General features: G+C 38.2%; 1 protein-coding gene across 2 annotated transcripts; it reads right to left on the bottom strand.

Annotated features, from left to right (window-relative positions):
- Positions 1 to 13572: 13572 nt before the first annotated feature.
- Positions 13573 to 48318, bottom strand: LOC114287454 (uncharacterized). Of its 2 annotated transcripts, XM_082874146.1 has the most exons (15): positions 48025 to 48318; positions 43042 to 43163; positions 42659 to 42718; positions 41196 to 41315; positions 40774 to 40893; positions 37182 to 37323; positions 31244 to 31414; positions 30753 to 30908; positions 29320 to 29426; positions 28621 to 28711; positions 28203 to 28344; positions 27320 to 27476; positions 25515 to 25631; positions 14152 to 14278; positions 13573 to 14048 (listed from the first exon to the last, which is right to left on the bottom strand). In XM_082874146.1, exons 1-15 carry the CDS (start codon positions 48058 to 48060, stop codon positions 13752 to 13754), a joined length of 1965 nt encoding a protein of 654 aa, XP_082730272.1. In that variant the 5' UTR covers positions 48061 to 48318; the 3' UTR covers positions 13573 to 13751. The 2 variants fall into 2 exon arrangements, with proteins under 2 accessions (XP_082730272.1, XP_082730273.1); XM_082874147.1 differs by lacking the exon at positions 30753 to 30908 and having other exon boundaries at positions 48025 to 48242.
- Between the last annotated feature and the right edge of the window lie 23771 nt (positions 48319 to 72089).

The following is a 72089-nucleotide window of genomic DNA, read 5'->3' as shown; positions in this document are numbered from 1 at the left end:
GATGGACCTCTAAACCGGATGTTGTTTGGGAGGAGATAGGGGATGGACTCCACTGATACAGCTCATATGCTTGTCAGATAATGTGTTGATACAGCTCATATGCTTATCTTTGGAAGTGTTGATATAGCTAATATGCATATCTGTTGAAATGTGGATACAGCTTGTATGCTTATCTGTTGAGATGTTGATACAACTAGTATGTTTATCTATTGTAAAAATGGGAAATGTTTAATATGAGTCACTGTCTCATATAAGTGGTTGGCCAGGTTCTGAGCCGTTGATGTAAATTGTGAAATTGATAAGAAATGGAAATTGAAATGAAATATGAACATAGTGGTCATGAAATGGAAATGGGTTATGAATTGGTTTATGGAAATTGAACATTTATCAATTGCTAATGTCTTAGTCATTGCTCATACTGTGTTTAGCATATCTCTACTGGGCGTTGGCTTACCCTTTATGGGACATTATTTTCAAGTACAGGTAGTAAGCCACCTTCAAGGACATAGCTTGGACGATGATGAGAGTTGAAGACTCTCTTTTTTGTTGTTTATTTTGTTTGTATTACATGTAAATTCAAGCCTAGGGCTTAATATATATTGAGTTAGCACTCTTCTTTTTGTAACCAAGTGTTAACTTGGAAAGCTGTAAGCCCGTAGAACATTTGCTTTTGTTGTTAACATGTAATACAGTTGTAAGAATTACTCTGATGAATAGAAATGGAAGGTTTCTTTTATATCAATGCATGTCTAAAGTGATGGATTTTATGTATTTTTTTTTTAGGGTGTTACAATATTAAGTTAGATTGCCATAAAATATATATATATATATATATATATTGACAAGTTATATTATATTCAAAATTTGTAAAAGTTTAAACTGTCAAACCGATTTGTATCCATCCGCCACTTCACCAATTCGTTCAATCCGCATTCGCCAATCTGGCGGACGGCTGCAGATTGATTTTTTCCAATCTGCTAATCCGACGAACGGATGGCTGATTGGAGGTTCTCGGCCTCAATCGAACTGCAAGCACCCCCAATTCTTCTTCCCGATTTTCTAATTTACGTGTCTTCTTGGGCATGTGTCGTTTGAGTAACGTACGTAACGCTCCAAATTTTGTAGCCCAAATGATAATACAACAATCATGGCTCATTCAAGGAAAATCGAATATAAATCTCCAAACTTACATTACATGATACAATAGTTCTTCATGCAACAATACATTAATCCAACAACAAATAAATAAACAAATAATTACCCCCAAGGGTTTACAAGTTTCCAAGGCTTGAGCCTGGTTACACAAAACGGTTATTCAAACCCACACACATACAACCCTTGGCTTACATACAGAGTCACAGCAAAATAAGAGTCTCGTACTCTCAACACACATTTCCTCGCCTTTAGTTAGGCGGCATTACCACATCTCTTCCTGCACAAAAATCCCGTAGGGTGAGCATAAAGCCCAATAGAAAATTCTTAACAAAGTATATACATTTTATACAAGTCTCAAGATATGAAATGCACATGCCATGCAATGCCCTTTTGAAAGAAAATCACATCTTCATCTTTGAAAAAACCATCATGCTCAATGATGTCATGCAATTTCAATTCTTCAAAACTTAACAATTCATTTCAAGAGCGGTAAATATGACTCTGGTTATCCCTAGGTCGGTGTCTGCAAGTAGACTATACAAGTACTACCAATTTGTCATTTTTACCAGTAAAAATTGTAGCACATAGCAAATAATTGTAGTTTTTCCTTTAACCATTTTTGTCTCTTTGTATTTATTTTTATGTAGAGCTTTTATAAAGCCTATGACTAGGCTTGATTAGGGTGTTAGAAATTTTTGCAACTCTTGGCCATAAAGTCTTGCCAAGTTAGGTATGCATTAAGTTTGGTTTTGTTTGTATTATCCATCTTGTATTCTATATATTGGCTTTTATGCCAACATAATGGACAATGTAAAGTCTCTCCATCTTTGTGCTTCTAACTTTGTCTCTAACTTCTCCATCATAATTCCATACTCTATAACTCCATAATAAAAATAGAAAAAAGCTCATTTCTTTTTTTTGTTTTGTTTTTGTAATTGGTATCAGAGCTTGGTGAAGAACTTTTGAAAGCAAGATCAAGCTATGTAAGTATTTCTATCTATGTATAAATTTTGATATATATAAATGTGTATGGTGTGCTTTATGTTATAAAAATAAAAAAATAAAAATAAAAAAAAATTTGTCTAAGTTTTTAGTTGTGTATCCTTTGTATTTTGTATCTTCATAATTATTTGTTTCATTTATAGTTGTTGTAAAACCTATATACTTAGTGTATGTCAAAACCCATATACTCATTAAGATCTTTTGACTAGTGGCCATAATTAAGTCTTTAAGATCATAAGGAGAGATTTTAGGCACCGGATAAATATACTAGGAAGGTCTTAGGTACCAACAACAATCTATAATTGCAATTAACCCTGAAGATATAATATGCTTTGGAAATACAAAAAATAATGTTAATAATAAATATGACCATAGTTTGCATATTACTAAAGAGTCTACAAATATAAATAGTGTGTGTTCTAATTTAAATAATTTTACTGATATTATGTGTTCTTGATTTTCTAAATTAGATAAAAATCAAAAAATAAATCGAAATTATCTAGAAACCAAAATTGAGTCTATAGAATCTAAAATAGACAATTTGTAATAAATATTGACTTAAATAAAGAAGCAAAAAACCAAATAAACAATTTGGTGACAAAATTAGAAATTATATGCTCTATAAACAATGATGGAATGAATAGTCCAGGAGATAGTTACATCTCTAGGCAATTTTATGGTACAGAAGATATTATGGTACTTCAAACCAATACCTATAATAGGACTGAATATGAAAATATTGTTGAAATATTGGATTGGAGAAAATTATATAAAGACCCAGATTTAGGTATTGATGAAAGAAATAGGCTACTTGACCAGATAAGAGAAACTTATTTAGAATATGAAGCCCTTTTACAGCACTTTAATTATGATATTAGTATGTCAACTAATGATGATGACAGTCAATCATCCTTATCTGAAGAAACATTAGATCAAAATATTTCACCAGAAATAAATAAAGAGAAAAAAAGGCAGAAGAGCCAATTGATCTCGAATTATTTGGCACATGGGAAGATGGAGAAAATTTTGACTTTATTCAGACAAATGAAGTTAAAAATGATACTAACATTGTGAGTACCTACATCTGAGTTAGTAATATCTAGAAAACATAATAATCATAAGTATCCAATAGCTCAAAATGATACTTATTTAGATTTGTCTCATGTTCCATTTAAGGATCAAGAACAAGCAATTGATGATTGGGCACAATCCTTGTCCATCATTATTACCAATTATAAAAAATAGTTGGTCAAAGGAAAAATTCCTTGATTATATTGCAGTAACTCTCCAAGGAGATGTGTAGCAATGGTTAAGATAATGAGAAAAATCTGAAATTGGAAAAATTCAAAAAACGGCTTTGTTGACAAATTTTCTCACACTTGACACAATTTTAGTTGAGTTTGCAAAAATCATAAAAGAAAATTTATGTGGTTTTGCAGGAGATCCTAATTTGCAAGCAGATGTGTGATAACCATGTTCCGTATTATGCTAATTGGTCCCTATTATGAATGTGATCATGTGTTTGATATGATTTTGTGTGCCAAATGTGTGGTTTTGAATTTCTATCTATTCACCGTAGGAATATCTATTTGATTATCTGCTTTGGAATTTAAATCGAAGGCTCTATCGATCGCGGAACCCGAAATTGATTACGTCATTGTGATTAGCATAATTTTTAGAGCCTACGGTAAAATTTAATTGAAAATTGATTCGGATCATATTAATTAGATTAAATTAATGGTGTAGTGCTCAAATTATTTAATATTGATAATTAGGATTAATGGGACTTATATATAAAGGGTCACTATACACTCAACTCCTCTCTTTTATTCATTTTGGCTGAAATCACTCTAAGGAGAGAGGGAGAGGCCGACTTAGAGAGAGGGAGAGCTCAAATTGAGGTTTTGATCTTGAAGCCTAAATAAATTGAAGACCAACTCAAGATTTGACCATAATTTGGGAAGATTGAGCTTCTAGGTGAGTGATTGATTATGAATTCATGAGTTTAATATTGTAATTTTGTGAATTCAAAGTTGAATGGTAATCAAGAACAAGGATTGTGTTGTATTTGATGAATTTGAAGTCAATAGATGCATGCATGAAAGATATTGCTATGAATTTCCATGTTTGAGCATAATATGTGTGATCCATGTTGGATTTTGATTAAAGTCCATGTATTTGATCATCTCTTCACCAACTAAGTTGAGAGTAATGGGTATATCCCACATGCAAGTACAAATCATGGAGGTGTGAGTCTTGAATGTTTGAATTTAGTATGTTGGTGATGAGTTTGGGGTAATTTGAGTCATGCATGTAATTGATTCATGAAATTGAGCTTCATAATGTGATGAATTTGGTGTTGGGTCATGTTAGTACATGTATATGTGAAGTTTGAGCCATGATGTGCAAGATATGTTGATTTGAATACAAGTTTGAAGCTTAAGAACAGTTCAGGAATTTCTAGAATTTGGGATGTCCGCTCGAGCGGGGTAGGCGCCGCTCGAGCAGGAAATGCGAGCTCCCAGTATTTTTGCAGACATGGATGTCTGCTCGAGCGGGGAAGTTCACTCTCGAGCGGGGAGCTATGTAGAATGACCTCACACTCGAGCGTCCGAATTCACGATCGAGCGTAGAAATGAAGCAACCAGTACTTTTGCAGACTTAATGGGTCCGCTCGAGTGGGAAAGTCCACGCTCGAGCGGGGACCCCTGTTTCTGAAATTTTGTAAATGTGTTCTGAGTCTCGTTTTCAATTCTCTTTCACTTCTAAGTACTCTTAAGCATGCATTGAGCATTATGAATGAATTAAAAGAATAAGAACGAAGAATAAAGAGGAATATGTGAATTAAGAACAAATTGGATTGTTTGTGACCCATTGTGTTCATGGAATGTGTAGGGTTGAGCTCCAGGGAAAATCATCTAGCTGATCACTGTGATTAATACCTTAATAAAGATATCTGAAATATATTGTTTGTCCAATTGGTTACTTCTGTGTAAGTCTTATAAGTTCGTTAATTTGAATGGTGGACAAATGTTTGCTATGCCAAAAGAATGGACCAAAGGCCAGTTTGACATGAATGATAGAATGAATGGGCCAAAGGCCAGTCTGACATGAATGATAAAGTGAATGGGCCAAAGGCCAGTTTGACATGAATGAAAGAATGAATGGGCCAAAGGCCAGTTTGACATGAATGAAAGAATGGATGGGCCAGAGGCCGTATGACATGGATGATAGTCTGACTCGAATGATAGTCTGACATAAATGAATGGGCCAGAGGCCATATGACATGAGTGAATGGGCCAGAGGCCGTATGACATGAATGAATGGGCCAGAGGCCGTATGATACAAATGAATGGGCCAGAGGTTGTCCGACATAAATAATACGAATGAATTGGGCCCGAGGCCGTATGATGTATTTGGAACCGCAGTCACCTGACCTATATTTATATATAAGCTAGACAGAAATACGAATTGGGCCCAAGGCCGTTTGAAGAACGTTGTTCTAAATACCGTTTGTGTAACTTCTTTATTTGATATTATTCACTAGGCTTTCGCTCACGCTCATTCATGTGTCTGTAGGTGAGCCAAGGGAGGTCCGAACCCAGCCTCAGTGAAGTTTGTGTGGAACAACCAAGGTTTTGAAGAGTCAGCCCTTACGTCTCACGCATGAGACTCGTCTTCGCCCTTTTACTATCTTGTTTTATTTTGTCATGTTGGCGAGGACTTTGGATACGTTTGTATATAGTTTTGATTGGCTGACCTAGACTTGAATGATTCTGTCTGTACAGAACTTTATGTTACTGTATTTTTTTGATGTGAGTTATTAATATGTACATGTATGGTTTGTTATGAGGTGCCATGTAAGCACAGCTCTATGGACAAAGTTTTAAATTTTGTTTTTGTTTGGCCCCTTTACTCTGATGAGTTATGTCTGGTTTGGTTTGAGGCCGTAAGTAATCTCAGGATTACTGGCCGGTTATGTCCTTAACCCATGGGGGCGGGATCGGGTCATGACAAGATGCAAATTATATTTTGACTAAATTAGAATTATGTAATATTTGTCTTTTTGAAGGCTATGTTCAAACTTTTAAAAAGTATTATTATCTTATTAATCCACCAGCAAATCAACCCTGGCTAGATCAATTTTTCCATAAACTCCCTAATCCATGGGATGAGTTATGTATTTGTGGAGAACTGGTTTGGAAATACCTTTCTAATCCTGGGAGACGCTCATGATCCTCGGATAGACACCTGAAAAGAAATGAACACTACGGCCGAGGGTACCGGAATTAGCACTCCGACGGACAAGTCAGTATCTACTCTCTCTGGGTTACTTGTATTTTAAGTAAGCATACTAGTTCTCACATACTTTTCTTCCACTGTTGTTCCTCTATTTATACTCGTTTCTAGGGCCTCGGGGCCTGGTCCACTTTTCGCTCACTGTTCGCTTATTTATTCAGCCCCATAGTTCAATAGTTACTCGACCTATTTATTGTATTCGGCCTCCTGATCATACAGGTTAGAGCCGAGTAATGTCTTTCTTCTAGAGTGTACGCTTCTGATTTTGCTATTTATTTGGCTCCCACAGTATTCAAACATATCCCGATTTTCTCAAAAAAATGGGGAAGGAAGAATATGATAATCTTGGTTTCCGCATTAATTATGTTCTAAGGTTAATATCAGATCGGTGTTAGAAGCAAAGGCGAAAAAACAAATAAAAAATCAAATTTCCAACTCACAATAAGGTCAAAAATGTTGTGATAAAATTTTAAAAGAAAATTGGAAAATTGGTGGTAATACATTTTCTAAACGAAAAGGATTTTCCAAAAATGTAGAAAATATAAATGGAAACCTTGGAAAAAGAACAAAACCTTTTCAAAAAAGAAAAAGTATATTTGAAAAAAAAAACCAACAAGTGTTTCAAAAAAGAAAACTTGTAAATGTTACATTTGTAACGAAGAAGGTCACTATGCACCCGAATACTCAAAACGGGGAAAAAGTGCAAAGAAAATGATCAAAATTCTTGAAAAATAAAATTTTGAAATAATATATGGCGAAGAAATTTTCTATGAAGAAGAAATCTTATACGAAATTTCTAGTGATGAAAAAAGTTCAGATGAAGAACTAATCTTCATGATGACTAATAATAGTCAAGAAATATCTCAAGAAGCAGATAGGATATCTCAAGAAGAATTACAGGCAATTCGACTTGGAGATGTAATCGGAGAAGAAAAAACTTTTACCGACGAAGAATTAGCAAAATTCGAAAAAATGCAAGAAGTTGCTGTTCCAGAAATTTATAAACTTTCAAAATTCAACTTGTTTTTAGCAAGAGTGTTTGAACAATACAGTGGGAACACTCAAGCAAAATGGTCAGAAAGAAGGAAATATTGATATTCCTTTTTTTGATAAGAAAAAGGTTGCAAGATGGAAAAAGAAATATCCTGAAATTCAATATATCCATATTGGATTAATTCAAGTAACCATAACAGCCTTATTTCGCTAAGGGATAGATACTCCTATTTTGACAGTAATTTTTGACAAAAGATTTTCCGACAAAAGATTTTCCGACCTAATGAAAGCAATCATTAGAGGAATTCAGTCTAATTTGGCTAATGGAGTAGTTTGGTTTACTGCTAGACCAAATTTCTTTATTTTCATAAATGATCCTAATCTTGAAGATACAGTCAGAATAAGAATTAAAATACAAAGATTAGGAATGAAATCAAATTCTCATGATTTGGCTATTCGTTGGAAAACAATTCACGAATTAACCAAATTTTCTGAAACAAAAACAAGATCAAACGATAACAAAAGCGTTGAACTCTTTAAACCAAGATCATTTGACACGGTAATACAACCTCGTCTGATGAATTTGAGTGATTTAGAAGTCCCTCGACAATGGTTAATCCAAGACCTAGTGGGACAAGGAGAATCTTCTAAAACAAAAAATCCTGCACAATTACAAATGCAGGCATCAGGAAAAAATTTATATATTGAGAATACAATTCCAAAAATTAAAAGATCAACTTCCGTATTTGAAAAATATTTTCCTAACAAATCATTTTCGAAATTAAGCATTGGAGAATCAAGTAATAATTCTAACCAAGAATGTATTACTTCAAACAATGCTCAGATTCTTATTTTCCCAGGAACAAGAAAATAACTTGAACATATTAAGTCTGCATATATGTATCATTTTCAAACAAAAAATGATGATATTATTTTTTCTCCTAGCCAAGGAAAAAGAAGATATATATATATCTATATATTGGGAACATTGAATTTTGCAGGTTACAAACCCTATAGATACAGGAGCTACAGTCAACTCATGTAAATGGAATGCCATACCAAAAGAAAAATGGACATTAATAAAACATCCAATTTTGGTTACTGGAATTTATGTCAACCACACTTCCATACAATTCAAAGCTAAAAATATAGCTATTTGGTTAAATGATAGCAAGTTCATTATACCAAAAATTTTATGTTTTCCATATATGCATGGAGATTTCCTTCCTGGAAACAATTTTATCTATAAATACCTTCCAATGCAAATACAAGAAAAGACCATTTCATTAAGCATAAACAACGTCTTAATTCATATTCCCTTGTTAGAACAACATAAATGTATTTGTGACAAAGAGTTTGTGCCCGTGCCGCGTGGTGATTTAACTCCCATAATCAAAACTATTGATGAATCATATTAGATTTATAAAATTTTGGAAGAAAATTTTAGTAAACATCCATTAAAACTATGGCAACGAAGTCCACGTTATTGTAGTCCGCGTGGCTAGAGGCCGCGTGGTCCATCCAAGCTAAGTCCTTGGTAGAGGCATATCATCAGCACTTGAAAGTTGTTTTCCACATAAGGTGAGCTAAAATCTAGTAGAGATACTTTAACACTATGTATGAAACTTAATGAAGTCATATGGTGAATGCATATGCATGTCATTTGCCAAACATTATACTTTTTCATCTCAAAACAATGCAATGCTATCATTATTATATTTTAATTCATGAAAATACACTTTTATATCAAAAAATAGGGCAGTAGATACAAAATATTGGAAATCTATACAAGCACTACCAAAGCCATTTTACCGGTACTAACTAGAAGGATCGGCACCTAACTGCGCGGGTTTATGGACTTTCACCATGGACACACAGGGCAATAATATAAATCAGAACCACACCCCCCTAACTAGATTTACCAAGGTATACACTCATTTTTATCAAAAACAATACATTTTCAATGTTCAAGTATGAAACAATGCTCGAAGCAAGATGTATAATAAATTAGTTTTAACTTAATCTAATTGTAATGCCCCAAATTTCTAGCCCAAATGATAATACAACAATCATGGCTCTTTCAAGGAAAACCGAATATAAATCTCCAAACTTATATTACATGATACAATAGTTCTTCATGCAATAATACATTAATCCAACAATAAGTAAATAAACAAATAAATACTCCCTAGGGTTTACAAATTTCCAAGGCTTGAGCCTGGTTACACAAAACGGTTATTCAAACCCACACACATACAGGCCTTGGCTTACACAGAGTCACAACAAAATGAGAGTCTCCTACTCTCAACACATATTTCCTCGCCTTTAGTTAGGCGGCATCACCACATCTTTTCCTGCACAAAAATTCTGTAGGGTGAACATAAAGCCCAGTAGGAAATCCTTAACAAAGTATATACATTTTATACAAGTCTCAAGAGATGAAATGCACATGCCATGCTATGCCCATTTTTGAAGATAAATCACATGTTCATATTATGAAAACCATCATGCTCAATGATGTCATGCAATTTCAATTGTTCAAAACTTAATAATTTATTTCAAGGGCGGTAAATACGACTCTAGTAATCCCTAGGTCGGTGTCTACAAGTAGACTATACAAGTACTACTAAATTGTCATTTTTACCGGTATTAACCGGAAAGCTCGACACTTATCCGCGCGGGTTTTCGGTCTTTCACCCCGGACTCTCAGGCCAACTTATTCAATATCATCTACACCACCTATCAAGACTTACTAATGTATTTACCCCAAAATCATTTCATGAAAACTTGTTTCTCAATATTCTTTTTTCAATGCAAGTTTTCAAATCAACTTTCAAAGTTTAACGTAATCAAATGAATTGTTATGCCAATAACACAAGATGAATATAAATACTTTTATTCCAATTCATCATCCAATGTATAATACAATTCCCTCTTCTCAAGTATTCTTAACCACAATAATTTCAAGACTATTTCAATGTTTTGAATAATAATTTCCAAAATGAACAACAATTCTCATATTCTCTGAAATTCATCATTTATATAAATATAAATAAGAAAATTTCCAAACATCCATTTATTTTGACACACAAAATAAATATAACAATAACATTCATGGATTTTCAATTTCTTTAAAAATATCCTCAAATTCTAGGTTTTCTCACCAAAACTATACAACTCAAATATTTTGAAAAAAAACTTTCTAAAATCATCTTTTCTTCAATCAATGAAGATCAAAACCCATAAGATCATTTTAAAAGAACAAGAGACAAACCCACTTTCAAAATCACTCAACTTCTTGAATCAACAATCAATTTTCAAAGTTATCGAAAAATGATTTTGAAAATCATATAGATCTTTACAAAAATATATATATAACTCTAAGAAAATCCGAACCTCAAGTTTTGAAGAAGAAATGAGATGAAACCCCCAAAATCAACGGTGTCGAAACTTGATCTTCACTGCACACAACGAAGCCCTCAAGATGATAACCAACTTTGGTGAAGAACTTAGGTCTAAATCCCAATGGATTTGGAGAAATCAAAGAGAGAAGATGACTTCTAGAGACAGAAGCTTCCGATCTGGAATTCTGGAGAGTTTTAGAGAGAGAGAGGATTGAAAAAGTGATCTGAAATATCAGATTCACGAACTGATATAACATGGTCCGCTCGAGCGTGGAAAGCCCGCTTGAGCGTCAAATACACTAACCCAGTACTTTTGCAGATAGGTCAAACTTCTGAAACCAAACATTTTCCGCTCAAGCACATAAACGCCTGCTCGAGTGGACAAGCAACTTCGAATGCATTTTGTATTTTTGCTTCGGGGGCGCTGCCCATCGATCCTGCTAGGGCGCTGCCCTCGAACCAGCCAAGGAGCGCTGCCTCCTGGACCGCCGCGAGCTGACCGGGCAGCTCAATTCCCGACTGGCCCAGTTGAAGTGGCAAAACATGAAAGAAGGATCGAAACGGGGATCGCTACACTAATGCTCATGCAATTTTTACAAAAAATCAAAGTATCCTCCACCAATAGCCTAAAATAGATATTTCAACTCTACAGATAATTTTTCAACAACAAATAAAATCTCATAAATTTTAAAATGAGAGCGATAATAAATATCCAACTCCACTCTCATCATCAATAGATACATTCTCCATATTTTTTCAAAATCTAACATCATTTCATTTTCTTTCATAAATCAACATCAATGATTTTTCAAACAAAACTTTCTTTATTTTCAAAATCACATTTAAGGAAGGAGTTTCCAACACAACCCAACAATATACACACTTTCACAACCCTTTTTCAAGAATTTATTTGAAAAATCCCTCTTTTACATTTCAAAATCAAACCCTAAATTTAATCCAAAATTTCCAAATCACTAAACCTTTTTAAAGAGCAAATAACTAAGCTAAGAATCATACAAAAGATTTAAGAAATCCCTATCTCAAAAGTAGAAGACGAAGAGATCAAGGGTGGAAGTTTGACAAGACTGGAAATGAGATCCACTCCAATTAAAATGAAGCTTCCGACGAGCTCTACTTTTTTCTCCAAGGAACTATGGTGAAGAAATCAATGGGTGGAGGTGTATTTGAGGTTTTAAGCAAGAACTAGATAGAGAAGATGAAGAAATTAGAGTTAAAGGTATTTTAGAGAGAGAGAGAGAAAGTGAAAAAGTGATAAAAACCTCTTTTTTCCGAACTGATATACACACTAATCGTTCGAGCGACCAAACCACCGCTCGAGCATCAAACACAAAAAGTGACACTGCTCGAGCGACCAAAACACCGCTCGAGCGCACAATGACCGCCTCCCAAAAGTTTTGCAGACTATAAAAGATCGCTCCAATGCAAGAAGGATCGCTTGAGCGAAGATACCCTACTCCCAGAAGTTTTGCAGACTTGCAAATATACTGGGAGATCTTAAAGACCGCTTGAGCTACTAAAACACCGCTCGAGTGAACAAGAAGAAAGCTAGACAACAACTCTTTGAAAAACGAACTCTCAACATGTTTCAAACACAACCAACAACTCAACTCAACTCCCAACAAGATGAAAAAGCTCATAAACAACAATTAAATGTACGGGATCCCGGCTTTAAGAGTATGAAATGGGTCGGCTCTAAACCGGAACCATTATAGTCCAACCAACATCACCTCTAGCTATCTTGCTAAAGAGGATTCTCCGAGCACTTTCTTCTTTTCGTTATCATTTAGTATTTGATCCATATGTTACAAAATATTATAATGACTCACTGTTGAGTTGTGACTTTTAGATAAAGTACTAAATGATGGTTGGAGAAAAAAAAGTTTTAGAGAATATTTGGATCCCTGATTGTAGCGCAACATAGGCCTCTTTTGGGTACATAGAAAAAAAGAAAGTCAACTTATTGGGTTATTGACTTATTGGCTTATTTGGGTCAAATTACCTCTCCATTTTTATGTGCTTCTTTTCGTAATAAGTAAAAAAAATCAGCTTATAAGTCATACTCAACAATTTTTAGTTTAAGTGCAAATGGCAAAATCATTGTAAAAAAGAGTAAATAACACCTATAATCTACTCTTTTTTTTTCTTTTTATATTTTTAATTATATCAGTAATATTTTGAAATTGTTACATTGTATCAATTTAGTCCAATTGATAAAATTCTTTAAAAGTTAACCAAAAATCAGAAGGCAAAATAGTTTATTCACTCTCTTCTCAAATTGACTGGGGGGATTTTTTATTTTTTATTTTTTAATTTAAAATGATCCAATCCATTTTAAATAAACCATTTTCCCCTTTAAATTTATCTATTTTTTTTAAACAAATGTTATCAAGTGACACAATGCATAAAATTAAAGGACAAAATTGACAAAATTAAAGGACACAATTGATATAGTAATAGTAAAATTATAGGGACCACATGTATAATTTGCCAAAACAAAATTAAAAAAAAAAAACATGTTGTTCAAATACTCAATAAGAACATATGAAAGTAATTGCAAAAAAAGAAAAAAAGAAAAAAATGGGGGTACAAATGGGGTTTGTACTTTAGTGCAAGCGACGCCATAGTTTTCATTTGCACTAGACCCATCAACTGGATGCTTTCGTAAATACTTTTACTTGTTCCCACTAATTGAACACACTTTGAGCATAATGCCAAGTCTTTTTTCCTTTTTCTTTTTTCTTTTCTTGGCAATTTCTTATTTTTGTTATGTTTATTGATATAACACAATATCCACAAATTGAAATTAAGAAAAAGAACATCCAATATATGTGCCCACCATGTGGTTTACTTAATTACATGAAAATTAAGAAAATAAAACTAAAGGTGGTTTTGGTTGTTTGAGGAAGTAGTAGTAGTAGTAGTAGTAGTACTAGATGGAGGAAGAGGAGGACCTTCTAACCTAATATAGTCATACATGATACCATGGAAAGGGCTAGTGTTCATTGCTTGTGTCAAAAATATTGTATTATCACCTTGCCTTAGTTGATCACAAGGTATATCCATATTGAACAAATAATAGAGCCCATGAATGCCATGCCATGCAATTGCATTGTCTTTCCCTATCAATCCACTTGAAAATTGCGGAGGATTTGCATGTCCATCATTGATTCGAACCTTTCCCACACACAAAAACACAAAAAATAATTCAATTTGATCGTTATCGATTAACGTACTGCATTGATGACAAATCAAATGATAGATAAAATTTCGATTGTACCTCTAAGTCAGAACTCATTGCAGAAGCGAGTGCCAAACGCAACTTGTAGACTCCACTTTGATACACAATTTCGAGTTTAAACTTGATTTGCCATGTGGTTGTTTCATATGTGTTGTCACCAGTTTTCCTAATAGGTAACATGCCTATCAGCTAAATATGATAAAATGATATTGATAATTGGATGAATTTCATCAAATTATTTTTTGTAGGTAGCATAATTGTGTGCACATAACAACCTCTTAATGAGTAACTCAGGCATTTCACTTCCATATACTCCTTATGCTTAGGTGTTGGCCATCCAACTCAAAGAATTATATTTTTTTTACTTTTTTGTTGTCAGGATTTTTACTCCTAATAAAATTTTTGTTTTTGGCAAATTGCTTTCTTGACAAAACTCATTAATTATTGATTTGTTATATTAAATATCTATCTTGAAAAACTCAATTTGATATTTGATTTGAGATGATGATTGTATGGTTTTGTAGGTTGAAAATTGTGATTTGTAGAGCTACAGTATGTTGCTTTTCAGAGTTGTAATTTACGACTTATGCAAAAAGGAAGGTTGATTAAAAGGTGGAAAAGTGGTTGTTTGTTGTGTGATTATTACTGCAGGGCATGCGTTAAAAAGATAGAAAGAAACCAGGGCAAAAGTCTGCAGAAATGACTCAATCATCATTCACCATCGCGCCCGCGACAGCGACCACCGAGCCCGCGATGCCTGCGATGTGTAATCGCCACATCGCGCTCACGAATAAGCAGCAATTCAGGTCGCAATCAAAACATGCTCCCAGTATTTTCTCAGTATTTGCCTCTGTGCATGCTAACAGTACCTCGTGCCTGCGATCATCAGGAATGATGGCCGCGAGCAAGCAGCGGCTAAAACAACCTCCTAAAACTTTTTCTCTGTAGCCCGCGAAGAGTTCAATGCGCCCGCGAAAGGAACAATCATGTCCTCAACCAAGAAGGTCATGCCCGCTGATGTTACAGTTTGATCCACGCTCTCGAACTAGTGCCCGAGACGCCGAGCCCACGGAGAAACCTGTACAAGAGCTCAACGGGGAACGGGGAGTCCCCCAGTGAACCCTCCGACGAGCAAGTTAGAAAGAGAGAGATGGTACGTAGAGATAGATTGGTGATGGAGAAGCTTAACCTTTTTCCTTGTCTTTGAAGCCCGCTTATATCCTCTACTAATCATTTCATTGTCCCTTCCGACCTGTCACGTTAGCCGAAAGTCTATGTTCTAGCTTGCCTTGTTCATGGTAAGGCCGTTCTGTTCCAACAGGGAGGGATTATCGCAATAAATACTACAGGGAACCTTATTAATGGCTGATGTGTGGTGCAATAATTTTGCAGGATCTTTGTCTGCCGATGTGGCTGGTTCTACTCTTGACAGATGTCTGGATGTCATTGGTTCTTAATGTGACGTTGGGTTCCAGCACTATTGGGCTTAGGTGTTTGAATTATGTATTGGGCTCTAAGTGATGGGCCAAACGCTCCTATAGGCCCACCTATATCAGTAGTCCCCCATTCCCAAGTGTAGCTTCAGTCCAATGAAGGAAATAAAGAAGAAAACAGAGGCTGTGAGAGGCCGACTGCGAGGAGAGCCGACCGCGAAGGGTGACCGAGCGAGAGGGCCGACTGCCAGGAGGGCCGATCGCGAGGGGTGATCGAGTGAGAGGGCCGACTGCTAGGAGGGTCGATCGTGAGGGGTGACCGAGTGAGAGGGCCGACTGCAATGTCGACTGCTAGGAGGGCCTACAGCGAGGGGTGGTCGAGCGAGAAGCCGACTGCCAGGAGGGCCAACCGCGAGGAGTGACCAAGCGAGAGGGCCGACTGCAACGCCGATTGCCAGGAGAGCCGACCACAAGGGGTGGCCGAGCGAGACGCCGACCGCGAGGGGTGACCGAGTGAGAGGAAGAAATGGCTGTGCGTGGGGCTCGAAGGGTGTCAGGGTATGCGGTGATGTGAAGTGGAAAAGATTGGGTGGGGGGGACAGTGGATCGTGTTCGTATACGTGGTAGAATCCCGTAATGGGGGAGGTTAGGCGTTGGGCAAGAAACGAAGGGATAGGTCGGCTTTTGCCAAGGCTGATAAATACAAAGAGTCACAGTTAGGCCGTCCACCGAAATCGATCATCAGGGAAAGAATCTGACCGCGCCCCAAGTCGCTGGGGGAAAAGGACTTAGGTAGTTTTGAGCTACTACCGCCCCCAGTGGGTCCATTGAAAGAAAGAGGCAACAAGGAGATGGAGACTGTGTTGAAGAAGAAGAAGAAGAAGAAGAAGAAGAAAAAGATGAGAGTAGAGAAAGGTGAGGAGGGGCCAACGTTGAAAAAGATGAAGGAGGGGATGGCAGAGGTCACCCCAGAGGTGGAGTTCGAGGAAGCAAGGGATGGGGTAGGGAATGCCGTGGACCTTGGCACCCAAGTAGAGAGTGGCATGGCTGGGTCCGAATAAGGGATGGAGCAATCAACCAAGGGGGGCTCTATACCTCAAGGAGAGGCAGGGGCGGCCAGGCTGAAGACCGCCATATACCATGCCCGAGCGGTGTCCGGTCGATTGGGTGGAGAATGAGGCGAAGCCAGGACTGCTACAGATCGGCTCTTGGGTGTAGTGGAGGACGCAGCAGTGCGCTCGATGGCAAGGTTTACAGAGGCCGAACTACTAAGGGGGCTCTACTCGGCCCAAATGGAGGCGACAACTTTGGCAGGAGCCTTGTTGAGCAAGGTGGCATGTGCAAAAGGGGAGGTCAAGCCACTGAAGGTCCAGCTGGTGGAGGCAAATGCGCAGCTAGAAAGGTTAAGGGTGGAGACTGGGGGTTGGAGGAAAGCCGCGCAGAGTGCGTGTGCTAGGGGACTGGAGATGGCGTAAAAAGTGAAGGTCATGGAGGTGCTGGCAGTGGTGCATAGGAACTTGGCAGAGCGAGCTAGTGCCGAACTCACCACCGTCAGGCCAGAGCTCGAAGCGAGGCCCCACAAGGTGATATCGCTTGAGTTCCAGCTGGCCGGCGAGCAGAAGAAACTAGAGGAAGCCCAAAAAGCCTGCACCACTGCCAACGAAAGGTGGGAGGAGGCCATGACCTGTAACGAGGATCTACAGGACCAAGCGATTAAGGACAAAGAAATGAAAGATAGTCAGATCGCGGAGTTAAAGAAGGCTCTGAAGGAGGAAATGGCGCAACTGGGGTCTGAGAGGGCAGAGTGGGAGAAGGCCCTAACCGATGAGAGGGCCAAGTTAGGGTTAGGAGAAGGCAAAGTTGGAAAAGGCCTTGGCGGAGGAGAGAGCTAAGTTGGCATCTGAGAGGGCGGCGTACCCTAACCTGTGTGTTGCGACTGTATACCAGTTCAAGGGGTCCGCCGACTTCCAGATGGCCATTGATGCCGCCATCGCCAGCAGCTTGGTGAAAGAGGGAGATAGGGGGGTTGGCCCGTCGGGAGCGACCACTGGAAGTAGGAGCGAAGAGAAAGTGATCCAGAGCTTCCAGTGGTCAGACTTCTACAAGCATGAGATGACTGAGTTCTGGGACAGCGGCTGGAAGACCTTTAAACGTAAAGCGGAAGAGCTATTTCCAGACTTGGACTTCAGCAATGTGAGAATAAATGAAGACGACGTGGCCCAGACCTCCTAGATGAGGGGGTTGATGAGGAAGACCTGGCCTTTGGATTTTTAATTAAGTATGGCCGCTAACTCTCTGTTCGTGTTCCATGTTGGGTCTATAAGAAACTCAATCTGGCTGAGCTCTTTAGTTTGCCTGAGGCTTTAAGCAAGTAACTCAGTCTGGCTGAGGCTTTAAGTAACCCAGTCTGGCTGAGCCTTTCGTGCTCAGTCTGGCTGAGGCTTTAAGTAACTCGGTCTGGCTGAGCCCTTCGTGCTTCGTCTAGCTGAGGCTTTAAGTAACTCAGTCTGACTGAGCCCTTCATGCTCAGTCTGGCTGAGGCTTTAAGTAACTTAATTTAGCAAGGTGTTATTGAAATGCCACGTAGATAACTGAGAGATAAGATCGCTATCATTTAAGGCGTAGCCTATCGATCACAAATTTACATCATGTGTGAAAAGGACAAAAACAACCACGTGTGTAGATTGTTAAAAAAGAACATACCGCAATTGATTAATACAGAGATGGGACATGGCATTTTATTGAAAATAACGCTTCAAGTGTTCGGCGTTCCACGGGTGTGGAAGGTCTCGACCTTCCATGTCCTGAAGTCGGTAAGTGCCCGATCGAGGCCTGGCCTTAACAACGTAAGGTCCTTCCCACTTGGCTGCAAGCTTGCCCTCAGCCGGATTTTTGGTGGCAAGAATGGCTTCGCGTAAAACTAGGTCGGATTTTTGGTGGCAAGTCGGTAAGTGCCCGATCGAGGTCCTTCCCACTTGGCTGAAGTCGGTAAGTGCCCGATCGAGGCCTGGCCTTAACAACGTAAGGTCCTTCCCACTTGGCTGCAAGCTTGCCCTCGGTCGGATTTTTGGTGGCAAGAATGGCTTCGCGCAAAACTAGGTCTCCCACGAAGAAGTCCCTCGGTCAGACTTTGCGATTGTAGTGCATTCACATTTTCTATTGATATAAGGCTCGTCTAACGGCAGAGGACTGTCGGAGCTCTTCGATCAGATCTAAGTCAGCCCGACGCAATTCTTCTGTTTGTTCTGGACTTGGGTGTAAAACCCTTGGGGTGGGCAGGCCGATTTCCACTGGGATGACTGCCTCAGCGCCGTATGTTAAGCGAAAGGGGGTCTCCCCAGTGGGGGTTCGGGCTGTAGTGCGGTAGGCCCAGAGTACGTTTAGTAATTCCTCAGTCCAGAGTCCCTTAGCGACTTCCAACTTAGTTTTGATGATCTTCAGAAGAGAACGGTTGGTAACCTCAACTTGGCCATTGGCTTGGCGATGACCTGAAGAAAAGAAACATGGCTAGATTTGAAGTTCTGCACAGAATTTTCTGAACTTGGCATTGTCGAATTGCTTTTTGTTGTCGGAGACAATGGCTTGAGGGATGCCAAATTGGCATACGATCGACTGCTAGATGAATCTGGTTGTGTTCCGCTCGGTAATTGTGGCGAGGGGTTCCGCCTCCACCCATTTAGTGAAGTAATCAATGGCGACGATTGCAAACTTGGTTTGGCCGCGATCGGTGGGCAATGGACCGACTAGGTCGATCCCCCATTTGGAAAATGGGTAGGGACTGCAAAGTGTGATCAGTTCTGTAGGAAGAGTGTGAGGAATGTTGGCAAAGCGCTGGCACTTATCACACTTACGTACGAATTCAGTGGCATCTTGGTTGAGAGTAGGTCAGAAGTAACCGGTGCGAAGTATTTTATAGGTTAGTGACCGGGCCTCCGAATGGTTACCACATATACCCTCGTGGACTTCCCTCATCATGTAGGTTGCTTGAGCAGGATTGAGGCGTCTCAGGTATGGACGCGAAAAGCTACGTTTGTACAAGAGGTCGTTGATGAGAATGTAGTTGGACGACCGGGCCCTGACTTTGGCAGCCTGCTGTTTGTCGTCTGGCAATTTCCCATTTGTCAAAAATAGGAGGATGTCTGCTACCCATGGAATAGGTTCACTTTGGAGGAAGTGGACTTGCTGCTGGTTTGGGGAAATGGCAGGATGGGCCAGGTATTCAAGGCGGACGCCATGGCTGAGGTTTGACTGGTCGGTAGAAGTTAATTGAGCCATTTCATCTACCTTGGAGTTTTCCGTCCGAGGGATGTGCTGGATGTAGAAAGTGTTGAAGAGGCGAACAAGGGGGAGTGCAATATCTTTGTAAGCCCGCATTGTGTCTTTCTTGGCCTCGAATTCCCCCGTAATTTGTCCGACGATGAGCTGGGAATCGTTGAACACCTGGATATGGCTCACACCGATGTCTCTGGCTAGGCGAAGACCTGCTATCAATGCCTCATATTTAGCCTCATTATTGCTTACGTCGAACAAGAAACGAGGAGCGCACTTGAAATAACCACCCTCGGGGGCGGTGAGGATGAGACCAGCCCCACTGCCTTCTTTGTGGGATGATCCATTGACATTGAGGGTCCAAGAATGGGGGTCTTCTGTCTCAGTGTTGAATTGTTTGGGAGGGGGGGGCCGTGGCTGGAGTGGGATTAGTGAATTCCAGGATAAAATCAGCGACAGCCTGCCTTTTGATCGCTGTTCGAGGTCGATAAGAGATGTCAAATTGGCTGAGCTCAATTGACCATTGCATAAGTCGGCTGGACAACTCAGGTTGTTGCATTATCTTCTTCAAAGGTTGATCAGTGAGGACGACAATGGGGTGGCCTGGAAGTAAGATCGGAGTCGTCTTGAGGCCATGACCAAGGCCAGGGCCATCTTTTCAAGCAGTGGGTAATTCTGTTCTGCTCCCCTGAGGGCCCGGTTAATGTAGTAGACCGAACGATGGACAGAGCTATCCTCCCTGATGAGGGCTGTACTGACTGCGGTGTTCGATACGGCTAAGTAGAGAAAAAGGGGCTCACCTGTGATCGCCTGAGAAAGTAGGGGGGGTTGGCCATGCACTGCTTCAATTGCTGAAAGGCTTTTTCGGATTCTGCCGTCCACTCAAAAGCCTGCCGAAGGACTTTGAAAAAGGGAAGGCACTTGTCTATTGCACGGGAAATAAAACGGTTGAGGGCGGCGACTCTGCCCGTAAGCCTTCGAACTTCTCTGACTGTTCTGGGTGACTGCATCTCTATCAGAGCCTTGATCTTTTCGGGCTTAGCCTCGATACCCCGTTGACTGACCATGAAACCCAATAATTTTCCAGAGCCGACGCCGAAGGCACATTTATCTGGATTCACCTTCATTTGATACTTACGCAGAGTGTCGAAGGTCTCCCGCAGGTCTGCCAGATGATCAGAGGAAAGTTTGCTCTTGACAAGCATGTCGCCAATGTATACTTCCATGTTCTGACCTATCTGGTAATGAAAAACGGCATTGACTAACCGTTGGTAAGTTGCTCTGGCGTTTTTCAGCCCGAACAGCATGACACGATAGTGGTAAGTCCCTCGATCGGTTATGAAGGAGGTGTGTTCCTGGTTCGATGAGTGCATCAGAATTTGATTATAGCTAGAGAAAACATCCATGAAGCTGAGCATTTGATACATGACCGTGGCATCGACAAGTAGATTTATGCGGGGAAGGGGATAGCTATCTTTGGGACAAGCTCGGTTGAGGCCAGAGTAATCGACACAGAGTCGCCATTTACCGTTGTTTTTACGGACCAGGACCACATTTGACAGCCATCTGGGGTAGTCAACGTTTTTGATAAACTGTGCCTCGAGGAGCTTATTTACTTCAGAAACAATGAGAGTGTTGCGTTCCGGGTGAAAGATGTGCTACTTCTAGCGGAAAGGTCGGAAATGGGGCTCAATGCTGAGACAATGAGTGCTGAATGAGAGGTTAATACCCAGCATGTCAGAGTGGGTCCAGGCAAACACGTCATTGTGCTCAATCAAGAGGGCCGTCAGGTCGGCCTTGGCTTGGGAAGATAGTTGGCTGCCGATCGTGGCAGTTTTTATCGGGTTTGTAGGGTCGATGAGGACCTCAACAAGCTCTTCCACGAGTTCCCCTTTGATCAGCTCGTCTTCATCTCTGACATCGAGTCCTTCAATGATCATAGCCTCCTTTAGCTTGACCTCTTTAAGTGAAGAGACGTAACATTCTTTGGCTACGGTCTGTTCTCCCCTTATAGTGCCGACCTCAAGGTCGGTAGAGAATTTTACGGCTAGGTGGAAAGTGGATGTGGCAGCTTGAAAAGCATTTAGGGCGGTGCGGCCGAGGATAATGTTATAAGCAGAGGAACAATCGACGACGAGAAAAGTGAGCAACTTTATGGTCTGCCATGGGTATTCTCCAATGGTGATGGGAAGATCGATGGAGTCTATGGAGGTCACCCGGTCTCTAGTGAAGCCAACCAGTAGGGTTTAGAGAGGGGACAAACTTTCTTCCCCAACCTTGAGCTAGCGATAGGCGTTTAGGAAGATAATGTCTGAAGAGCTACCGTTGTCAATGAGAACCCGTCTGACTTTGTAATTGGAGAGGAGGGCAGAGATGACGAGGGGGTCATCATGGGGGTAACGGATACCTGTGCAATCGGCCTCCGTAAAGGTGATGGGCTCCATCCACTGCTTGGGGTGTTTGAAATGGCGGTCCAATGTGGCAACTTCTTTATCTGAGCCCTGTCTTATTTTTCTGAGTTCTTCTCGTTGAGCCGAGCGGGATGGTCCTCCACAAGCAAGGGTTGCCTTGTGCCTGGGGTTGCTGTGGGGGCCTATCATGACCTTGGTGAGGTTGTGTGAGTTGTCGATGAGGGGTGCGCCGATGGTTGTTTCTGGTAGGTTCAGTCCTTTGCCTTTGCTGAGGGCGGGCTGCCGTGAACCAACTGAGGCGCCCCTAACGTATCAAGCCCTTGACCTTGTCTTTGAGGTTAACACACTCCTCGGTATTATGGCCGTGGTCTTAATGAAAGCGGCAGTATTTGGACTGGTCTCGCCGGTTGGGGCCATTTTAGGGGATAATCTCGTTAGATCTGGTTCAGGACTTGTTCCATGGGGAAATTGAGGGGTGTGTATCGTTCGAACTGGCCGGGCGGTCGGGTAGGTGCCGGCCGGGCGGTTGGGTAGCTGCCGACCGGTCAGCTCGGGCAGGTCGGTCGGCATACTGAGGTATTTGGTGAGTGTACTGGGTGTTTCTGGTTTCAGAGTCTTTTCTCTTCTCTCTGAGGGTTGGGTTTTTAGCTGTAGGGTCTTGTCGGGCGGCTAGGGAATCTCGGCGTTCATGTATTTTTGGGCTTTGGAAAGTAGGGTGGCCATGGAGGTCGGGGGGTTTTTGGAGAGAGAAAAAAGAAAATCAGATGATCGTAGACCGACAATGAAAGCCGTGAGAATGACCTTGTCATCGTTTTTCGCTACCTACAGGGCTTCGGTGTTGAAGCGGGTGACAAAGCTGCGTAGTGACTCCTCCTCGGTCTGACGGATGTTGAGGAGTTGGGTTGCCGGACGCCGCTGGCGCTGGGCACCAATGAAATGGCTGAGAAAGGAGTCACTTAGGTGCTAGAAAGTAGGGATAGAGTCTGCTGGTAGTTGACCAAACTAGAGTCGAGTCGACCCTTTAAGCGTCACGAGGAAAGCCCGACACATGATCTCGTCAGGGAATGCATGGAGGACCATAAGGGTCCTGTAAGTTTCTAAATGGTCGACCGGGTCCGTTGTGCCGTCGAAAGAGTCGAGGAAGGGCATTTTGAACTTAGGAGGTAAGGGTTTGTCCCTAATGGAGGCAACGAACGGTGAGTTAGCTGTGGTAGATGGTTTATTCTATATGTTTTGCATGACTTCTTGAAGCTGGAGTTTCATGGCTCGGAGTTCTGCTTCCCAGAGAGGAACGTTGTCACCATCGGAATGTAGTGGAGGCTGGACACTACTGGCCTCTCCCTCGGGGGTGGGTGCCTGGACCGATGGATGTGGTACTCGAGGCGGCGGGTTCATATCTGGGGGAGGGGGTCGCATGCCTTCCAAGTTGGATGGGTGGGGCTGTTGGATAGGATGGCTCGGGACTTGTTCTTGATTGGATGGGATATCTTGAGGTGGAGGAGGAGGGATGGGAAAGTCTCTTTGAAACAAAACATTGATCAGGGCTTGGTTTTGCTCGGCTAAGCGGTTGATGCTGTTGGTGAGTTCTGTGAAATACTGCGGTGGGTTGTTTGGGTTAGGAGGGTCGGCTTGGTGGTCGGGAATATTGTGGTGAGAAGCCATGGATCTAGTTGTGACCATCCACCTTGGTGGGTAGCAGGTAGGGGTTATCAGGAAGGGGTCTCCGGCGATAATGAGCACAACTGATGCACTGAGCGAAAGGTTTCCCACAGACGGCGCCAACTGATGTTACAGTTTGATTCACGCTTCCCGAATTGGTGCCCGAGACGCCGAGCCCACGGAGAGACTTGTACAAGAGTTCAACGAGGAACGAGGAGTCCCCTAATGAACCTTCCGGCGAGCAAGTTAGAAAGAGAGAGATGGTACGTAGAGATAGATTGGTGATGGAGAAGCTTAACCTTTTTCCTTGTCTTCGAAGCCCGCTTATATCCTCAACTAATCATTTCCTTGTCCCTTCTAACCTGCCACGTTAGCCGAAAGTCTATGTTCTAGCTTGCCTTGTTCATGGTGAGGCCGTTCTGTTCCGACGGAGAGGGATTATCGCAATAAATGCTGCAGGGAACCTCATTAATGGCTGATGTGTGGTGCAATAACTTTGCAGGATCTTTGTCTGCCGATGTGGCTGGTTCTACTCTTGACAGCTATCTGGATGTTATTGGCTCTTAATGTGATGTTGGGTTCCAGCACTATTGGGCTTTGGTGTTTGAATTATGTATTGGGCTGTAAGTGATAGACCAAACGCTCCTATAGGTTCACCTATATCACCCGCGATGGTGAATTTTCTATATATATTGAGCTTGTTCTGTTTTGTCATTTATCTCGACCATTCTGAAGTTTGAGAGAGTGCTATAGTGAGGTTACTTCGTATACTTATCTCATGTTTACTTGATGACCCAATCACATCTTTAGATCTTTCATGAAATCATCAAGCCTGTAACAAACATCTAAACAGTTTATAAGTATTCTTGAGGTGTAAACTCTGATGGAGTCTAGAGCATGCTTGTCGTGGACTCGATACCGTTATTGTGGATTCAATAGTGGAAGCGGATATCCACAAGATGAAGGATAGAGGTTGAGCTACTTGTAGGTCTCGAGCAAACTAGTATGCCTAGATTGGTCTTTGTAAAAAATCTTTTGTATTACTTTTTTTTCATAGTGGATTATCTTTGTGGCTAGGGTCTCGCGATTTTTTATCACATGTTGGTAGATTTTAACTGTGATTTTTCCATACAAAAATCTTTGTGTTTTGTCTGCTCTTTATCTTCTTTTTTGTAGTTGATCATGGTTGTTTCGAAATTCTAAAATCAATAATCACAAGATTGTGGGACTTAGATTTTTCATTTGCCTTTAGTGATCCTTTTTCAAAATTATATTAAATTTACTTTTCAGGGCTATCTTATGTAAGCAAATTTAAAAGGTAAAAACTATTGAAATTTTTTATAAAAATTTCGCTATAGACAAAAAAAAATTCAAAAATCAAATTTTTTATAGCTTTATTATTATTATTATTATTATTATTTTTTATGTCCTTTCTAGACTACTTTTCAATTGTTTAAAAATTTCTTAATTTTTCTAATCCATCTAATCGAGTAGAAGTCAATAGTGCAAAAGTTTTTAATTTTTTTTTTTATTAAAAATGAAAAAATGCAACAGAAAAGCCATGATAGAAGCCAATCATAAACACTCACTTAATTAAGATAAACCAGATTAATTTTAGAAAATTTTGTACCTATTAACCTGAGCAAAGAACCAATCTTTACGATAATCACTAACGCCAACTATGTAAACTAAGTCACCATCAGGATATAAATCTGCATATCTTTCCCACAGTCCATACTGCCTATATCTGCATGTAGAACAAGTTTTAAATTGAGCAATTTGTTAAGGAAAATGATATATAATATTTATTTATTTATTTGAAGACTAAAATATTAGTACAATTTTTGGTGTAATGAATTTGGCTTTTGGTTACCCAAATCAAATGATAAATGGTTAGTAAATAAAATGGTTTGGACTTCTCTTAAATTTAAGGGTAAAATTCACGTTGCCTCTTTGTGATTTCTTGGAGTACTTTACCCTCTTATAGTTTAAATATAAGCAGAGAACACCCTTATGATTTTAGATTAAAGTGTTATAATTAATTTTTCTGTTAAAGATAACGGAAGGTGTGCCATACTCTTCCAATGTGAGAGTGGACAATCCAAAAGTTCTAAATCAAAGTAAAAAATTGAATCAAATGTCAAAAATACCCTCATATTCATTTTATTCTCCAAATTAAATCTTAATCCCAATTGTTATCTTCCATCAATAATTTAATTTAATTTGAAATGTTATTAAATGAGAAATTTGGTTAAAAATTAATAAGTAGATTAAGATAATTTTACGGTAATAAATTAAGGTATTTAGTTTAATTTATGGTTTAATTTATTTTATATATATATATATATATGTATATCTATGCAAATATTTAATTTAAATGTTATTAAATAATAAAACAGGTTAAAAAGTAAAAATTAAATTAAGGTAATTTTATGATTAAATTATATGTTAATAAATTGAGGTATTTAGGTTAATTTATGATTTAATTTGTTAAATATATATATATATACGTATATGTTTAATTTAAAATGTGATTAAATCATGTAATTTTATGATAACACATTAGGGTGTTTAGCTTAATTTATGATTTAATTTGTTATATATATGTTTATTTTAAAATATTATTAAATAATAAATTAGATTAAAAATTAAAAACTAAAACTTAGATTAAGGTAATTTTATGATTTAATTTTATGGTTAATAAATTAAGGTGTTTAGGTTAATTTATAATAATGTTATGTTTAATTAAAAAAGTTATTAAATAAAAAATTGGTTTAAAAATAAAAAATAGTTGTAATTTTATGATAATAAATTAGGGTGTTTAATTTAATTCATGATTTAATTTGTTTAATATGTGATTAAGATAGAAAATTGTATGTATTAGAGAAGAGAGAGAGAATATAACCCGGGAATTTTGATAACTTTTCCCTTACTTTAACAGAGTTAACTTTACACTTTAGTTTAAAATTATAAAAAGGTTCTCTATCTGTATTTGAATTATAAGGGGTTAAAGTGCTTCGAGACCAAACCGCAAAGGAATAAAGTGAATTTTGCTCTAAATTTAAATATGAATTTGAGAGAACATGAGAGCTTGTGGGTCACATCACAAGTTCCGTTTCGATAATTTAAAATGTTCATTTTGTAGGACTTTCTGTATATGTCATCTCTAAAAAAAATAAATGATTTTATTTTCAAAAACATACTTATTGTCTATTTTTTTTTTCAAAGACAGACATGATAAAATAAAAAAGGTTACGATTATCAGATCGAATTAATTTTTTTCATGAATGATATACACTGACGATCTTACATTATGAGGAGTTCGGACTATCGAAACAGAACCCGTTGTGATATCTATAGGACCCCTCAAGTTCTCTCAAGTTCAGATTTAAATTTGAGAGAAACTCGATCCCAAATAAAAAGAGCATAGCTAACCTGTCAGGATGATTAACATAAAGTTTGTTTATGTATTTAGGATTAGGTTCAGGAATATAGAATTCTTCAGCAGAACGATCAGGAATGCCTATTTCCCATAGTGTTGGTCCATCTCTTGGAGGCTCATATACATGATCACCCATATCCATTTCACATCCTGTTTTTTAGTTGCAATTTAAATAACAATATTATATAGAGTATCATAATTGAAATTTTGAAATTCATAAAATCAAAAACAATACTGACACTTATTTTTGGGATGAATTATACTCGTGCTTCATGTCATTTGTGTTAGGTGTAAATTTGGTTATTGTAATTCTAATTGTATTGATTTGTTCTTTAATTTTTATGTTTGGTTGATTCAGTCAAATTGATAACATATGTTAAAATACTGAACAAAAATCAATAGTAAAATGGTATGTTTTTGAAAATAAACGTACCATTTCAAATTCAACGTTGACACCTCAATTAATTTGAGGAGAGTGAATGAACTATTTTGCCTATTGATTTCAGTCCAATTTTTATAGGGCATTATCAATTGTACTAAATTAACCTAATGTGAAAAATTCAACTGTAAAATTGATGTAATTAGAATTACTGGAGACAAACTATAGGACTACAAATATAATCTCTCTCTCTCTCTCTCTCTCTCTTCTTTTTTTCCTTTAGAGAAAAATGCACAGATACACCGTAGGGATGCTACCAAGACAGTGTTTTGTGCAATTTTTTGGTGAATTTTGCGTGTATTTGTAGTAGATGGATGAATGTAGTCAGGAAATTAGGATGAATACAATGCAATAAACACTATATGCATTTTTTTTTTATAATTTTTTTCTCGTAAATATAATATTTATGCATAAAATTTGAACGGATAATAGAAAACCTGAGGTTATGATGACGGAAGCATCAAGACGATAATCTCCAATAAAATCAGATACCCATCCATAAAGATTATAGTCGCCTGCACGTATATTCTTAATGCAAAAATAGCCTTCTTCATCTGTTGTAGTCCAAAATTGATAACCCTGACAAATTTCATATAAGATAATGAATTGGCAGGGTGTGGCTGGTCAAGGATTATTTGTTCTTAAATATCTTTTTGTGTCTTAAAACATTCATGGTTATTAGATCATATAAGAATCTTAAGTTGCAAAGTGACATAACATAATAATTGTATGCCTTTTGACCTAGAAGAACTGAAATTTGAGAAAGAAAATTCCGTATTTGTTATATGATATACAATAAGCAAGAAAATAGTGGTGCCCCTATTTTGATTTTGGAGCAAAGTTAACCAATATCACCTTACTTTCTCTTTGCCATGATCCAGCTTCTCCCTCTAGAGCCAACCCCACATATGCACCGTTGGTGGGTAGAGGTTGTTCACTAGCATACCTAATCAAAATCCAATTACACAAATTTGATCACCTAAGCAGTATAAGTTGGAAATGAAACTCTTGAGCAAGGTTTTAAATATCAACTAATATATCATGTAATTGGTCGATAAGAATATGTTTTTTTTTTTTTAAAAAAAAAAAAAAAAATCTTAATATCTATGGAAATGGATATCCCTTATGTATTACTGGTTCGTAATATATATTGGCTCATAATTGATTCATAATACCTTATTTAGTGTGGGTGAAATTACGTAGCATTTTTATTTACCTAAATTACCCCTACACTTGATCAAATAACTGTTTCTAACTACTGAGTAAACTATTAGTGCCATGGGTGGTGAGACAAGAAATAAGTTCATAGATAGTTGTTTATGTTAGTTAGTTGAGTTTGAACAAAATAATAATAATAATAATAATTACATATATTGTGTTAACAACCCCAAAACCGATATTGATTTATTCGGATACTATTTAAAAGCTTGCTCAAGAATCTTTGAGTGCTAAAATTGTGGCCAAGTTGATTTATTCATTTATCTCAATTTATGGTTTGGTTTTAATACAACTTCGAGTTTAATTTGAAACTGAAAAAGACATATCAGTTCATACCTATCGTGGACAAGAAATCTACCAGTGACAGTACCCCTTTGATCAGACTTTGGAAAGTCCGTTGAATTTGGGAAATTGTATGGCCAGCTTTGGATTTCAACCTTCATCTGAACATCAATATGTAGGAAAGTGCTTTCCATTAAAAAAAATGAGTCATATAATGTTTCATTTTCAATAAGTATGTAAGAAATTGCTTTTCATTAAAAAAAAAAAAATAGTAAATATCATTTTGATATTTTCAGTCCATTGCTTATTTATGTTGTTGTATGTCTCCTATCCAGATCAAAACTCTCTTTTAGATGAGTTGAGTTGCACCTATGAAGTACGGGTACGGGTACGGGTACGGGTACGGGTACAAGTACTAATACTAATATGATATAGGTATGTCGATACAGTAAAATTAAAAAAAAGTAAAGTACGGGTACAGCTTGATACGTATATAAAAAAATATTTATTATTAGTTTAGAGCAATGCAAAAATTGATTAAATGATTTAATTTATTAAGATCCAACCTATAATTAACATTTAATGTCAAAAATAAAGGTATAAACCAAAATTAAATGTTATTATATTAAATAACTTACAAACTATAGCTTAATTTTAAAATCATGCTAAGTATATAAAACTAAGAATAAAAAAGAAATCTAGTAAAAGAAATTTTATCCTTGTAGTAGAAAAAAAATATTGTTACGATTGAGATATGATACGGCTTGGGTATATACTAGGTACATCTTGAAATGCCAAAAATTAATAAAAGCAATTTGGGTATATGTTTCGTGTATCCGGTAAGTATGTAAAAGCACTATACAAAATACTATACGGCGGTAAGTACCCGATATGAGTGCAATATATTTGTCAAAGCCATACTCATAAATTGGCACAAATGACATTACCAAATTTTGAGCCAAATTTGGCATAGAATTTCACAATATCATTTTTTGACAACTGTTTTGGCAAATCCCTGGAAGAAAAAAAAATTAGAGTAGAGCTACTGTTATAATTTGATAGGAAAATGAGTTGGACCCGCAGTGGGTGTGCTGGGGGTCATCCTTGATTGGCCCAAATTTTATTTTATTTTATTTTTTTTTTTTGAGCCATTGACAGTGTACCAACTGTCACTGGAGTGTTGGGGGTCGCCCCCACTGGGGGTCCCCAGCATTGCCCAATTTGATAATAGCAAACCATTATAACAATCAGCTAAAATTACTCTTAATCATTGAAACATTTCTTTTTTATTTACTTATTTATTTAGTTTTAACTTATTGTTGTCAAACACATCAACCTTTTTTTGGCTAGAACTCTTCACAAAGTTTGTTTGTTTGCATTTTTATTTTTTATTTTTATAAAGCCAAAGTACATGTTTTAAAAAAATTTCCTAACCTAGCCTACATATACATTTTTTAATTAATTATTTATTTAGTTTAATGTCATACCTGTTCTTTGGCATTGTCCCAAAGTGAAAGGGCATTCTTTTCATCAGAGACAGAATTAAGATATATAAAAACTGGTCCGAAAACTTTCTTCCATGGTTCCCCAGATCCAAATTGGGGTGACAATTCCTCTCCTCCATAATGGGCACTTACAAACATCTATTAATAGCGTAAAATTTGATCAATATAATTTCACTTAATTAAACAGTTCATATATATAGATAATTGAAAGGGAAACTACATCCCAGTGGAATTAAAAACAAAAATTACAAAAAAATATAGAGGGGCGCAAGTGACGCTTGCATCTTCTCACTTGTATCTCACCACATAATGACTTGCACCTCCACATACTTTTATACTTTATTTATTTATTTATTTATTTTTATGTCCTACTGCATTGTAATTCCCTTTTATTGAAATGAAGAGAGGGCATTAAGGACGTTATTGAAATTTACTATAGGAAATATCAATCAGTGAGGGAAATAGTCACATACAGCAAGAGTAGTTGGATTGACATGAGAGGTTAGGTCCTGTTTGGTTGGACTCCCAGTTCTGAACTCATTGCTGGGACAGATTTGCCAAAACCCAACTGGTGGATCAAAGCATATCCACCCATGAACCCCGTTATCTTTGTTCTCAATTGAATATTCATACTTGTCATCCACCTATATATATAGGAAGATCAATGAAAGAATTAAGAGTAATGTTTGTATATATGAAAGAGAAAAAATACATACAAAAAATTTGTACAGAATCATGTGATAGAATTTGAAGATCTAACAAAGTAAAGAATTCATCAAGATAGTTTTTTAGTTACAGAAATATCACCATGTATGAAAATTTTAAAAGAATAACATTTTTCGAGAATTAATCACATGATAGGTGAGAATTGTTACGTGGATACAATGACATGAAATAGTAAAAATATAGAATCTAACTTCTTTGTAGTTGAGAGAAAATAATGAGTCGTGTGTTGATCACAAGGTCTATTTTGATGATTTGCGATGTTCATTTTCTAGTCCTTATTTATTCATCATTCATATAAACACGACATATTTGATAATTGTAGCCATTCAATTTGTTAAAGCAACCTCTATTGCAGCAGCTAGTTAGTTAGTTAGTAATTCTGTTATGTAGTTAATAAGATTGTTAGTAGTTTGTTAGTTTGTTATAGCTTGTTACAGATCATAACAGATTATCTGTTATTGTTTTGTATATATATGAACTGTGCTCATACATTTTCTTTTAATGAGAATAAGTTTACTGTTTTCCACATGGTATCAGAGCATAGCTAAGCTCTAACGAGCATTGATCCTTTGATTCCATGGCTGATCCTCTTGTTTCAGCTTCTTCAGCTTCTTCAACTATCTTGCCTCCCAATCTGATCCTTCTCATCTCCAATCTATCCTCCTTTGTAACAGTAAAGCTTGATTCCTCGAATTTTCTGATTTGGAAAAATCAAATCCACAACATGTTAAGAGCCACTGGTTTGATTGGCTATGTCGATGGATCAATTCCATGTCCACCAGCACAGATCAAGGACTCTTCTGGATCTGAAATCTCTAATCCCACACGAGTTCAGTGGGATCTCATAGATGCACATTTGCTCAGTTGTCTTACGGCAACCCTGTCTTCTCCAATCTATTCCACTGTTGTACAGTTTAAACACTGTTATGAAGTCTGGAATGCCTTAATCAAGAGATTCACCATTCTCTCTCGGTCACATATTCATCAACTCAAAAATAAATTGAATGCTGTGTCCAAGAAAGGTGCATCCATGGAGGAGTATTTGACTCAGATCAAGAACTTGTCAAATCAATTAGCACTTGCATCTGCTGTTGTTGACGATGAAGATCTTGTGTTAATCACATTGAATGGCCTTCCCGATGAGTATGACTCTTTTAAGACTGCAATTCGAGCACGGTCAGAAGGTATTTCCATGGATGAATTGTGTGCCTTGCTTTGTTCCGAATCCATTCATGTTGAATTTAAAACACAAAAATCATCACTTATTGAGCAACCTAATGTTGTTTTCTCTGCTGCTCGAGGATTCCGTTCAAATCAGACTGGTTCTTCTGGTTCTCCTCGTGGTTCACAAGGTCGGTTTTCCTCTAAAGGAGGCAGAGGAGGTCAGTTTTCACAGCAATCTCGTGGTCGATTCTTTACTCAGCACTCTCGTGGTCGATTTTCTCCCAGAGGCAGAGGACGTAGTGGACCTGTCTGTCAAATTTGTGGTATTTTTGGTCACATTGCTTTTGACTGCTGGCATCGGTTGGATGCTCAATATCAACCTCCTGGACAATCTTCGTCCCAGTCTGTTATGTCTAGTTCTAAAGCTTTTGTGTCTTCTTCTTCTCATCCCACTCCATCCATCTCTTCCTCCTCTTCCATGCCTTGGTATTTGGATTCGGCTGCCACTGATCATATGACCAATGATTTGAACAATTTCGATCTCTATCAAGACTATCCAGGTACTGATCGTATTACTGTTGGTAATGGCCAGTCTGTTCCTATTCATCACACTGGTCAAGGTATTTTACCTACACCTCATTTCTCTTTTCGTCTCAATCATATCTTGCATTCTCCTGCTCTTTCCTCTAATCTTCTCTCAGTTCATCAACTTGCCAAAGATAATGATTGCAACATTATTTTTGATGCTTCTTCTTTTCTGATTCAGGACAAGAAAACGAAGCGAATTCTTCACCAAGGTTTTCACACTAATGGCTTATATCATTTTCAGTCTTCTCTGCATTCACCTCATTCATCTGCTGTGCCTCAAGCTAATTTTCATGCTTTCAATAAAGATGTTTCTGCCGAAGTGTGGCATCATAGATTAGGCCATCCTTCTTCTCAGAAATTTTTTGCTCAACAAAAGCATTTTACTTGTAAACCTATGAAGTCTACTGCTATGAATTGTTCTGAATGTTGCATTGCTAAAAGCCATAGATTGCCATTTCAATTGTCAAATTCAACTGTCAAACAACCTTTGTCTTTAATTCATAGCAATGTTTGGGGTCCGTTTAATAAATCTACATCTGGCTTCAAGTTTTATGTAATTTTTGTTGATGATTTTAGCCGCTTTACTTGGCTCTATCCTTTAGCTTACAAAAGTGAGGTCTTTGCTAAATTTGTTGAATTCAAGTCTTATGTTGAAAAGCAATTTTCTACTTTTCTTCAAGTTCTTCGCACTGATGGTGGTACCGAATATTTCAATAATAAAATGCAAGCTTTTCTCTTACATCATGGGATTGTTCATCAACATTCCTGTCCTTACACCTCCGCTCAGAATGGTGTGGCTGAGCGCAAGCATAGACACATTATTGAAACTACCATTGCTTTGATTCATCATGCTTCTCTTCCATTACATTTTTGGTTTGATGCCGTGGCTACTGCGACTTTTCTTATTAATCGCATGCCTTCTTCTCTTTTGGCTAATAAATCTCCCTATGAAGTATTGTTTCATGCTGTTCCAGATTACTCTTTCTTTAGAGTCTTTGGCTGTCAATGTTTTCCTTGGCTTCAACCATATAGTTCATCTAAACTACATCCTAGATCTGTGCCTTGTGTCTTTTTGGGATATCATCCATTTGCTAAGGGATATAGATGCTTTGATCCTAAATCTGGAAAACTATATTTGTCTCGTCATGTAATTTTTCATGAACATATTTTTCCTTTCTCTATGTCTTCTATTTCTTCTTCTTGTCCTGCTTTATCTCAATCTTCCTCCTTGCCAGATATTCAGACTTTCTTTTGGGCGTCTTCACATGTTCCTCAGTCTTCTTGTGCACCAACTACAGCTTCCTCTTCCCAGCATTCTCCTCAGTCTTCACTTCCCGTGCTACCATGTACTGCTGCTCTAACTCCATCTGAGCCATGTACTGCTGCTCTAACTCCATCTGAGTTTCCATCTTCTTCTTCTTCTCGGTTACCTCAAATCCCAGTTCCAGCTACGGGTTTACCTACTGCTGTCTTGCCTTCTGATACTACATTGCCTTCTGCGGCTGTGTTCTCCTCAACCCAGCCTACTACATCTACTATACATTCCTATCCTATTCACTCCTTACATATTGACCTTCCACCTCTTCCTCATTCTTCATCTACTAATCTTCATCCTATGATCACTCGGTCCAAATCTTCTGGTCCCTCTGCTTCCCTCAGTATTTCTTCTTTATATACTGATGCTGAACCTCCTACTTACCAAGCTGCCCTTACCTCTCCTGTTTGGTTTAAGGCTATGCAAGAAGAATTTAGCGCTTTGCAAAAGCAGAACACCTGGTCCTTGGTTCCCTTGCCTTCTCATAAAAATCAAATTGGGTGTAAATGGGTCTTCAAAATTAAACGCAACTCTGATGGTTCGATTGCTCGATATAAGGCTCGTCTTGTTGCCAAAGGATACCTCCAACAAGAAGGTATTGATTTTCAGGAGACTTTCAGTCCTGTTGCCAAGCTTCCTACAATTCGGATTATTCTTTGTCTTGCCTTACATCATCACTGGCCTCTCAAACAGTTGGACATATCTAATGCTTTCCTTCATGGGAAGCTTGAAGAAGAGGTTTTCATGACCCAACCTCCTGGTTTTGTTGATTCTTCCTCTCCTACTCATGTGTGTAAGCTTCATAAGGCCTTGTATGGGCTTAAACAAGCCCCCCGTGCTTGGTATTCTACATTTTCTACCTTCTTACTGTCTCAAGGTTTTCATAATAGTCATTGTGATTCCTCTCTTTTCATTCACAAAACTCCTCATTCCATTACCATTTTAGTGGTTTATGTTGATGATATATTACTTACCGGCAGTGATCCTTCTCATATTCACACCTTAGTTACTCAAATGCATCTTGTTTTCTCTATGAAAGATTTAGGCAATTTGTCCTATTTTCTTGGCATTTCTGTTCACATCTCTGATACACATTATTTCCTTTCTCAACATAAATATGCTCAAGAGATCATTCACAAAGCTGGGATGGATGATTGTAAGCCTTGCCCATCTCCTATTTCTGTTAAACCTGGTCTCTCCCCTACTTCTGATTTTCCTTTTGCTAATCCATCGCTCTATCGTACTCTTGTTGGGTCTTTACAATACTTAACAATCACTCGTCCTGATCTCTCTTTGGCTGTCAACCAAGCTTGTCAGCACATGCATGCCCCAACCAATGGTGATTTTGCTGCTGTTAAACGATTGCTTCGTTTTGTTCAGGGTACCCTCTCTCATGGTCTTACCTATACCCCAAGCACTTTTGATCTTCATGTTTTTTCTGATTCCAATTGGGCCGGTGACACTCTTGATCGTAAGTCCACCTCTGGGTATTGTGTGTTTTTAGGTGCCAATCTCATTTCTTGGTCTACCAAGAAACAGGCCACTGTTTCTCGTTCCTCCACCGAGGCTGAATATCGGGCTTTAGCCCATACTGCTGCTGAAGTTAGTTGGCTCCGTATGTTACTTGCTGACTTGTTTGTCTTTTCTCCTACTATACCTGTGATCTGGTGCGATAATCTGTCTGCTCTTGCTCTGGCTTCCAACCCGGTGTTTCATTCCCGGTCCAAGCATATAGAAGTTGATTGCCATTTTGTTCGGGAACAAGTGCTTGCTAAACGGCTGTCTCTTCATTATGTTCCCACCATTGATCAGTTGGCCGACATTTTTACCAAACCGTTGGCTGTCTCTCGGTTCTAGTATCTTAAAGACAAACTCATGGTGTCTTCACCCATGTGTTTGCAAGGGCCTGTTAAAGCAACCTCTATTGCAGCAGCTAGTTAGTTAGTTAGTAATTCTGTTATGTAGTTAATAAGATTGTTAGTAGTTTGTTAGTTTGTTATAGCTTGTTACAGATCATAACAGATTATCTGTTATTGTTTTGTATATATATGAACTGTGCTCATACATTTTCTTTTAATGAGAATAAGTTTACTGTTTTCCACACAATTTCATCACATTTTCTCTTCAAATAAATGGGGTGACATTAATGATTTTAAAAATAGATTGTTAAAAAATAAATATGATAAAATTATATATCTATGATTATTAAATTGGTCTAATTTTTTTCCATTGATAATCCATACAAAGGCCCAAAAAATAAACAGATAAAATCATCAAAATATACCTTGTGACGAGCTCACATGACCCAAACTAGATGTTCCAATCTTGTTGAACTCAAGAGAAGCTAGACTCTAAAATACAAAGCTAGCCACTAAAATATATATGATTTGCAAGCAAAAGCATATCATTCTCGAAGGTAAAATGCTATGTACTGAAAAAATATTGAAAGAGTTCAAAATATTTGAATTTACGGTGTAGATTTAAATATGATGCGATGAAAGTCATATATCTAAAATGAATTTGTTTTGCATATTTTAAATTTGATATATTTTTTTAAAAAAATTAAAAAAATATAATCAATGAAAAAAAAAATTAGAGATTGAATTGAATGGAAGTACCTCTCCTTTAAATTGAGGCTCCACAGGGTTAACAAGAAGGACTGCTTCTGGGTAGGCCAGTTCTTCACCTCTGCCAGGTAACCGGTCATCGGGCAAGGGCATGTACCTTTGCTTGTTATCTGCTATAGCCATGTACCTAAACCTACAAGCTCATAATATATACAACCAAAAAATAAAAATAAAAGATAAAAAATTATTGTTTGAAGTAATTATTTGCATGTATAACCTTTGATTTTTTTTTATTAATCAATTTCTTTATTCAATAATGTTAGAATAATCATGTTCTTTTTTTTCTTTTTTTTTTTTCTTTTATATTGTGTTTATCACATTATGTGTCAACGCTGTATTGATATAACAAGTCTCATCATTCATATTTGTTATCAGTATAGTACGATATTAATACATAACATAATAAGTAAGAGAATATAATCATCTTAGTTATTGTTCTTTACTAAATTTTTCGCTGAACAATTATAGCTTACTTTATAATCTGAAATAAAGACTCAAGTCTGTGAAATATTTTATGGGTAATGTTTGGGTGGTCACATATTTGGAGTATTATTTGATGTCAAAGTTGAAGTATAGATTAAAAATGAGTGTCACCTAATGAAGTGATGCATACCAAATTATCTCCAACCCTTATTTAAAATTTGCGTAAAAAATTTATTTGATAGAAAGCACTTTAATGGACAAATTTAAATATAAATTTGAATAAAAACTTTAATAATAACATAATTGTAAATTTGAAAGCTACAAAATGATTTTGCAAATTTTAATTAACAACATTTGAGTCTGTCTTGATTGAATTTTTTTTTTTAATTATAAAACTTAATTCGATATGAATTTGAATCAAAGACTTCGAGAATTTTTGATTAATTTTTACACAAACTTAAATTTAAGGGTAAATTTCATTTTATCCTATGTGATTTGAGCCATGTGTGGTTTGGCCCTTAATATTTAGAAATGACCACATAATCCTTATGTGGTTTGTAGACTAAAGTGTATTGTTAAAATTTCGTCCAACTTAACAGCAAGTGTGAAACACGTGATAAATATAAGGGATTATATGTTTATTTTTAAATTTCAATGTGATAAATTACACGTGAAATAAAGCATATTGGTTAAAGTGTACTTTACCTTCTAAATAAATGATGAAAATACAGCAGTGTTTTAGTATTTTTCATTAAATCATTAACGTACCCAACGGTACACTTCAATTCACAAATCAAAAGCGGGTTATGTGGTTATTTTCAAACGTTAAGGGACAAATTACATATGACCCAAATTATAAGGGGTATGACCCAAATTATAAGGGGTAAAGTAAAGTTTGCCCTTAATTTAATATGGTCTAGGCTCCTCTCCAGTTACTGAAGAGGGCTATTTGGCATTGGTGGACCCTAATCTAGCCTCATGTCAATAATTCAAAACGTTCAATGTGTAGAATCCGTTGAATATATCATCTCTGTAAAAAATCACTTGAATATCGATAATTACTTAATTTGATAGCATTTCTATTGCAATTTACTTCCAAAATTGTATTCGAAAATTGTTTTGATAATGTGATCTGATCAAGTGGTTAATGATATCCAATCAACATAAGATTTTGTAAGAATAATATACTCGATAGATTTTATATATTAAACGGTTTGAATTATCGACATGAGACCAAATTAGAACCCACCAATGCCGAACAGTCCTCTCCATTGGAGAGGAGCCGAGTCCATATGTAAGTTTCAGTAAAAAATTAGAAATGCCCTAAAACACTGGCTAGGCATTCTTACAAGATGAAAACTTTTTGATTGGTTTTGGAATGATAAATCAATTTCATGCTAAATCCAACCTATCGATTTTATTAATTGTTTTATTTTTCTATCATACACGTATTTAGAAACAAAATGAAAAAATACTCAAAAAAGTACAGACAATTTGAGATACATGAATTAAATTTACTTTAGTAAGTATGTCTTACACAATATTCACTACTTATTAAATTAAAAAAAAATATATATATATATATATATATATATTATCTTATATATTCAAATTCAAATTTAATTTTTTTTTTTTAAAAAAAAATGATTTTTAGATAGGGACGGAGCCAAAGAAGCCTAGAGAGGGTCACGTATCCCCTGAGTTTTGATTTTTTTTCTTCTTTCTTCGTTTCCATATGCAAATTGTATTATCGTTTTTATCTTAACATACTCTTTGATTACAGATTTTTCTGTATTGTTCATAACACATAATTATTTGATATTTTAGGAGTACTATGTGCATGTGCAGGGGCGGAGGCATTGAGGGGTCAGGGGGTCATATGCCCCCCGGGTTTTTGTTTTTTTTGCCAAAGATAAACAAAATATTTTAAATAAAAAATTTATAAAATAGTATTTAGAGTGAAATGCAATGACATTTTTAAAATTATGAAAACAACAATGGTTGTTTTGATTGAAAATAAATGGACTATGATAAGTCATATGAAAATTTTAATATAATGGTGAGTCTATCATACATAATTAATCTCAATGAAGATATAGAATTTATTGGATTGTTAATTACATTTGACATATGGGGTTCATCCTCTATGCGTTTATTTACTATTGGTTAGTGATATCACATGTCAATAATGACGTGGTATTATTGTTATATTGAATATTTACTCAATTTTTGTATAAAAAAATACTTTATCATTATATAATTTATTTTAAAACTTATATTCATGAATTTTTTATTTTTTATATTGTCCATGATACAATAGTTACAAATATTATTATTATTATTATTATTATCTTTCTTAAAGTTAATCATAAAAATTTATGTAAAATATTTTTGTAAAAATTTTGAATGTTGTAATTAATAAGTGCTCAATCTGATTTAATTTCTTGACTCCGCCATTGACTATGTGATATTGTCTATGTAATAGTCTAAACCAATAGTGTAGCGAGAAATCTTATGGATTTGATATAATAAACTCATCATTTTCAGGTAGTTATGAGACAATGGAAGACTTACTTAGTGTGTGAGTTGTGGTTTTTCATGCTGTGAGTATCAAGTAGGCAACGCCATATGGTATTCTAAGAATGTTTAATAATTTTCATTCAGAACACATCATTTATAAGTAATATCATTTCTCTAATATTTTTCCGGCGAATAAAAATTAAAAAGATTTAATTATAATTTGTGCTATAAATGATGTATTTTTATTTTCTAAAATTAGAAATTTTAATCCATAATTTTTTATGCTAAAATTGAGAACTTACATCACCATTCTGCACCGAACTATTTCACGTTATTATAGAATTTTGATTTGTTGCAATTAATAATGAATGTTTGATTTTTTACGCTTAAATTTAGCTCATAAAATTATTGTTATACTAATGTTGATCATAATTTTTTTTAAAAAAATTGTAATTAATAAATGTTTCATCTAACTTTATTTCGTAACTCCGTTACTGTTTTTAAATATGTAATATTTCTACTTTTTTTTATATAAAAAAAAGAAGTTAAATCTCTGTTATCAAACATGGACAATGTAATTATTCTCACAAATAATAAGGAGGAAAAAGATGAAGAAAATGAAGGTTATGAAAATAAATACTTGTCAATTTTAAGCATAAAAGCAATCCTGGTTTCGTAGAGGATGAAAGCAGGCATGTCCTCCAAGTGTTCATAAATGGCATATGAATAGAAACCAGAGCAACCACGAAGCATTATAAACCTATCAACAAACATTGTCACATCACCGTTATTGTTATCGTCATCGTCATCGTCATTGTTATAATTATATAATTTTATTTAATAGTATCAAAATACATATTAAAATCAATAATATAGTCAAATATAAAATAGTGTTAATTATCAATAAACAATGATATCAAAAGTCTAAAATATATTCAAAAATCACATCATACTCAATTAATATTATAAAGTAGTAAGTAAATAATATTAGCAAAAGAGGATTAATAAAAAAAAACATGAGAGAGAGAGAGAGAGAGAGAGAGAGAGAGAGAGAGGGAGGACCTTTTGTCAATGTTTAAGGGTGAGTGGTTGCCCTGAAGAGAGGTGTCCCATGGCCTTTTGAATGAGAGCTCCACTTGTTGTTTATTTTCCATTATCACCTCGAAGCTTGTTCCATTAAGTCTGCACATTCGTTGATCTTTGCGTTGGATTATTAATGGAAAATATCATATTAACTCTATAATTTAATTATATCTGTTTTTTTTTTTAAAAAAAAAAAATAGGTAAAAAATAAATGTTCATAATGCATTATATTAACATTGCATTCAACCAAATGGGGTTAGTATTGGTCTCCCCACCTACTTGTAAGTCTCATTCTTTGTATATTAATTGATTTTCATTACTATAATTATAATTCATTGAATTTTATTATAATATTTTATATGAATCAAATCTAAAAATAATATATAAAAAAAAACATTGCATTCATCTTAGAGTAAGGCTAGCTGGCCCAATCTAGTAGGAGTTGAGAAAATTGTTTTAGCTGGCCCAATCAAATCTGATCTGACCGATGAATGTCCATCCTAACTAAGCTACCACTTGGGCACAAATTTTAATTAAAAAATGGCACCCCACCTAAGTCTAATCCCCTTTTTTAAGTCTAAAAACAAAACTATTTTTTTGTTAAGTTTGATTATTAATTTTTCAGCTAAAAACGGTAAAAGAGTAATGTTTAAATGATATTTTATTGCAATTGATTTAATTTTTTTGGTAATTTAAATTTTAGATTTCCTTTGATATTGTTTTCTTGTTGTAAACTAGAGTAATTATACTGTGACAAATATTAAATTTTATCTTTTTAAGTTGTTATAATGATTTTTTTTTTTGGTATTACACCTTTAGATTTTTTTTTTAATTATTATTTTAGAGTTTGCTAAATTATAAAACAAGATAGTCCTAATTTTATCTTTTTGAGTTTTCTAATGATTTATTTTTAATCTATATAAGCAATGTTTAGTAGGTAATTATAGTAATAATTATATATGCAAGTAAATTTTATGTAGATATTAGCAAATATGTATTGTGGGTTCTTACCATATTATTTATAAATTTTATTTTATTGTATAAATATGTATATAGAGCCTTATCTTAAGAGGTTGCTTAGGATAAAACAAACCTAAGGCCGGACTATCCTAGTGGAATGTGTGGGCCTCGTGTAGAGTATGCAATGCAATTAACATGGTATTTAGGACCCACTATAGAAAAAAAATAAATTAATTAACGCCATGTTTGGTTTGAATTTCTAAGACTATTTTTAGAATTTTTTTTTGAAAAAATAAAAATTAGTTTGACATCAAAAAGATATTTTAAAAATTTCAAAAATTATTTCCTCCCTCCTAAAATATAAAACTATATAAAAATGATAAATATTTTAAAAAATTTTTCATTAAATTAATTTTTATTTTTTATTTTTCTAAAAATAAATTTTCAAAAGTCAGAGAGAGAGAGAGAGAGAGAGTCATTACACATCAAATTGGCCTCTTGTTCCAATGTTTCCTGGTTTAGCCCAATTAAGGTCCCAGAACCTGCACATTAATTCCACCACAAAAATAAATCATTCCAAGCCTCCAAGGGGGTCTCTATTTGCCTCTTTTCTTTGCTTGTTAAAATTTTAGTTTTACCAATAAATGATATATTCTTCCAAAATTTTCATACATAATCATTTTCAGAATGTTGGGTCAATGTTCAATTTTGATATTAAAACATTTTTAATGTTTATTTTTATTTTTAAATAACAGTTATGTTATTCTGTCACATCCTTTAATATATAGTTTTTTATTTATATATTATTATTCATATAATATTTAAAAGGCGAAAATATGAACGCGTTGGAAGGTAATGTAGGTACCCCCCATTGAGTTGGGGATTATGAAGTTCAAGCAAATTGTCAATTCCATTATATTGAATTCCAATGATAGCTCCTCCTGGTACTGATAATGTCAATTTCAGTATTCCATTATCCATCACCACCTGCATTCAACCAAAAATATATTAATATTTCTCAATTATATTTTTTTGACAAATATATCTTAATGCCATTACTGTCGAAAATTTATTTTTTTAAAATGTTATTCAACTAATATTATTGCTAGTCCTGCTACAGATTCCCATGACCCCCACACGTTTGGGAGAGAGACGGAGGAGAGAGAGAGAGGGAAAAAAAAAAAAGGCAATGAGTGGTCCCCAATCAATTAGGGGTCATGGGGGTTACAAAAATTAAGAGTCTCAAACATTTTTGTATGATTGCCAAATTTATTTGTTCAATTGTTTTCATGGCAAGGTTCAAATAGCTCATCATACAATTTACTAGTAAAAGCACGAAATCATTGAAAAACAACTCTAACATGTGATTTAGTTCTATTCATGATTTTCTTTTTTAATATGCACACAATTTAACAATATAATCATAATAAGTGTAATTATATATTTTGAGAAATAAAATAATTTTTAATTTTTATATTTCATGATTCAATATTCAATTCTAATAATTGTAATGTACTTCAAAATTTTGTATTATAATTTTTAAAAGCTTTCTAATTTATTTGTGAATTTAGGTCTCATTTGGGAATATGCTATTTTAGAAGCTTTTTGATTTTTTGGTTAAAATATGAGTTAAATTTTTTTTTTTTTGTATATTTGAAATGAATTTTTGATTTTTTACGAAAAGATGTGTAAAAAGTAGAGAAAAAAATGAATCTGACTTTTTTGTATAGGTTGTTAATTTTTTTAAGTAACTTTTTGACTTTTAACCTAAAATATTAGAAAAAGTTGTCAAACGAGACCTTACAAAAAGTCCAAATTAAAGGTCATATTAGGCTCATGTGGGCCAGGTTAGGTCTGAAGCCCATAAGCCCATGCTTTTAAGTCCATGGGTATAGCGTAAGTTTTAGAAATATGGCATGAGCCGGCTTGAACCCAACCCATTGATTGGATGACGCCCATGGGTCTGGGCCTTAAATTTTAAGTCAGGCTGACCCATTGCCGAGGCTTAACTTCAAGGACAAAAAATATAATTAACCTTATAAAGATTTATCTCTATTTGATTGTATCTATTTAGCAAATATTAAATACGTATTTGCGAGCATTCAAAAAATATAGGGCAATTAAAAAAAAAAAATCCAAAGTTTTAGTCAGGGGCAAAGCTATAGTACTCAACTTCGAATTTTTCTTAGACTAGCCTGGTTTAGGAATAGGCTATTTTATTAATTTTTTGATTTTTTTATGAAAAAATATGTAGAAAAGTAAAAAGAGTGAAATGATAATTTATAATGATTTTTTGATTTTTTGACTAAAAATAAAAGTTATCAAATGAGAATTAAATGTCAACTTTCCCCAAAATGTTTGAGATTTTATAAATTTAACCAGTAAAATTAGTTAAAAGAAAAGAGAATTGTTATTCATATTTTATTTTATCATATATACATTCTAAAAATTTGTTTTTAAGGTTTAAAATTATATATGTATGATTGCATACATTAAAATATAATTTTTGGAAAAAATTTATAAAGAATTGTAGTGAAAATAATAACTATATTTGTCATTCTCATTAATTCTACTAATCACAAACAGTGGCAGAGGGAGCATGGGACCAGGGAGGTCACGTGCCCCCGCTAGATTTTGAGAATTTTTTATTTTTTATTTTGCAAACATAAAGAAAATATTTTAAATAAAAAATTATAAAAATATTATTAGAATGAAATGTCAATGACATTTTAAAAATTATGAGACTAATAATGGTTATTTTGATTGAAAATGAAGAGACTACTATAAATAAACCGTATTAGCTATGAAAATTTCTTAATGTAACGGCAATGTCATTATTAGTAATATGCAAGTATAAGTAATCTCATTATAAAGATATGAAATTTATTGAATTGTTAGTTATATTTGACATGTGAGATTCATTCTCTATGTGTTTATTTACCATTAGTGGGTGATATCAAATACCAATGATGACGTGGTATTACGATCATATTGAATTTTTAATCAAATTTTGTATCAAAAAATAATTTATCATTATATAATTTATTTTAAGGTTTATATCCATTTTTTTTTTGTATTGTTCATGATACACTAGTTACGAATAATAGTCAGCTTGTTTGTTTCCAGTTTTTAGAAAACAATTTTCAGAAAATTTTACTTTTATATTTTTTGTATTTTAATGTTTTGAATGAATTTTTTTAATATTTTAAGTAATTTTTTTTTTTTAATTTTTAGTGACACCTAACATAAATACACTTAAAAAAATATAATATTTGTGAAAAAAATATTTAAAAAATACGTTAAATAAAAAAAATACAACAAAAAAAATGAAAATTCACTATATTTTTTTTTTGTATTTTTGTGTATTTATTAATTTTTAAAAATATTTTACTATTTAGATACATTTAAGTAAGGTGCATCTAAAAAAGTAAAAAAATTACTTAAAATTCAAAAAATATTCACTAAAAAAAATACGAAAAACAAAAAAACTCAGTTTTCAAAAAACTGAATTCAGAAAACTGAAACCAAACACACTGATTGTTATTATTATTATTTTTTTTTTGATGTTTCTTGAAACCAATCGTAAAAACTTGCGTGAAATATTTTTGTTAAAATTATTGTAATTAATAAGTATTCCCTCTAATTTAATTTTCTGACTACGCCACTTATCACAAAAAAAATTATCAAAAGATCTTTTATTTTGTTGTAATTTATTAAAAACCCAATAACTGATCTTCTTTTTTTTTTTTTTTTTTTTTTTTTTAAATTTTGTTTAGAGTAAACAACACATTTGGCCTAGTGATTGTATAGTACCATTTTTGTGGTGGGAGATTGTGTGCTCAAATTCTCTAGAGAGGAGAGGAGTTTGAATTCTTCATGGTGTTTATTTCTCCATCATCATTATATACCGATTTCAAAAAATGAAAACTTGCGGATGATTGTCTAAGCGTAGATCTTTGCTTGATTTTGTTAAACTATTAATGCCTCAATTTTTGTTTTGGGTTTTGATACAAAGCCCGAATATAGGGGCTCGAATTTGGCTCGAAATTAGGGAGAAGAAGAAGGAGGTGGAGGAGGAGAAGAAGGAGGAGGAGAACTGGACTGGAGGGGCCAACAAAATCGGGCGGAGGTGGAGGCGGAGGTGGACGTGGAGGTGGAAGTGGAGGCGGAGGCGGAGGCAGCGGCGGGTGGAGGCAGAGGTGGAGGCGGGGCTGCGATGCCGACGAGTTGGGACGTCGACGAGCTGCGATGACGTCTCTCTCACCTCTATGTTCTCTCTCTCGCCTCTGTTCAACTCAACGAAAAAGAAGGATGAAAAGGAAGAAAAGAAAAGGAAGAAAAAAAAAATTCAAAACCCAAAACGACGTCGTTTTGGGTTTTGAGCCAATTCGAGCCCCTAATTTCGGGCCCTTAAACATTATTCTTTTGTTTTATAGATAATTTAACAAATTTAACTACTTTTGTGATGTGATTAGAAATATATAATATTATAGTGTAAAATCTGATTTTGACATAAATTGTGTAGAGTTTATGTTGACATAATGATAATGGCGATACTTGTTAAATGATACCACTAAACTAAAATCCTAGTTATCTCACTGGCTTTAGCTTTGTAACAAAATAAATTTTGAGTTTTTAATTTTGTCAATTTAAATTCTAATCTTTTTATTTATTTTCATTTTAAATTATTCATCTATTTTTGTTAAGAAAAATTGACGGAAAAAGAATATTTTAACCATTAATGTAGGCATACATTATCCAAAGTACATTTTCATTGAGTTTAATATTTATTTTTCTTAACGAAAATAGATAAATGGTTTAAATTGAAAATAATTCAAAAATTTAGAATTTAAATTAATAAAATTAGAAACTCAAGGTTTATATTATTACAAGACTCAAACCTTGAGTTTTATTTTTTATTTTTTTTTTCAAACATATAAACATTCATGAAAAAATAAAATTCCAGAGTTGTGATTGTATTAAAGATTTATATAAATTTAAGTAAGAAAAAGAGGATGCAATGAAAAATAAGAGCATTTGTTATTCAAGACAAAAAATTAGACCTACTTTTTAAGGCTAATGATGTAATAATCAATTAAAATATTAAAAGTAACACTCTCTCTTATATTTTCTATAATTATCAACTAATTATATCACTTACATATCATTAGGTTTAGAAAACAGATTTTTAAAAGTGAACTTGTATATCATTTTTTGAAAAGTGCTTGTTTTCACTTTTCAGAAAATACTTTTCAAAAAATTCTACATTCTTATTTTCCGTGTTTTTTTATTTTTATTGAATTTTTTTAATATTTTAAGTAATTTTTTTACTTTTTAGACACACTTAACAAAAATACACATACAAAGTAAAAAAATTGTAAAAAAAATCTTTTAAAAATTCACTAAATACTAAAAATGCAAAAAAATACAAGAATTCAATACATTTTTTGTATTTTTATGTATTTATTAATTTTTTAAAATATTTTTCCACAAATTTTTTACTTTTTAAATACAAACTAAGATGCATCTAAAAAAGTAAAAAAAAATGTTTAAAATTTTAAAAATATTCACTAAAAACAAAAGAATACGAAAACCAAAACACTCAGTTTTCAAAAAACTTAATTCAAAAAACTCAAACCAAACACACTTATCCATTTTTCGAAATGCAAATTGTTTAACAACTCTTAAAATTATCATTCACAACGGTTGTAAATGATTCATCATTCCATAAAGAAAGAAATTAAGAAATAATTATTTTATTCAAATTCACATAAATCAAACAGTACTTAAAAATAATGAATAAAAACAAGAGAGAAAATTTGAAAAAAGATAATAGAAGGAGAATTACACGATCATCTTGAATCTGCAACTGCACATCAGCCATTGATGCAATGCCCTCCTTCTTCTGATCCCCTGCAACTTCTTCAGCGCAATGATAATCGGAAAACTGTTTCCTGAAATCTCTAATATATAATGCTTTTATGAGCTAAAAAATCTCTCAATAAAACCCATATGGTGATGATGATTTGGAGAAGTAAAATTGATGCAATTACCATTTACGTTTCTCTTTATTCTGGTGAGGCAACATAGAAGAAGAAGAAGAAGAAGAAGAAGAAGCTTCAAGGCTTGTAATTGTTGTTGCTTGAAGTAAAATTATGATTAAGAATATTAGTGGATTGGCTTGAAAGAGAGACAAAAAAACCATCTTTTTCTTTTCATTTCCTTCCATAGGAAGATCTCGTGACTTGAACGTTACTTCTGTTAGTCTATTGAGAAAGTATGCACTAATTAGTCTATTTGATTTTTATTAGTTTAAAATAGTAAATTATATTACTTGTCTTTATATATATATTTTTTGGTCATTTTGAAATTTGTAATTTTAATTAGTCGGATTTTGATTCTGAATTTTTTAGTTTTGCTCATTTGACTAAATTGACTTCAATCGTTAGTACTTTTCTCAATAGACTAATTAGTGCAAAATTTAAAATTAAGAGATAAATTTGAGTGAATTAAAAATATATTGACTAAAATAACAATAAAAAATAATATAAGGATGTCCGATATAATTTGGCCTAGTTTAAACAATTACAAATGCACCCCTTAAAGCTTGTTGAAAATATAAATTACCCCATCCGATTTTAGAATTACATTATGTTCCTAAAAATTTCTAATTTTATAATAAATGACCCTTTTATTAATAAATTATCAAATCTTAACAATTTTTAATGATGTTAGAAATTTATTTCAATTAATAATTCAGGTAATTTAATTATTGTATAAGAGAATAGTTATAAATTCCTTTTTTAATTAATTTTGTTAAATAAAAATAATCTAACAAGGGGATATTTATAATTTTTCAAATCACATGAGGCAATATGTATTTTAAGTAAATCTCAGAAAATATATTTATAATTTACCCATAAATAATAGGATACACAACTTTTATGTTGATATTAAAAAAAAAATGGTAGGAATGTCACAATGAATGATATAAAACTTTGTTTTTTTTTTTTTTTTTTTTTATAAAAAATAACGTTAGTATATTAGTATAATTAGATTATATTCGGCATTACTCCATCAACTTGAATCCTTAAGGTCCCAGATCACCGCATATGACTATTAAACTGATAATTATACCGATATAAAAGCTTTGTTTAAAGACTACTAAATGACCTCTAGTATGACTATGGTAATGTTATACAAGAGAACTTATTCGGTGGTGCTGGAACATGGCCAATTGGTGACCTACAAGTGTTGTGATTAATGGTGGTGGTAAGATTCATAACTTTTTGTATTAAAAGATGAAGGAAATAATATAAGGGCTTGACAATTAGTGATTAGTTAGGTACACCTAATAAATTTTCATTATACAAACATTGATTATACATAAAAGCTTGACACATACTTAACGATATGTTTCATTTATATTTATTTATTGAAAATTAAAATCTATTATTATATTCATAATTACAAAACATGTCATTTACACGGTATTATTAAGTTCTTAATGAAATTTTGTCTGAATGTCATTTATGCGTAGACAAATAGAATTTTTGATATTTGGGATGCTTTCATATCAAACAAAAACACTAACCATATGATTGATCACCGGGCCATTAAAAATTCAATGGAGACAAAACTATGCTACCAACCTGTACGGGGAGTAAATATTTCACGGAGTCCATACTTTTTTCGTCCAAACTCTTTGTCTATCCGATCGACCTGCGAGCACAACGGCGGTGAGCTACCCGGCAGTGTATGGCCGAAAAACCCCTCCGACGGTCAAGTTAGCACACACACTCATGGAGAGAGAGAGGAAGAGAGAGATAAATTACAAAGAGCGTTTCTCACCAAATGATGTTCCATCCACGGCATGAGGGGCGCAATCATGCTTGTATACTTTCTGTCAGCACAAATCCAGCGAACACCACCTAACCAAACCACAGACAACATTAGCGGGAAGTCGACAGCCCGGCGGCATCACCCTGGCCTCCTTCAACCGAGCTACTTAACGAGTCCAACAGTGCCACTCGCCAAGCTCCATCACAACCGAGCTTGGTAGCACTCCAGTACGGCCGAGCTCCAGACAGGTTAAGTTGATCCGTGAGAGACCTTTCTGCCGAACTACATGCGTGAACAATAAGCCTGGGTTGACAAACGATCATCTCAGCCGAATGGGCCCTGGACCTTAACCGAGCAATCCACTCTAGTTCAGCCAACGTTAGCTCGGCCCAAACACGCTCGGACCTCTTTTTAGCCCGGTCATTACCACGGCCCAAAGCAAGATTATGAAATCTCCCTCACAATTGCACCTTAATTCTGTCCGTATTTGCGTGATCGGAATTACATTATAAGGCCGGGCTAGACTTTTCGCTCGGTGGTTTACTTCGCTCGGTCGGTGAGCAAGGTCAGCTCGGCGACTTTCTTCTTAGCGAGCAAGATCAGCTCGGCAAGGAACTCCAAGGTCGGCGGGCAAGGTCCGCTCCGCGACTTGCTTCTTGGCGAGTAAGATCAGCTTAGCAAGGAACTCCATGGTCGACGCGTAAGGTCCGCTCCGCGACTTGCTTCTTGGCGAGCAAGATCAGCTCGGCAAGGAACTCCATAGTCGACGAGAAAGGTCCGCTCGGCGACTTACCTCTTGGCAAGCAAGATTAGCTCGACAAGGAACTCAAAGGTAGGTGAGCAAGGTCAGCTCGGCGACTTTTTTCATGGCGAGCAAGATCAGCTCGGCAAGGAACTCTAAAGTTGATTAAAACCATCAAAAAATCTCTTGTCGAGTAAAATCCATCCGGCAAGGAATTCCAAAGTTGATAAAATCATCAACAGACCTCTTGCCGAGTAAAACTCGTCCGGCAAGGAATTCCAAAGTCGCGAGCAAGGTCTGCTCGCGCAACTTGCTTCTTGGTGAGCAAGATCAGCTCGGCAAGCAACTCCAAGGTCGGCGAGCAAGGTTTGCTCGGCGACTTACTTCTTGACGAGCAAGATTAGCTCGGCAAGGAACTCCAAGGTCAGCGAGTAAGGTCCGCTCGGCGACTTACCTCTTGGCGAGCAAGATCAGCTCGGTGAGGAACTCAAAGGTCGGCAAGCAAGGTCAGCTCGCCGACTTTCTTCTTGCTGAGTAAGACCAGCTCGGCAAGGAACTCCAAGGTCGCGAGCAAGGTCCGCTCGGCGACTTGCATCTTGGCTAGCAAGATCAGCTCGGCAAGGAACTCCAAGGTCGGCAAGCAAGGTCTGCTCGGCGACTTACCTCTTCGCAAGCAAGATCAGCTCGGCAAGGAACTCAAAGGTAGGCGAGCAAGGTCAGCTCGGCGACTTTCTTCTTGGCTAGCAAGATCAGCTCGGCAAGAAACTCTAAAGTTGATTAAAACCATCAACAAACCTCTTTCCGAGTAAAATCCATCTGGCAAGGAATTCCAAAGTTGATAAAATCATCAACAGACCTCTTGCCGAGTAAAACCCGTCCGGTAAGGAATTCGAAAGTCACGAGCAAGGTCCGCCCGGCGACTTACTTCTTGGCGAGCAAGATCAGCTCGGCAAGAAACTCCAAGGTTGGTGAGCAAGGTCCGCTCAACGACTTACTTCTTGGCGAGCAAGATCAGCTCGGCAAGGAACTCCAAGGTTAGCGAGCAAGGTTCGCTCAACGACTTACTTCTTGGCGAGAAAGATCAGCTCGGCAAGGAACTCCAAGGTCGGCAAACAAGGTCCGCTCGGCGACTTACCTCTTAGCGAGCAAGATTAGCTCGGCAAGGAACTAAAAGGTCGGCGAGCAAGGTCAGCTCGGTGACTTTCTTCTTGGCGAGCAAGACCAGCTTGGCAAGGAACTCCAAAGTCGCGAGCAATGTCCGCTCGGTGACTTGCTTCTTGGCGAGCAAGATCAGCTCGACAAGGAACTCCAAGGTCGGCAAGCAAGGTCCGCTCAGCGACTTACCTCTTGGCAAGCGAGATCAGCTCGGCAAGGAACTCAGAGATAGGTGAGCAAGGTCAACTCAATGACTTTCTTCTTGGCGAGCAAGATCAGCTCGGCAAGGAATTCCAAGGTCGGCGAACAAGGTCCGCTTGGCGACTTACCACTTGGCGAGCAAGATCAGCTCGGCAAGGAACTCCAAGGTCAGCGAGCAAGGTCCGCTCGGCGACTTACTTCTTTGGTGAGCAAGATCAGCTCGGCAAGGAACTCCAAGATCGGAGAGCAATGTCCACTCGACGACTGGCTTTTGGGCGAGCAAGATCAGCTCGGCAAGGAACTCCAAGGTCGGTGAGCAAGGTCCGTTCGGAGACTTACCTCTTGGCGAGCAAGATCAGCTTGGCAAAGAACTCCAAGGTCGGCGAGCAAGGTCCACTCGGCGACTTACCTCTTGGCAAGCAAGATCAGCTCGGTAAGAAACTCAAAGGTAGGCGAGCAAGGTCAGCTCGGCGACTTTCTTCTTAGCGAGCAAGATCAGCTCGGCAAGGAACTCCAAGGTCGGCGAGCAAGGTCCCTCCGCAACTTCCTTCTTGGCGAGTAACATCAGCTCGACAAGGAACTCCAAGGTCGGCGAGCAAGGTCTGCTCGGCGACTTTCTCTTTGGCGAGCAAGATCAGCTCGGTAAGGAACTCGAAGCTCGGCGAGTAAGGTCTGCTCCGCGACTTGTTTCTTGGCGAGCAAGATTAGCTCGGCAAGGAACTCCAAGGTCGGGGAGCAAGGTCATCTCAGCGACTTTCTTCTTGGCGAACAAGATCAGCTCGGCAAGGAACTCCAAGGTCGGTGAGCAAGATCAGCTCGGCGACTTTCTTCTTGGCGAACAAGATCAGCTTGGCAAGGAACTCTAAGGTCGGTGAGCAAGGTTCGCTCCGCGACTTGCTTCTTGGCGAGCAAGATCAGCTCAGCAAGAAGCTCCAAGGTCGGCGAGCAAGGTCAACTCGGCGACTTTCTTCTTGGCGAGCAAGATCAGCTCGGCAAGGAACTCTAAGAGCGGGAGCAAGGTCTGCTCCGCGACTTGCTTCTTGGCAAGCAAGATCAGCTCGGCAAGGAACTCCGAGGTTGGCGAGCAAGGTCAGCTCGGCGACTTTCTTCTTGGCGAGCAAGATCAGCTCGGCAAGGAACTCTATGAGCGGGAGCAAGGTCCGCTCCGCGACTTGCTTCTTGGCCAGCAAGATCAGCTCGGCAAGGAACTCCAAGGTCGACGAGCAAGGTCAGCTCGGCGACTTTCTTCTTGACGAGCAAGATCAGCTCGGCTAGGAACTCTAATAGCGGAAGCAAGGTCCGCTCCGCGACTTTCTTCTTGGCGAGTAAGATCAGCTCAGCAAGGAACTCCAAGGTCGGCGAGCAAGGTCAGCTCGACGACTTTCTCCTTGGCGAGCAAGATCTGCTCAGCAAAGAACTCCAAGGTCGCGAGCAAGGTCCGTTCGGCGACTTGCTTCTTGGCGAGGAAGATCAGCTCGGCAAGGAATTCTAAAGTTGATTAAAACCATCAACAAACATCTTGACGGAAAGATCTAAAAATTCAATGGAGACAAAACTGATTAAAAGAAAGCAAACTGACTTAGGAAAAATGACTAAAAATAATTGTAAAATATTGTATATTATTGTCCACTTGATATTTTTAATAAATAAAGTAAATGAATTATTTTCATTTCTCAACTACCTGATAAAGATATTACTCATAAATTGTTTTGCTAAATGATCAATTTGAAGTTTTACATAAATTACATGATACTTCTGAACTACTAAACAATATGTATATTCTTTATATAATTATATGAGGCTTTTAGTTATGTAATTTCATAATTGGAACAATTTTATATAACTAACTTAAAGCCTTATATAACGTGTAAAATACAAATAAAAATAAAAATATTCAAATATTTCCATTTGCCTTTATACATCTTTGCTATTGTGACCCATAATGTAAGAAATATCATTACCATCTCTATTATATTTGTGAATCATCTTCCTTAACAAAAATATTAAATATTTTTAATTTTCACATTCTTAAAAACAAAGTATTGAAATCTCATTAGTAATTTCTCCATCAATACATACATTAGGGATCTATGGGGACATATTTTTTGAATAAACGACCTGTGGCCAAGGTGGCACCGAAGTGCCAGCCGAGGAGTCACGTGTCCTGGTCATGGCGCCAAGGTGATCTTAGCTAGGCCGAGGTTATCTGCGGAGATACCGGAATCCGAGATGAACGGATAAGGGACAAGAGTCCTAGAATGGGGGAGGACCTCAGCCTGGATAAGGATAAAGCTCTTAGGGCGTTTATCTTTATCTATTGAAGAGTTCAGGATGAGCATTGGGCCAGAGTCTAAGAGAAGTTAGGCTTCTACAGGGATCAGGTCAGTGCTGACTATAAAAGAAAGGCACCCTCGTGGGTCTAAGGTACGCTTCTTGTATTCGGGCTTGTGAGTTAAGCACAATTGGTTATCTTTGAGAGATATTGAGTACTAACTTGATCGTCGGAGTACCCCTGGGTGAATGAACCACCGCCGGAGTCTTATCTTTCTGTGACAGGTCGTTTGGGTGCAATCTATTCTGCCGGTGCTCTCCAGCTGGGTACATGTTTGGTAGTGTGGTCAGAAAACAGCACATACAATTTGGCGCCGTCTGTGGGAAAGAAAGGAGAATAGATGGCCAACGACAGACATAAAGAAAAGGTTGGGGACGACATCCCTACTGGGAGTGGTAAACACATTGACCCTAACGTGGAGGAGGATAACTGCAATAAAGAAACTTGGGATCAGAACCCTGGAGAGAAGGACGTCAGCTAGAAGGAAGACGTACCAAAGAAGACAGACCAAGGCAGGTATTATAACGAGAATGACCTCCAAGTATGGAAAGATAAATGCTTGCGGAGGGACGGAGAGATGAAGGGAATGGCGAACAAATTGGCGGACCTATAATCGGTCGTCAATTTCATGACGCAGAACAACGTCATGCAGCCATCGTTTCCGTTACAAGACACGCCGATTCCAGCGGCCAAGAACAATGCCCAGAAAGGGGGGTAGAAAACAGTCCTTGCAGTCCCCCAGCACATCAGGACCAAGGAACACTCTCACCGGCCTTCAAGGAAGGTCGGGTGAAGAGAGTCAATAAAGGGAGATTCTCGGAGGACGTATCATACCAAAGAAGCTGATCCCAAAGAACATCGGCATGTTCAAGGGAAGGAACTTTGTTTCGACACAACCAATGGAGGGAGGTCCAAGAGAACCCATAACGACACCGGGAGTAGCGCGCCAAAGAGGCTAAAATCTGTGGATAGCCGAGCTCCTGAATGAACCAAAGAGGATCTGACGATTACCTCCAAAGAAAGCGACAAGATACCGAGGTAACCTCTTCGGTCAAGCCGAGAACGTCGTTCTCGGTAGAATTGGACAAATTTGAGGCCCCAAAGAGGTTTCACATGCCGAGATTCCAGATATACGACGGTAAGTCTAACCCTAGCTTCCACATCGGTTTGTACCTGAACTCAATGGCACTATACACCAGGAACAAGCCATTGCTCTGCAAGGTGTTCCCCTCATCCTTTGGGGAAATCGTATCAGGCTAGTTTCACAAGTTGCCGAAAGGAACTGCGAAAAGTTGGGAAGGCCTGGTCGAGATGTTCGTGGCCAGGTTTGTGACAAACAAACTACAGCCATTGAGGGTGGACTCCCTGATGTCTTTGAGAATAGGCGAGGATGAAAGCCTCAGGGCTTATGCCAAAAGGTATTATGAGGTATTCAATGGAATACCAAGATGTAACCAAGAGGTGGCGGTCGTGTCTTTTAAGAACGGCTTGAACGATGATTGCCTGCTTCGAAAATCACTGGCAAAGACACTACCAAAAAGTATGGAGGAACTTATGGCCAGGATAGAGAAGTATGTGAAAGCCGAGGAAAACACGCCGGGGACAAAGGTGTCATAACAAGAGAAGAGAAATGACTCGCCGAAGCGAGGCCAAGGTAATAGCGGATACAATAAGCAGGAGACAAGACTAAGGGCTGCACAGGCAACTACAACCGTATTCTGAATTCCGATTAACAAAGTCATGGAAAGAATCCAGAATCAACCCTATTATAGAGCATCAGAGAAGATTCGTGGAGAATTTATGGGAAGAAGTTTGGGGAAACACTGTGTCTACCACAATGAGGATGGGCATCTAACTCACGGGTGTAGAGCCCTAAAGGTACATCTGGAAGACCTAGTAAGACAAGGTTATCTAAGGGACCTGGTAGATGAAGCCAGGACAATGGAAGAGCAAGCGAGACTGCCTTAGGCACCAGCAGCACCACCTCCTCTAGTACCACGGCCGTAAGCAGGCAGACCTCGAGTGATCAATGTAATTCACTCGAAGGTCAATGAGAACGAGATACGTGGGGAAACTCAGAAGGTAAAACACTTACAACATGTGTATCAGGTCCGACAGAAGAGACCTAGGGCAGATGAGTGTAAGGGACCAATGGTGTCCTTTACTGAAGACGACCTAGAGATGGTGCAACATCCATACAATGATACCTCGGTAATATCCCTCCAGATTGGAGAGTGCCAGGTAAAATGAATTCTGATCGACCAGGGAAGCTCTTGTGACATAATGTATGTCAGGTGTTACAAGGAGCTTGGCCTTCACCAAGATGATCTGGAACAATCCAATGGTCCAATGGTTGGGTTCAACGGAATGCCGACGTGGCTCTTGGGAGTAGTAAGTTTGGAGGTGCAGGCTGACACCAAGAAGGTAAAAACTGAGTTCACAATAATTGACATCCCTCCCCTTACAATGTTATCCTAGGAAGACCATGGCTGCATGCAATGAGAGCAGTCCCCTTAACACTGCACTAGTTATTACGGTTCCCAATAGAGCATGGAATTAAGGAGGTCAGAGGGGATCAGGTGCAGGCAAAGAATTGCTCCATGGCAGTAATGAAATCCACCTGTAACATACGAGAAACAGAAGCTGCAGAGATTGAAAATGAGGACATGGAGGTCCTTGAGGACGTCGGCAAAGAACCAGTCGAGAAAAGTGAGAAAGCCCTCAAGAAGATCTTGGTCCAGCAAAGGGATGAAGAGTGCTTTTTCCTTCTCGGCTCAGGCTTGGCCGAGGAGGAAGAAAAGGAATTAGAGGCGTTCTTGAGAGCAAACCTTGAGGTGTTTTCCTGGACACCATACGAGATGCCTGGCATTGACCCCGAGGTCACTTGCCACAAACTGAATGTGGACAGGTCGGCCAAACCTGTCATTCAGCGAGTAAGGAGGCCTACGTTGATGCATGTTGAGCCAGTAGAAGAAGAAGTGGATAAACTTCTTGAGGCTAGAGCCATTCGAGAGGTAAACTACTCAACATGGTTATCAAACACGGTTGTTGTGAAGAAAAAGAATGGGAAGTGGAGGGTCTGTGTGGACTTCACCACCCTAAACAAAGCTTGTCCCAAAGATAGTTTTTCACTGCCCAAAATAGATCAATTGGTGGATGCCACCTTAAGACATGGAATGATGAGCTTCCTGGACGCCTACATGGGGTACCATCAAATACCATGTACCCCCCATATGAGGAGAAGACTGCATTTATCACCCCAAAAGGGTTATATTGCTACAGAGTGATGCCTTTTGGGTTGAAAAATGCAGGAGCAACTTACCAGAGATTGGTGACTAAAATGTTCAGACATCTAATAGGCAAAATAGTGGAGATATACATTGATGACATGGTCATGAAGACCAAGGAACTTGAAGATCATCTGGCTGACCTGAAGACAATCTTTGATATCCTAAAGACATTTCGGCTCTGACTCAATTTGTCAAAGTGCACATTTGGAGTTGGGTTAGGGAAGTTCTTAGGATACTTGGTCACCAGAAAATGCATTGAGGCAAGCTCGAATTAAATCAAAGCCATCTTGGAGTTAAAGAGCCCAACGTCGGCAAAACAAAGTATAGATATTGATTGGAAGGGCTGCAGCCCTAAATAGATTCATAAGCAGAAGTTCTTACAAATGCAAACCTTTCTTCAATTTAGTGAAGAAAGCCATAGACTTCTTATGAATAGAAGAGTGTGAAGTCGCCTTGGCCGACCTGAAGAAATACTTGACCACCACTCCAGTTCTCTCAAATCCAGTACCTGGAGAGGAGCTATTTTTATACTTGGCGGTTTCAGAGCATGCAGTAAGTGCAGTGGTAATCAGGGAAGAAAAAAGAGAACAGAGGGCAGTTTACTATGTGAGTAAGACCCTAGCAGATGCAGAGACCAGATACCTACCCTTGGAGAAGCTGACATTGGCTTTAGTAATGGCCTCCAAGAAGTTGAATCATTACTTTCAAGCCCACAAGATTGTGGTGTTAACTGAGCATCATTTAAAGTCCCTGTTGCAACAAGGAGATCTGACAAGCAGGATAGCCAGATGCGTAGTGGTGTTAGGCCAATATGATCTGGAATTCAGATCCAGAACAATAATCAAAGGCCACGTTTTGGCTGACTTTGTGGCCGAGTTCACACCAGGCACCATGATACATCAGGCTCCATTGAGCCGGGGTATACGATGTCCATGTGAACAAAGAGAAACCCAACTGGAGATAGCAGAACAGAGGAAAGAAAAGAAACTCAGGCCCTGCAATATTTACGTCGGCGACTCCTTCCGCCTGTTTGTTGACGAAAGTTCAAACCGACAAGGAGCGGGGACAAGAGTAGTGCTAGTATCACCAGATGGACAAATGCTGGAACAATCCATTCATTTGGGATTTAAGGCCTCAAACAACGAGGTAGAGTAGGAAGCACTGATCATAGGGTTGAAATTGGCAGCAGCAATGGAAGCCGACGAGGTAATGGTCTTTTGTGACTCCCAGCTTATCGTCAACCAGGCAACAGGTGAATACGCAGCTTGAGATGAAAGGATGATGGCCTATGTAAAGGAGGTGGGCAGACTGATAGCATTATTCCAAAATTGCCGATTACAGCAAGTTAACTGAGATGACAACAGCCATGCTGATGCCTTGGCGAACCTGGCTAGTGCAATGAAACCAGGAGAGGCAAGGACAATCATGGTTGACTACTTGTCCGGTCCAAGTATAAAACCACTGAACACAGAGCATGCGGCAATGTGTGTGGAGATGGGACCAAGCTGGATGGATGCGATAATAGTATTCCTTAAAGATGGGAAACTACCAAATGATCATAAAGAAGCACACAAGATCAGACTGAAGTCGGCAAGATTCAGTCTGACAGCAGAAGGACATCTCTACAGAAGATCTTTTACTGGACCCCTTTTGAGGTGTGTGCATTCTTCACAAGTTGAAGACTTCTTGTATGAAATACATGAAGGAGTATGTGGATGCCACACTGGGGGCATGTCACTTGCTCATAGGGCCATTACTCAGGGGTATTTGTGGCCCTATATGCAGAAAGATGCTGAAACTTATGTCAGCAAGTGTGAGAAGTGTTAGAGATTTGCACCTTTGATACACCAACCAGTAGCAGATTTGAACCCAATATCCAATCCTTGGCCATTTGTCCAATGGGGCATGAATCTTGTTGGACAACTGCCTCAAGCAACTGGACAAAGGAAGTTCCTGCTAGTGGCAACAGACTACTTCACCAAGTGGGTAGAAGCTGAACCCCTTGCAAAGATTCGGGACATTGATGTAAAGAACTTCATATGGAAGAACATTATCACCAGGTTGGGATCCCCAAGGCGATAATAGCAGACAATGGTACACAGTTTGACAGTAAGCTAATCAAGAGCTTCTGTGCAAAGTACAAAATCAAGAACTGTTATTCCACCCCAAACTTCCCGCAAAGTAATGGACAAGAAGGAGCATCCAACAAAACTATCTTGGATGGGATTAAGAAGAGGCTGGAAGCAGCAAAGGGTAAGTGGGTGGATGAGTTGCCCAGTGTACTTTAGGCATATCGGACTATGCCGAGAAGATCAACTGGGGAGTCTTCATTCGCCATGGCTTATGGCACAAAAGCAGTTATTCCATTGGAGGTCGGTATCCCAGGGATCAGAACCCAAGGAGTAGAAAATAGGACCAATGAGGCATTCTTGGCCCAAGATCTGGATCTATTGGAAGAAAGAAGGGAAAAATCAGCGATTCAACTGGGGGCATACCAGCAGTAGCTTGCGAGGGCCTACAATAAAAAGGTCAACCCATGAGAGTTTCGAGTTGGTGACCTCGCCCTGAGAAAGGTCGTCGGCAACAAGAAGGATCCCAGAGAGGGCAAGCTTGGCCCAAATTGGGAGGGACCTTATAGAATCATCTCGGTCCTAGGCAATGAGGCATATCGGCTTGAAGACAGTGAAGGCAAAGAGTTGCCAAGACCCTAGAATACTTGCTACCTAAAGTTTTTCTATCACTAAGATTTCATTTTGTTTTTTCTTTAAATCTTTTGTTATTAGCTAAAGTAAATAATAAAATTTTATCTTGATTTTTTAAATTTCAAACTTGTGTAAAACGATTAACCAGTCCCTTGGCGATGTTTCTGATTGAAACATAACGAATAACTTAGACTTATTATATGACAGAGTTAAATTATACTTCCATATAATAGAGTTGAACTAAGTTGGCGATGTTTCTGATTGAAACACGACGAATAACTTAGACTTATTATATGACAGAGTTGAATTATACTTGCATATAATAGAGTTGAACTAAGTTGGCGATATTTCTGATTGAAACGTGAGGAATAACTTAGACTTATCATATGGCAGAGTTAAATTATACTAACATATAATAGAGTTGAACTAAGTTGAAATTAACTTGGACTTGCCATATAGGCAGAGTCAAACACAGATTGAAATTAAGTGCATTTGAATAAGATTAACAGAGGAACCAAGGCTGAGAACCTCGGCTAGTCTCTGTTTAAAATAAACTTCGGCGATGAGGTCATAGTCACATGCTTAATAAGAACCCAAGTAGAACTTTAGTTCACATTAGGGGGCAGAGAGCTAGAGAATAATGCTTGGGAGTTAGAATTTACAAGCTAAAGTTGGTTTAACACTTGTTGAAATTTTAAGAAAAATTTACAAGTTGAAGTTAAGCCTAGATTATGTTGAAAGAAAGTTGGTTTAATACTTGTTGAAGTTTTAAGAAAAATTTACAAGTTGAAGATAAGCCAAGGTTATGTTGAAATAAGTATCTACGTACTTGCCGAGACTACCATGTTGCCAAGACTTGGAAGATAATGGTCTTGATAAGTAAAAGTAAAGTGGTAAGTTTTAAATAACACTTGTGAAAATATTTTTTACAATGTTTTCAAGTGTTAAGCCAAGGCCGAGATAAGCAAGATTGAAAGTTATGTCTGAGGTATGTTAATCCGAGGAGACTATACAGCTAAAGGCATAAACTGAAGACATGCAAAATATTCTAAGTATGGAAGCAGTAAAGCTTATAAGCATACAAAGCACTTGAAAGAAGAAATTATAGAATGCATTCAGATAAGGAAGTTCAAATACAAAAAGGCACTTCGGCCTGACATTGAAGATTACTTGTTCAGAGTACAAAAAGGCACATCGACCAAATAAAAGCTAAACATTGTTCAAAAGAAAAAAACACAAGGAACAAGAAATAAGGAAAAACTTCAAAACTAGACTATTCGGCGTCATCAGCTGAATAGGTTTGGGGCTCAGAAGACATCTGGGAACTCTTCTTGGGAGCTTTCTCAGCGCGAGCTCGGTATCGATCTTTTCAAGAGTCTAGTTGAGGCTCTTCTCGGCGATAGGCACCTCGGATGTTGTCTTCCCAAGAGAGGCATCTTTTGAGACCTCGTCCCCCTCATCCTGAGTCAAGTCTAAGACTTGCTCATTCAGAGTTGGGGACTTGGCCCTAGCAGCTTCGGCCTTCTCAGACTTGTCAGCCTCGGACTCAGCCTCATCCTCGGATTGGCTTGGAATGGAGGGAAATGGCAGGACAAGAAAGTTGTTATCTTAGAGAGTTGAGTCCTTGGAGACAGCCAACTCCTTCAAGGCAGCCATCCAGCCAAGGGTGTAACCCTTGTTGCAAGCCTTTTTCATTTGCTTCTTGTAATCCTCACGGACGTCGGCTGCCCCCTCGACATATGCCTTCTCGTCCACCACTTTGATCTCGGCGTCCTTTGTGGCCAAAGAAACGAGGAGCTCGGCTTGGGCTTCGGCAGTTTTTGCTTCAGCCTCTTTCTTCTTGGCCTTGAGGACTTCAGCAACAGCCTCAGTAGCCTTGGCCTTTTTTTCGGCCTCATCTTGAGCTTTCTTAGCTACCTTGGCCTGATCAATTAGGACCTTCATTTTGGCCTTGGTGTTGTTTAGCGATTTGAGCAAGCCAGCAGCTTCCTTGGTCATGCGGGTCAACTCCTTCTTAATGTTGAAAGCCTACATCGTGAAGGAGTGGGTACACTGGATTGCCTAGAAGAAATGAATGAAACAAAAGTTAATAAAACTCTCTAAGTATGGAAAAACAGAGAATGGAGAGTACCAAGTGTTAGGGGCTTACCTGCATAGAGTGCTGTAACATCAGAGCGAAATTCTCATATTCACTGACCTCAACGTTGCGTTTGAGGTCTTGGGAAAGGAGCAAGGCAGTAGAGAGGGCAACGCCAACTTCAATGTCAGTCGCGCTGTCGCCGACTCTGACTAGCTTGTCCTCGATTGTGATTGAAGGGGCCCAGGGGGTATCAGATTTTAGGGACCCCGAGGTTGTAATAGACTCAGACCTCGACTTCTTTGACCGGGTGGATTCGGAGAGAGCAACCTCAGCAGGCTTTTTTCGGTTGCAGAGGCACTTTTTTCCGCCTCAGCCATCTTTGAAATCGGCAAGGTATCCTCAGAATTGATCTGAGTCACCGTTGCCTTTGCTTGGGCCTTCTTCAGCCTTTTTGGCTTTGGCTTTGGCTGGGATTACGATGGGGAAGAATGGACCGTAACAACACCTGGGATGTCGGTTAAGAGGTCTTCGACAACAGCCTTCTTGCGTCTCCCATCTCGTCGGAGGTCGTGACAACTGTGACTCTTGTGTCGAAGTGAATTACTGGCAGGGCAATGAGAGGATTGGTTGGATCGTAAGAGGACGCCTCGACACTTTAGCGTCTTCGACTACGAGTCCTGCCTGCTGGTACGAGTAGTGGAGCTCGACGTTGGCATTGGCGTTGAGAAGGTGGAATCAGTTGTGGATCAAAAGTTGATGGCTGCTCTGCTAGGTCAGATGTGGAGGCTTGATCTGGCCGAGGTGACAAAGTCATAGCAGGAGTTGTAGCAGAAGGAGGGGACTTTTTCTTTTTCGGGACGTTGGGCAAAATGGATTTGTAAATTGGGATATAGTTGAGCAGCAGAAGGGCTTTCCGCTGGTCAACTGGCAAACCCAACAACTTCTTGAAATCCTTGTTGGGATAGAATGTTTTGCGAAAGTCCTTTGGTGGTTGAGGAAGAATTGCAAAGTAAAACAACAGACGTTAGAACATACAAAAATACCAAAGTAAAAAAGACTTGAAAGTAAGTAAAAGTGACACTTGGCTCTTACCATTTCCCTCTTTGGACATTATTCGGCTTAAGGGGTAGAGGTGAAGGTCGTCATCTGGTGGGAACTCCCAGTTGCCCGAGACGATGAAATAATCATCTCCAGCACCCTTGTTGGAGTCTGGGAGGTCGGCGACAAGTTTCTATTCTGTGGATCTCGGCTTAAGGTAATAGATATAGCCCTTTTCTGACTTTAGGCTGCACATGGTGTAACAATATTGGATGTCGGCAAGAGTAATCCTAGCGTTCTCTTTTTTGGTTAATGCAATTATATTGTTTATGACTCGATAAGAGTTAATGGCTAATTACATCGAGTTAAGCTTATAGTAGTGCAGGACTTGATGGAAGAGGATGTCAAAGGGGAACTTAAGCCCACATTCAATGAAGGAAACTACTGGGAAAGACATGGAGTCCCCATCAGGCATGATGGAGTCCTCTTCCCCTGCCAACCTAAGGTGGACATCGGCAGGAATGGCAAACTCCTGCCTGAAAAATTGTAGCTTAGTTGGGGTATTTGCCCTCCACCTGAACATACCCATGACGTTGGCTAAATTGGGGGAGGCGTTGGATTTCAGAAGGAATTATTTTATTAAGGTTTAAAAGACCTCGGCCAAAACCTAAACGTGTGCTGGGGCAAGAGTTTTTGAGGATCTAAGGGGAATTTGTTTCGGTTTTTCCTAAAGTTTGTGAGTTCTACAACAAATCCCAAAAACTAAGACTATGAAAACAAGAATTGAAGACAAGAATTTGGAAAACACAACAAGAAAACAGGGCGAAAAGCATGATTCAGACTTAAGAAGGTAGCAGAAAATCAAGAACAGTGACAAACTATCAAGAACGTTAAGTGTATGAACAGCATGTGTGTGTACGTGTATACCCAGAAATAGATTATACAAAAGCAGAATCATGAAGCAGATGATGAATGATGGAATTCAACACACAAGTAGCTATTCAAGAGCATGAACAGGTTTTCAATGGCAGTATACAAACATAGCGAAGTTTAAAATAAAAAAATAAAAAAATAAAATTGAAACGAAGAGAAGCAGCGGCTTACCAGGAAGAGTGACACCGGCGTAGTGAATGTAGAAGTTAAACGATGGTGGAACGAGTAGCAGGATGGTGAATGCCTCGCTGAAGAGGGAGAATGGAAGTGGTTGCAGAAAGCTTCGAGAGAATGAAAATGGAGGATTTCGGAGATGAGTGTTAGAGAGAGAAAGTTTGGAGAAGACGAAGATACAAAAGTGAAATGGCGAAAAGAGAGGGAAATGGTTTTGATCAAAACACGAAAATGCGGCAAAAACGCAATTAGTGTGCCTTGGATGATGTGTCTGTCAGGCGGCGCACGCAAATGCGACGCAATTTGATGGCGCGTGTCAGGTACGAATCAATAAGGACGAGACACGTGGCAAATACGGTTGAGTTATTGTGCGTGACAGCTTATACGCGTGTAGAAACACTTAGAGTTCTTGATTTAATGAAGTAAAGACCTCAGCTTGGGGGACGATCTCGGTTAAAAAATTTAAGAAAACGGACTACAAGTCTAGGACATGTAAAGCCAATGAATGATGACCTCAGTGATGAAGGATAGAACAAACTTAGTCGACATGCAATTTGGTTAAAGGATATAGGTTCCATCACCTCAGGATACCGAGGTAATAGAACCTAGGGGGCAGTTGTGGGCACATATTTTTTCAATAAACAACACATGGCCAAGGTGGCACCAAAGTGCCAACCGAGGTGCCACGTGTCCTGGTCATGGCACTGAGGTGATTGTAGACACCTCATTTTTGACCGTCCTAAAGACTTGGACGTCATCATTTGAGTGCATGATGATTGCGCATGTTTGCGCTCGTTTGGAGTCTCCGAGGTTTTCGGCTGCGCGCCTTGCCTCTAGTCTCTGAACTCTCTTGGTTTTGTGCTTGTTTTAAGCCAAATCTTGGTCCCCCCTTTTGTCTGGAGGGAGAAACAGTGGTGTAGACCAGTTTTCTCCCATGTCGGCCAGTTTTCTCCCTTGTCAACCACTTTAGGTGGTAGGTTGACTAGGGTGGGTGGTCAGTTGACCACATCAAGTGGTTTGCAGCATGCCACCACCTTCTTCTCTCTTGGGAGACCCCCTTTTTGCCCTGTCGACCAGCTTTTTCCCTTGTCGACCACCTGAGGTGGTTGGTCGACTAGGTGGGGTGGTCGGTCGACCACTTTGAGTGGTCGGCGGCCATTTTTCACTTTCTGTAGATATTTTTGGTGCCAGCTGTGCCAGCTGTTGGGCACAGAATGCATCCTTCCTACATAGGGAGGGATTCAAGCATTCTTTGGCTTGCATATTCTATATAAGGGGAGCTCTCTCCCCCTTTCAAGGGTTTAGAAAAATTGAGAGACAAAAATTGACTCTCTCTCTAGAATTCTCTCTCTCTCTCTCTCTCTCTCTCTCTCTGTATATTGTGCTCTATAGTGCTTGGAAGTGAGCTTTCTTTACACTTTTGCACACAACCTCTTAGCCAAACATTCCTACCTTGTTGCTGAGGTGCTTGAGGGTCTTGTGGGAGCTTCAAAAGGCTGGTTTTTGGCTCAAGAAGGTGCTGTTGTTGCTGTGCTTCAAAGGTAATCCCATTTCCCTTTTTAAAGCTTTGTTTTGGTTACTCTCTTAGCCACCTTTGCATGCTATTTTAGGCTTAGCTTTCAACTGCAAAAATTTTTATTTTTAAGTGTTTAAAATGGTTGTTTAAGGCCTAGTTTGAGTTAGGGGTGGTTTACTCCATTTGGTGGCTTGTTTTGCTTTGCTTTGTGCCATCTCTTAAGGCCTTTAGGATCATCTCTTTTTGGCCTTCTTACCACTAAAATTTAGAGGAATTTCAGTGGTAGAAAGGTAATTTTGAGGTCCCAAATGGGTGGGGATGGTCCCCCCTCATTTTCTCTTGTTTGCATGTGTTGATGGCCCATCAAAAGAGCATGTGTTTCTACTTCTTGGTGCCTTTTTTTAGGCTCATTTTTGTGAGTTTTTAGACCTGCCAGAACTCTGTTTTTGTCTGTCTTGGTCACCTCTTGCATGCTTTTTGTACTTGTAGTGTAATCCTACTTGTAGCCTTGCAAAGTAGCATGTTTTTGTGCCTTGAATTTGCTTAGTTCAAGCATGTTTTTAGCCATTATTTGTCATGTCATAACTCTGTTTTGGGTTGGTTTGTTGTGTCTTGCATGCTCCTTGCACTTGTAGTGCAATTTTGTTCACTAGCCTAGTGTATTCGGTGTTTTAGCCTATTGATCTAGTATGTGTATGCTCTACTCCAGCACATTTTTGGCTATGTTTTAGCATGCTTTAGGTCTGATTTGAGTGGTTTTGGTCATGAATGCTTGGCTTTGCATAGCTATAGTGTATTTGACTTTGCTAGCCTTGCACTTTGAGACCTCTAGCATGTCATATTTGAGCTTTTTGTATGGCATAACATCATTTGGCATATTATTTCAGACCATATACCTTTACCATATTCTTGCATTTACCACCCTTTTGTTGTGTTTGAGGTTTGGGCCTTATGCTTCGCTTGTGAGCCAACTTGCACGCATGTTTGTCTAAACTTTTGGGCTATCATTTCAGCATGTTTCGGCCTCTGTTTTGGCATGTTTTAGGTCTGTCCATAGCTGGTTTGACCATTTGTGCTTGATAATGCATGCCTTTTGTGTGATGCTCTTCACTAGCCTTAGTGTTTTTTGCCTTTAACATGTCTTACATGCATGTCTTGCATGATTTAGCGTCTTTAGCATGTCATTTCAGTGCTGAAATATATGCCATTGCATCCCACTAATTCACTCTTTCAAAACTAGAGGACCCTCACTTTTGGACTTAACTGATTAAGGGACTAATTGGTAATCTAAAATGTGCAAACAAAATGAATAAAGTAAAACATGGCCAAGATAAGCATGTTGTTTGTATTGCATGTGTTTGGATCGGACATTAATCCAGACACGAGAAATGTGGGACGTTTCATACTCATAGTGATGAAATGTATCACATTTCTCAGTCGCCGACGCCCTTGATTGTGCATGATAGGGTGAAGGCCTTTCGAGTCTTTTGTGTGCATTCATTGAGTTTTGTGCAAGCTTGATCCTTTGGCCACCATGCATTGAAAATGCTTGGTTGTTGGCTTGAGAGTCAAGTGCCATACTCCTTTGATCTTGAGATATGACAAGGAGTGTGGAAATGCATACATTTCCTTGCAAATACATTGTCTTGCCTCTGTCTATGCTCTGTTGCAGCAACAGGAGGAATTTCAACCCTCAAGGTGTTCTTGAGATCAGAAAGAAGCAATTTGGAAATCGGTGTAATTTTCAAAGATTCAAAAGAGTGCAAACAGAGGTGTCTTGAGGCAAGGCGGTGGATTTTCGGGAGGACGCAACCGAGCATGCATATCTCCCTCGCCCGTGAGGCCATTTATCGTTTCTGTTAGCTAGTTGTAGTTAATTACCTGTGCTGTAATTAATTTAGCTTAGTGCTTTGTAATATTCTAATTAGCTTAGTTTAGCTTGTTATTCAATTTGGTTTGTAATAATTAATTAGCTAGAATAGTTAGTTAATTAGTTGGTTTGTAATAGTTAGCTTAATTAGCGGAGCTAGTTAGCTTTCATTTTATTCAGACCCTCCGTCGAGAGGGCAAATGTGGTAATAAGTGTGTGTGTGTGTGTGTGTGTGTGTGTGTGTGTGTGTGTGTGTGTGAATGTTTTCCAGCCTCACGTCTTTCTCCCTTTTACTTATCCGCTTTTGATGGTTAGTTTAGGGCATATTTCAATTAGCTTACCTTATGTTTTGCATGTTTGCATCATTCATTTGTCTTGCATGTACCGGGCTTGGCGCATCATTCAAACCGCATTGTATTTCAATACACTTCTTTGAATACATGTATCAAATGTCGTATTCATATGCCATCTTAGATAGCCAAGCCTATTTAGTTGCATTTTGCTTGTGCTGCATTAGGCACTTAACATAGTTAGGATCATGCATTGATTTCTAACTAGTTGTTGTTTTGGCTCGGAGTACACTTTTAGTGTTTATGCTTTAGCATCTTTGCATGTGTGTAAGTGACTGCCATGATAACGTGCTTGCCATGAGGCTATGTACTTAAGTGATTAACTGCATGAATGCTTGTGGAGGAAGGCTTTATTGTTTGAATTGGAACAATTCATCAAAATGTGCGTTTTAAGCCCACTTGTCTGTGGCAAATCATGTTTTAAGCCCACTTGAGGGTAGCAAATCAGCATTTTAGCCTACTTGAGGGTAGCAACTTCAAACTATTTTTGAAAAACAAACATGAGATGTTTTGTTCCAAATTGAGTGATTTAGTCTATACCTGTATGCTGTGCACATCACATAGTAATTCTAGATTAAAAACCGGAATAAGAACACATGTGTTTATAAAAACAACGTATCATGTTAGTAGAGGCCAATCTTTGATCGGGCAAGCGGGGGTGCTCATTTCAGGACCTTCCCCTCTCGTACCCAAGTTCCCGAGCCGAGGCAACTTTGGTGATGACGGACACGTGGCCTTAGGCACGAGTCAGGGTTTCCTAAATTTCCCAAAATAAAATATTTAGGTGGCGACTCTGAAATCTGGCAAAGTAGTCCATGTTTGACGCTTTTTGATTAAAACCGATTTTCCAAAACGATTTGCCGGATTTGGACTCTTTGGTGATTTATCAGTCTTACATTGCACTTTGTGAGATTGGATTTAGAACTGTGATAGGAGTCCAAACTGTAGTAGCTAGAACACAATTCGCACCCTCTCCGAAAGGAGGGGCGTGCGGAGCGAGTTCTGGCGGTCTACAGTTTCTGGCGACTTTGCTAGGGATTTAGAGAACTTGACTCGAACTTATGATATGTTATTTTGTTTACACTTATGTGTTTCTTTGCATTGCATTTGCATTGATGCGCTTAAGTCACAGTGTTTGCCATTTGCTATTCTTGAACGGTTTGCCAGAGGCTTGCTTAGAAAAGCGTACCATAAGGCTGACCGGATACGGGCTCTGCCACGATGGGAACACAAACCTCGGTTCTCCCGAGGCACCCTTTTTGACCATTTGACCTAGTGCATATCGGAAGCTTTAGAGACTGTTCCAAACTAGGACAGGTTGCTTACTCGAATGTAGGTTGTTTGAAACCGCATGCGTGCGTAGTGAAACCTTAGCTTCTAACAAGTTAGGACAGGGAAACCCTACCCCTCCATAGGGATGTTTTGGCTCTTAATTGCTTGATATGTGCTGTGAGAGTGCGTCTCTACAGGGATGTATGTTTTAGTTGCAAGTTTGAGTATCGGCCTGAGGGTATCAGTTTACAGGCAGAATTTTGGATAGAATTCTGTAGAGAGCACAGTCATTCAGCTACGCTCATATCTGTTTTGGTGAAATCAAGCTGAGGTGCTGTCTATTTTCTCTTTTGCTAGGTAGTCTTGGAACCACAGCTTCAGAGGGCTCCGATATCCCCCGGGTACATTGGACTTGTGTTGATAGACTTTGTAAGGTCAGAGATTCAGTTCAAGGGCAACCAGTGTTTCCTTCGCCAATGGTAAGGCAAAGAAGGGCCAGTCAGGCACAGGTCACCAGTACAACGGTTACCAGATCAGCGGTCATTGTCTACCCCACCTGTGCGCAGTTGGGCTGAGATTTCTGTTCCCACCATAGAGAGAGAATATACCCCTGTTATGATAGACTAGCAGTTTTCAGTAAATATGGAAGAGATGATGCGTCAGCTCCAAGAGACCATGCAGGCCATGCAGCGAGATGCTGCTCATCAAGCAGAGGTCACCGCTCGTTAGACGAAAGTTGTAGCCGAACAGGCAGAATTGATTGCCAAGCTTCAACAACAGCAACAACCACAATAAGCCGGAGCATCTGCTTTGCATCCACCCCCACCCCCACCTAGAGTTCCCACACTCGGGGAAACTGCAAACGTCCAAGAGAATACGGACGTGCCAACGGGGCCAATCCCACCCCCAATCTTACCTCAGCTGTCTAAAGCACCGGCTAATCCAGTGGATACACTGTTTGAATTTGAGGTGGATCCAACAGCACTGAAAGTGAGTAAGCTTGAAAAGCTGTTCAAGCGGGCCCAGGGAGTTAACTCGTTCCCGGACATAGAGAATGGTTATACTGATTCAGCAGTGACATTGTCGGAACGGTTCAAGATGCCACATATAGACCGTTTTGACGGTTCTAGAGATCCTATGGTACATCTGCGGCTGTTCTCAAATATCCTACGGCCAATGGGTCTCTCCAGATTGCAAAAGCTTTCACTCTTCGGTCGGACGCTGTCGGGTATTGCGGCCATATGGTATGCCAAACTGGAGGACTCAATAAAGAGGAGTTGGGAGAGATGACCGAGGCCTTCGTCACCCAATATTCATATAACACCCAGATCGAGGTCACGACCCATGATCTTGAGGCGACCAGGCAAGAGCCGAAGGAAGGCTTTTCTGACTTTGTCACTCGATGGAGGGCTAAGGCCTCCATGATGACAACTCGGCCATTTAAGAAAGATCAGATAAGGATGGTTGTGCGCAGCCTTCAACCCAAGCTGATGCAGAAAATGATCGTCTTACCCCTTCCCACATTTGCTGACTTGCACGAGATTGGGGTATAGATTGAAGATGCCATGAAGCAAGGTCTGATCGACCAGGAAAGGGAGTAGCCTAAGAGGGCCTTTATCCGCGGTACGAATGTAGCTGTGAGTAGCAGTGCAGCCGCAAGAACTTTGGATGTGGGCATGGTCATTACCACCACTCCCAAAACAGCCACACTTTTCATTGGTGCATCCAATCCAAACCCCCAAACTTCAAACTATCCACCCCGAGGCAATAGGGTTTTTACCCCACTTTATATGCCTTTGTCTAAAGCTCTAGGGGTCCTACTCAAGAAAGGACATCTCAAACTGTTAGAACAACGGCCTCTACTCGATCCTCTCCCCTCAAAGCATGACCCGGCTAAATACTGTGCCTTCCATCAGAAACACGGTCATGATACCGACTTTTGCATCAGACTACATCATGAGATTCAAGATCTCATTGACAACAAGGTAATAGCACCTCCAGAAAAACCAAATGTCAATCAAAGCTCTCCACCTAGGCAGGTAAACTTCATGCAAACAGTGGCCAACCTGTTTGACCCCAGCATATACATCACCCCAGCCCATCTACCCAAGCCTGAGGTGTTTATTCCAAAAAGCACAGAATTGTGCATGATGGATGCCCCTGAACCCCAATATTCTCAAACCCATGAGCCCACTACTTCTGAGCTAGTGAGCATGATTGAAGATTTGCAGAGAACTGTAGCAGATTTAGCCTTTGGGGTTTTGGCTCCATCATCGGCTGCATTTGAAGAAGGCCAATCCCTTGGCAAAGTGGAGGCAAATGGTAAGAACAAGGTAGGGGCAAGTATTGGTCCCTGTGAACGTCTTCAGTGGGCTGTTGAGGCTTCGAAAGCCGAAGGGCTGAATAAATAGCAAGT

The sequence above is a fragment of the Camellia sinensis genome, chromosome 6 (genome assembly GCF_055761805.1).
Source record: "Camellia sinensis isolate YWXY chromosome 6, ASM5576180v1, whole genome shotgun sequence".
Lineage (NCBI taxonomy): Eukaryota > Viridiplantae > Streptophyta > Magnoliopsida > Ericales > Theaceae > Camellia > Camellia sinensis.
This window is presented reverse-complemented; position numbering and strand designations above follow the sequence as displayed.

Excerpts from the sequence above, each read along its gene's own strand:
- LOC114287454 (XM_082874146.1), bottom strand. The coding sequence starts at position 48,060 with ATGGCTGATGTGCAGTTGCAGATTCAAGATGATCGT. Across the intron at positions 40,894-41,195 it reads CCCTTAAACATTGACAAAAG|GTTTATAATGCTTCGTGGTT; the intron begins GTCCTCCCTCTC and ends GTTTGTTGATAG. Across the intron at positions 28,712-29,319 it reads AGATTTCTTGTCCACGATAG|GTATGCTAGTGAACAACCTC; the intron begins GTATGAACTGAT and ends GATTTTGATTAG.